At 44.3% G+C, this 72,089-nt stretch overlaps 1 protein-coding gene across 1 annotated transcript; it reads left to right on the forward strand.

Annotated features, from left to right (window-relative positions):
* Positions 1–21,759: 21,759 nt before the first annotated feature.
* Positions 21,760–39,023, forward strand: SIAH2 (siah E3 ubiquitin protein ligase 2). The gene is made up of 2 exons (XM_059391732.1): positions 21,760–22,176; positions 37,458–39,023. The coding sequence occupies exons 1-2, from the start codon at positions 21,760–21,762 to the stop codon at positions 38,013–38,015; spliced, it is 975 nt and encodes a 324-aa protein (XP_059247715.1). The 3' UTR covers positions 38,016–39,023.
* The last annotated feature ends 33,066 nt before the right edge of the window (positions 39,024–72,089 follow it).

Genomic DNA, 72,089 nt, shown 5'->3' on the forward strand with positions numbered 1-72,089 from the left:
AGATATAATTAGGTGACAGAAGATAGCAGACACAAACAGAGAGCATCTTCTCTTCTGACAGACATCTAGATGCCTCTCTCTTCAACACCCAAAGAGGAATGAATCACTCCCTCCCTCCCTCAAAAATCTCTCAGAATCTTTATCTCAGCACCAACCCTATGTGCAAGTGACATGCATATACGTCTGCGGCCGCCCCCACCGATCTTGGGTCCACAGAGGCGGGCCAGGACCGACTTTGCCCCTCAGGCCTCACCGTGTCTGGCGCACAGTGGGCGTTCAATAAACATTTGCTAAACTGGGTTGAATTGCATTATTTAACAGCACATAAACCTGAGGCATTCAGTGCATTTCAAACAATATATCCCTGTCACCAGCAGACTCATTACTCCAAGGACAAGCTTTGTTTCCATAAATAATAAGATGCATAGGCACAAAGCAAGGGTGCTCCCCCCCCAAAAAAAAACAGTGAGATGTCATGATTCATACATAGGACCACAGTCCACACAAAGACCCTGCTGTTCCTGACACCCAAATCCCTCTTCTGCTTTGGTACAAGTATTTTTGGTGCTATTATTAAAGACTTGAAGGGTGAGCCAACACCAGCCTAATAATAACATGTTTTTGAAGATGCAAAGTATTTTTCTTTTAGGAGATATTAAAGCAATGAGCTGGGTCAACCCTCCCAGCACATAAGGCCATCATTCTCTGCTGAAATGTAAGGAGAGACAAAATTCACTGTTCCTCCCTATCATTTAGCTATCTTTCTCCCTCTCGTCCTCTCTCTTTCTAAAAAGATTTTATTTATTTTGATAGAGAGAGAGAGCAGGGGGAAGGGGCAGAAGCAGAAGGAGAAAGAGAATCTTAAGCAGACTCCATGCTAAGTGCAAAGCCCCACACAGGGTTCGATCCCACAACCCTGAAATCATGACCTGAGCTTAAACCAAGAGTCAGAAGTTTAACTGACTGAGCCACCCAGGGACCCCTAGTTATTCTTCTCTTAATCAAGGCATTGGTTCAAAAATATAAGTAGCTCAGAAAGGGGTAATGTTGACCTATAATATACAAAGGTATTGTATTATTTCATCTGGCTTTTCATAAACTCCAACCAAGAAAATTAATTTAAAAAGAGATGAGGGGACGTGACAAGTTTTTGAGTGTTTGCTATATGCTATGTCCTTTATTTTCTCATTATATTCTCACAGCAACTATATCAGACAGTAATGTGTTCAATTGCAATTAAGAGAACCATTGAGTTAAGCAAATAGAATTAATTTTTCTCACATATAAAATTCTGGAAGTAGGAGCTGCTGGCACTGGCTCGGGCTCTCTGGCCTTTCCCTTTTGTCTATTGCCTCTTAGCCACAGGGTAGGAGCCATAGATCAGACATCACAACGATGCTCTGGGAAAGAAGAAATGGGAAAGGCAAGGCAGCCACTGGATATGTTCCCCTTTCCCTTTTGTTCATCAAGAAAGCAAATGCTTTTCCAGAAAGTCACTCCCACTGACTTCTGCCTAGGTCTGTCTTAGACAGGGTTCTCCAGAGTTTGAAATGAAGGTTCTTATGTGAGTGACTGATTGAGGGAGTATTTTCAGTAAAACTTAGAAGGGAGTAAAGAAAGTAGTGTAAAGCTGAAGGAAGGAGCCAGGCAAAGACGTGGATTCTGCTGAAATTTCACCTCAGCCTAGGGTACGGAGCATACCCTTCTAGTCATTACATTTCGCAGCAAGGAGGCTACCTTTTGTTGAAGACCATTCACAGCAGCTGGGGGAGAGGCACATTGTCCCAGTAGGGAGAGCAGGACAGGCCACCAACAGCATCTTCTACAATTTCATGTTCCAAAACTAGGTCACATGGCTGTTTCTGGATACAGTGGATGTTTGAAAAGTATTTGGTTTTTCGGCCTCTATTCTAAAATAAGAATAATTCCCAGTGGTTGAAGGAAGCCAGTCAACAGCATCTTCCAAAACAACTTCTGAGATAGTTTCTTTTTGTTAAAGAGAAAAACCTTTTTTCCCTACTTGTGGTATTTCCTTCCATTTGAAAGGAATTCCACTAGAATAGCAGCTCTCATAGTTTTTGGTCTCAGGACCCCTTTAAATTCGTTAAAATTATTGAGGATTCCAAAAAGTCTTTAATTATCTGGGTTATACTAATAGCTATTTACCACAGTAACGCTGTAGGAGTTAAAACTAATAAACTTTTTAATATCTATGTATTAATTCATTTAAAAATTTTAAAAATCCATCAAATATTAACATAAATAACTTGTTTTGTCAGAAATAATTATATTTTGGGATGCCTGGGTGCCTTCATCAGTTAAGTGTCTGCCTTCAGCTCAGGTCATGATCCCTGTCCGGGTCCTGAGATGAGTCATGTGTCGGGCTTCATGCTCAGTAGGGATCCTGCTTCTCCCTCTGCCTGCAGTTCCCCCTGCTTGTGCCCACCCCCCTGACAAATAAATAAATAAAATCTTTTAAAAATAAATAATTATATTTTCTAAAATTAAAAAAAGTTAGAGTATAATTGTTATATATTTTTATAACCTTAACATCCAGCTTAATAGAAGATAGTCAGATTCTCATAGCTGCTTCTGCATTTAGCCTGTTTTGCAATAGGTTTTTCTTAAGATTTATTCATTTACTTCCAGAGACAGGGAGCAAAAGAGTGCAGGGGAAAGAGCAGAGGGAGAGAGAGAGAATCTCCAGCAGAATGTGTTGAGCACAGAGCCCAACACAGGGCTCGAACTCACAACCCCGAGATCATGACTTGAGTCAAAACCAAGAGTTGGTCACTCAGCTGACTGAGCCACCCAGGCACCCCACAATATGTTTTTTTTTGTTGTTGTTTTTGTTTTTGTTTTGTTTTGGTTGAAGTATGTTGAAGTATATCAAGAGAACTCAGCCTCACAGAGATATATAGTGGGGTAAGAGAGGAGTATTTTAATATTTTCAGATAATTGTGGATATTCTGTTTTAATACTACACCAAAACTCAACAAGTAGTAGTTTCTTTAATTGCAACGTAAAATTGTAATGTAATATAAAACTGCATCAGTGTACTTTTCAGACTCTTTTATATTACAATTCTCTGCAGTTTGAATGGATGTTGGTCACATCATGCATTGAATATTTAGGAAGTTTTGGTTAACTGGGTTAAGCAGACCTTCCAAATGTTGCCGGACTGCAGTACACGGTCCTCCCAAACCACATTCACTAACTCTGCACCAACATCATCAGAAAGGTCTTTAAGTATTAGAAAGCTCTCAAGCCTATGGTGGTGCATACAAGTTTTTAAAACTTCTAATTTTTTGCTTAGAAGCACAAATTGTATTACTAGCAACAAATACTATCAGTTACCTTGAAATGACGGGCACTTCCTTAGAGAAAATGTCTGCCAAATGCCCCAGTCTGAATAACCACCGCTGTTTGTCAGCAGTGGCTGGTAGGTAAAATGGTGCTTGGAGGGCAAATCTACTTCAGCTCACAGTGCAAACAACAGCCCAAGTGGACAAGACCTATGTTCCAGGATGTCACAGCAGTGCAGGCAACATCTGGTGTGATGAAATTAACTGTTCATTAAAGACATTCTTTTTTTTTTTTTTAAGATTTTATCTATTTATTTGGTAGAGAGATCACAAGTAGGCAGAGAGGCAGGCAGAGAGAGCGGGTGGGGAAGCAGGCTCCCCAATGAGCTGAGACCCCCCCTCCACCAACGTGGGTCTCAATCCCAGGACCCTGAGATCATGACCTGAGCTGAAAGCAAAGGCTTAACCCACTGAACCACCCAGGCGCCCCCACTAAAGATATCCTTAAACTATGGACTTGGGCTTTTTTTCTGAGTATGGGTCAGGAGAGAATAGTGACCCTGCCCTGATTCATGGGAAGACACAAGCATTTTCACCCCATCAGTGCAAATGTCAACATAATAGAAAAGTCAAACAACATCTTAGCATAGTTATAAAACACTTTTGACCTTGCTGACCCCCAGAAATGATCTTGGGACCCCCCAGAGTTCTGGAGACCATACTTTAAGAACCTCTGTATGAGAATGCGTTGCTATTCATTTGGCTTCCTGAGGGCCAATAGTTTCCCTCCAGGGAGAAAGGGGAAGCTGAACTCATAACTAGCTCCTTCTCAGTCCCAGAAATCAGAATCTGTGTTTCATCCCCTCCACGAGATTGAAACAGGGTTACTGAACACCCTCTCAGTTTATTACTGGTTACCTTGCATATAGCTTTTTAAGCACTCCTTTTACCTCTCTGGGTAATAAGCTATTTCCAGCAGTGACTCTGGGCCAAGAGGGGACATCTGACCTGATCTTAGACACTGGGATGCCCTTCCCTGCGCACCTGACACATGTCCAGTTGAGTCTTGTCCTCTAAGCAATAGATATTTATCTTAAAGGTGCTTAACCAATATGTCTGGGAAAACAGTTGCTCCTGGACCAAAGGGAAGGTCTGGCTCAGGGCGGATGTGTTCTTGGCATTTTTTCCCCCATCTCTGGAATCAGCATGAGAGTTTGATTTTGACTATACAGCCCCGTGGCAGGCAGTCATGGTGGGACTGCCAATCAAGATGCACTTGCTCCCAGGCAAAAGTAAGAGACATATTAGCAAATCAAATATTCTTCCCTAGAACCTGAACCTTGAGCTAAAGGACTCTGAGTTTGAAAATGAAAAATCATTCATCCTAAAAGCAGACCCAAAGAGACTGGTAGCTCTCGCCATCTGAACCGTAGTTCTATCAAAAACCACAGTTCATCCATTTTTATTCTTGTTCTCTGAGGTACGCCATATCCTCCCAATAAAACCCCTTTTGCTAAAACCAGCCGAGGTCTGCTTCTGTTGCTTGCACCAAATGACTCTGATTGATAGAGCCCTGAAGACAAATTGGCAAACTCAACCCTAGGAAGCATAAACTGCTTACAACTCCCCAAATCATAATTTTCCAGGCTGGAAAATGTTAAGATCCACCGGCTGCCCATTATATTTCAATGAGGCCCAGAATCTGGGACTTGTGCATATTTTCCTGGCTGCTGCACTCATTTCCATGCCACCTACTGTCAAGCCACAGTGGGAAATCTCTCCACAGTTATTTCCTGGGGAAGCGATGATATTTCCAGAACCCCTACGACATAACCTTTTAATTATTATTTGATAAGGAAACATTGTTTGTTGGATTTTTATATCATGCTTTTAGCACAGAAAGCACAGAATATGCTAGGGGAAAAATGAGCAGTTAAGCTTTGGTGCACGGCCAACGGAAGCCATATAAATCTACTAGGTTATTTAAATATCATAGAAAGCAGAAGCCAGAGAAGTCTGAGACGTGACCCTCCTGTTGAATTTACTGTGATCCTGATTGCACCGGCGAGCCTCTACACAGGTGATTCTGTCTCTCTTGATTCTCCACAGTCAGCATCATGAAGCTTCGTTTCACTGAACAGAGTCTGACTGATACAGCAGGGATTGCAAATCACCACACAGCCTTCAGGGTCAGGTGAATATCCTATATGCTAGGGTCACAAATTTGGATGACTAAGGAATCAGGCAAAACTGAAAGTAGCAGACTGATGGGGACAATGGCCAACTGAAGATTTCATGTCTCTTATCAAGGGAGGAGACTGACGTCCCTCTCCAGAAAACCGGAGGCCAATCTGGAAGGGAATTTGTGAACTCTGCAACCATAGGCAAGTCTCATTTCCCCACTGCCTATCACTTTTGACATCACAAAGGGGGAGAGACCTAAAGTTGCTTTGAAGTTCAAATGCACATGTACTGAACCCACTTTGTGAAACTGACTATAAACTGTCTAGTCTCACATCTACCAGTGAAGCATACATGCCCTCCATGTAGTTATTTGGTAATGCAGAAATGAAAGTTACCACGGAACTTTCTGCTCTTTTGACAGAGACCCTTGGAGTCTTTGATGGGTAACAAACGATTTAGAAGGTCAAAAGTGTTAGCCTATCTACATGGAGGCAGGGAGACAGAGGGATAAGTCTTCAAAATGCTGACATCAGGCTTAAAAAGGTCCAGTGGCAATGCCTGTTACAGTAGCTATCATAGTAGATGGCTTGTAGTGTCCTAAATGGTCTATTGTTATTAAGTTTCTTTCACACATCAAGTGGGCAGCTATAGTTACAATGAGTTGACAGCCTAGCCAGATCATAGTGAGCAAAGAAGAAAAGACTGAAGTACCTCTGGACAAGCAGTCCTGTTCATGGTCAGTATGAACAGTAAGCAGATAGGTAAAGGGCATGCCAGAACCCAGGGGAGGGACGCCCCGGTGTCTCAGGGGTTAAGCATCTGATCTCAGGGTCCTGGGATCAGGCCCCGAGTCGGGCTCCCTGCTCGGCAGGGCATTTGCTTCTCTTCCTCCTCTGCCCCTTATCTCCACTCGTGCTCTCATTCTCTCTCTCTCTTAAATAAGTGAGTAAATCTTTGGTGGGGGGAACCTCAGGGGGAAAATAAAATGCCCCACCCAAAAGTTTTTTAAAGGATTTGTCCTAAAAGCAATCATCAGAAGAAAAAAAAAATTTATGTATGGGGATGGATGAACTAGACTTAATCTGTTCCTTTCACAATATATATGCATATCGAATCACTATGTTATACATCTGAAACTAATATAATGTTATGTGCCAATTATATCTCAGTTTCTTTTAAAAAAGGACTTGTGGCTGGATTTCACCTGTGGGCATCCAATTTATAAACTGTTGGTCCAAAAGGTATATCGGAAAAGAACAAACACACATATTGCATTTATTGAACTAAATGTCAGGTGACAAGGTATGCATGCCTTGTCAGATACCTTTTCTCATTCAACACACACTAACCCTACCAAACATGGATAGATACCCTCATTTGCACACATAAGAAAAATAAGCTGCAGACACTGACCTAATGTTACATAGCCATTAGGCGGTTTTGCGGTACTTTGTTCCAAGGTATGTCTACAGTCCTTGTTTTTTAATTTTTTTTGTCTCCCCCTCCCCACAAAAAATCAATGACCTAAATGTCCACCTTGCACAGAGAGATGTTTTGTTCAGACTATAAAAGGTTGTATTCATTACAAACATTCCACAATCAATAATTGTCACATAAAAATCTGGATTTCCAACTTTAGGTGAAGACCAAATATCACACTTTCTGGCCACTCCGGACACATTGCCAAAGCTGGCCACCTTGGTTGCACAGCTGCCACTGGCACGGTCCCCAGGGGCTGGTTGGTGGCTTTCCCTCATTAATGGCACCAGGGCTGCCCATCTTATCCTATGAACTCCTATCAACTGGCTTCATTTGCTGATGACTTGCCTGGTTCCTGTCGACATTGCAGTTTGTCCCATCCCCCTTCCGTCCAGCATGTGTTTCCACCCAGACCAAGGGCGGCTATTAGATTCTCCTCCGCCATCCCTGCGCAGGAAGTCTGCAAAGTACGGCGAACTATACACCCTCAGAGTCCAGCTACTTTGTCTGTGGGGTTCATTTAAATCAAGAGCCTGTGGCAGTGTTTAAAATTTGAATGCTGCTTTCATCAAGGTATATGAAATTGGGATGTTCTTCCCTTTGCTTCCTGACCAGAAAGGAATGTACCTTTTTTTTTTTTTTTTTTTTTTTTTTTTTTTGCCTTTGTTTCAGTCTTATTTGTGGAGAGGTCATGAAAGACCAGAGGCTCAAAATCTCCCCCTTGGCTGAAAACAAATCCAAGTGCAACATAGCATGACCACCTATGGATCCCATCCATCAGTTGTTTTCCATTTCCAATCAAAACACGGCAGGTTCTGTGCAAAGATACCAACAGCTGCAGCAAGAAACAAACCAAATGAAGACCAGAGCATCTCCCTGAGTGTTGGTTCCTCCCCAAAAGCTGGCCCTTCACTGATGGAACTAAACAGGCTTCCCAGTTTCTGATGACTTAGTCTCCTAGCAGCCTTCCTCTACTTGTGCACGCAATTCAAACATGTCTAAAGAAGCCCACTTGGGCCATCTGAGACTCATGGTATCCTGAAATGTCTTCCACGGAAGTAAGCAACTGCAAGTCTAGGCTCCCCATACATTGTATGCTGTACATGTGGCCTGCAGGAGGAATGTGCATCTTTGTTTAGACTTTCATTGTGGAAATAGCCATTTTACTCCAAGTCTTCCTAGATGTCGCACAGAATTAAACTGGTGGGACACAGGATTCTTTTGAGTTTGTAGCTGGCACACAATCGGCCACTGAAGGGCTCATCAACATCAAGCAAGCAAAACCAACACTCTGCCTCACCTCCAACCACAAATTCTAAAAGCTAACAAGGTCCCCTCATATAATATCTAATATTCTAAGTAGAATCTTGGAGTACTAAGACTTTTTGATCTGTGTAGGTCAATGGGCTTATAGGTTAAAATACATACACATTGGGGCGCCTGGGTGGCTCAGTCAGTTAAGTGTCTGCCTTCAGCTCAGGTCATGACCCCAGGGTCCTGGGACTCTCTGCTCAGCAGGAAGTCTACAACTCCCTCTCCCTCTGCCCCTCCCCCTTGCTTATGCTCTTGCTCACTCAGTCTCTCTCAAATGGATAAATAAAAAAAAAAAAATCTTTAAATAAAATAAATTACACACACACACACACACACACTGTCAGATGAAATAACTCATTGGTAACTCGCTTTGTCTTGCCTCCCCCAGAAGTCTTCCCGAACTCATCCAATCCCACCTTCGTATCATTTCCTCTGAGCAACTATGTATTCACTCCGTATTAAACAATTTCATACTTGTTGAATTATTAGCTCTTGGAATTGAATTGTAGAATTTAAGTGCTAAAGGGAACTTAAAGGATCATTTAATCCAGGCCTTACATTTTATAGACGAAGAAACTGAAGCCTCGGACACCTAAATGTTTTGCTCAAGGTCACAAAGATAGCTGAACAAGGGCACACTTAACCCAGCTCCATGTTCTTTACACTCCAGTGTGCATCCATTTATTACGCACTCTCCCAAGCACAAGTCTGAAAATAGTGTGGCCTGGTTATGATGTCTGTAATTTACTTTTAAATACTTGAGCTCAGACAGTGTGATATAACCGTGTGTGTTTGTTAGTCTCCATGTACACTCTAGGGGACAGTCAGTTGCCCTAATCAAGAATTCACAGCTAGCACTTAATCAAAATGCCACACACCAAAGAGGAGTATCACAAGGCTACAGCTACCTTCAATCAACACCAGAGGCTTCACTAATTATAATAAATGTTATTAATAGGTTTCCATTGGTGAAATTAGTGACTCATTTATTAGCATAATGGATACTATAAATGGACTGCTGCTGGTAAAACTGCTGAGGTTCAAGACGGAATGTTTTAGAGACATTCCTCACCTTGTCACCATCAAGGTGAACCCTTCACCTTTACACATCCAGAGCTAGAGACAGAAATGGTCCCTTATCCAGCCCTGATTTCAGATTCTGGTTGGCTGATACCACCATAGGGACAACCAAATCCTGCCTGTAGCTAGGGCTTCGGTCTCAGATGAATCCTTCAAACAAGATGTTAGCTTAGAGCCCCTAAAGCAAAGAGAACTGGGACTCCCTAAGACTACAGGACGGATTGTGCAGACTGTTCCTGGGCCTACTGACTGATGCATGCTTATTAAATAAATGCCCTTATGTGTGTAGAATATGGCTGAACAGTCACTTTATGTATAAACTAGTTAATAGTGAGATTGTCAGGAAGTATCCACTGCTACTTACCCCTATGATTGGCAGCTACTGACACCAGAAAGAGTCTAACAATTGCAAATGACCACTAGGCGTTGAATTGTATCCTTGAAAAATTCACATGGTGAAGTCCCAACTCCCAGTACCCATTGTGTGACCTCATTTGGAGACAGGATCTTTAGAGAGGTCATCAAATTAAAATGAAACCATTAGGATGGGCTCTAATCCAATATGACTGGTGTCGTTAAAAAAAAGGGGAAGTTTGGAGACAGATACAGGTGCAGAAAGAACCCATATGAAACGAAGGCAGAGATCAGGGTGATGTGTTTATAAACCAAGGAATACAAAGATTGCCAGCAAACCAACAGAAGCTAAGAGAAAGGCACGGTACGGATTCTGCCTCCCAGCCCTCAGAAGGAAGCAAGCCTGCCCATACCTTGATCTTGGACTTTAAGACTCTAGAATTGTGAGACAACTGTGACACTGTTGTTTAAGCCACCCTGTGTGTGGTACTTTTTTTTATAGTAGCCCCTAGCAAATTAATACAATGACCAAACAGGCATAGGTCTGTTTGTAAAAAGACTTCAATAATTGTTTGGGTTGATAAGTCCAGTTTCACAAGGGTTACAAAGAGTACATAACTGTGGAATGCCCAAAACATGTAATTGCATTAAGCTGTACCCTGCTTAAAAATCTACCCAGCAGATCTGATAGGGGAAGGATGAGGTTGCCACTCCCTAAAACCACAGTCAGTGCTCTCTAGCAAAGTCTTCCAGAAACACACCTGTAGTCAAAGTTGTCTCATTGAAGTCAATTGTCTCGTTGAAGCAAGGGAGGACACACACTGAAGAGAGCCAGGGAGGTCTCCATGAGACGGTGTTGGAAAGGACTTATGAGACTCGGGCTTGGGGGGCCCCTGGGTGGCTCAGTTGGTTTAGCGTCCAACTCTTGATTCAGGCTTAGGCTGTGAGATCAAGCCCCACGTGAGGCTCCACACTCAGCACCAGTGCGCTTGAGAGTCTTTCCCTCTGTGCTTCCCCTCACCCCTGCACTTCCATGCTTACGCGCACACACGCTCTCTCTAAAATAAATACATAAATATTTTTTTAAAAATTGGGGCTTGGTAGTGACTTGGGGCATAGTTCAAGAAAACAGAACTTTGCCCTTAATTGGAGGCTGTCAGAAAGCAGGGTGATTCTATTATTGGATATTTTAATAATTCTCCTCTAAAAGGCAGAAGGAACAAAATGCATCTAAAGCTGTAACTGGTAATGAAGCAACAGCTAACAACGAGTCTTGGAACACTACGTCAAACACTAATGACGTACCGTATGGTCACTAACATAACGTAATTAAAAAAAAAAAAAAAGCAACAGCACTCATCCCATAAAGGGGGAGTTTTGTGGTTTTACAATGTTCTTCTTCTTCTTTTTTTTTTTTTTAAGATTTATTTTAGAGAGACACAGAGAGAAAAGACTATGAGCAGGGGGAGGGAAGAAGAAGAGAGAATCTCAAGCAGACTCCCCGATGAGCCCAGAGCCCCAGGCAGGGCTCATTCCCACGACCCTGACATCATGACCTGAGCTGAAATCAATAGACACCTAACCCACGGAGCCACCCAGGGGCCCCAACAATGTTCTTCTTTTTCCTCAAACCTGATTATGGAGTTGTCGTGTTTTTTTCTTGCCCCTTATGGTCACAGAGTGTCTTGAGGGTCTCACATAATACCAATCTGTTAAATGGCTGATGTTCCAGAGAAGAACACAAAGTTTTAGCTGTGCGGGCCAACCAGTCCCTACTGCCAACAGAACTTGCTTTTCTCTTTCTCCCCACTGATCAGTCTCAACATCATTAAAAGTTAGGGCAGCTGGAAAGTATGTGTCGTCAGAGGTGATGGAAGAAGAGGTATACCACATTATCTCAGTCTATAGCGTTATCTTGTCAAAAAAGAAGAAAACTGAATCTAAATCTAATTAAGCTCTAAACTAGCACCATCCGGTGGAAATACAGTACAATCCACATATGTGATTTTAAATTTTCTAATAGCTACAATTGAAAAGGCAACAATAAAGAAGTGAAATTATTATCACTATTACTATTATTTTGAGAGAGAGAGAGAGAGAGAGCGAGCACAAGAGCAGGGGTTGGGGGAAACACAAGCAGAGGGAGAGAGAAAATCTTAAGCAGGCTCCATGCTCAGCACAGAGCCTGACACAAGGCTCAATCCCACAACCCTGGAATCAGGACCTGAGTTGAAATCAGGAGTCAGATGCCTAACCAACTGAGCCACCCAGGCAGCCCAAGAGGTGAAATTAGTTTTAAAATACATTCTGTTTAGCTAATACGTCCAAAATATTATTTTAGTATGTAATGAATATAAAAACATTAATAAAATATTCTATTTTTAACAGTAAGTCTTTGAAATCTGGTATGTATTTTACACTTATGGCACGTATCAATTCAAATCACATTTAAAATGTCCAATCACCACATGTAGCTAGTAGCTGCCATATGCGCCGTTTAGCTCTAGATCTAACTTTGAGTTTCATGGAAATAGGAGAAATAGAGCAATGCCTCTCTCCATCAAAGAATACAATTTGCCTAAATTGCAATTTGTGAAATTCTACACGGAGGACTCAGTTTCTTCAACAAAGAAATGCTAAGGGAAAATAAAAGGCAGGACAAAGTTGTATAGATTAAAGGATTCCTGAGAGCTGTACTAACCAAATGCAATCTTTGGAGTCTGTTTGATTTTTTGAGCTGAAAAATAAAACTGTATAAAGATACTTTTGTAGTCATTTGGGGCAACTGAATACAAGAGATTCCTTTTTTTTTTTTTTTTTAAGATTTTATTTATTTATTTGCCAGATAGAGAGAGCACACAAGCAGGGGGAGCAGCAGGGAGAGGGAGAAGCAAACTCCCCACTGAGCAGGGAGCTCGATGTGGGACTCTATTCCAGGATCTTGGGATCATGACCTGAGCCGATGGCAGACACTTACCCGAATGAGCCACCCAGGTGTCCCAAAACGTTGTCTTTTATATACTACGAAATTATGATTATTCTGTTGGATGTGATAATATTATTGTAGTTATATTAAAGAAAAAGTTCTTATCTTGTAAAGATGCATACTAAAGTATTTCATGTGTAAAATTGTATCATATTTAGAATTTGCTTTAAAATAGTCCAGAAAAATAGGGGCACCTGGTTGGGTCAGCTGGTACAGCATCCAACTCTCGACTGCAGAGTCATAAGTTTGAACCCCATGTAGGGTATAGAGATAGATAGATGGATAGATAGATAGATAGAAGTATTCCAGAAAGTTTAAAAAAAAAAAAGTAGGAACGTGTTAAACAAAAATGACAGAATGTGGACATGATGGGTGATGGGTCCCTGAGAGTTTATTGTACTCTTTCCTCTACTGTTGTGTATCTTTTAATATCTCCATAATGAAGTATAGTAGCAATAGGGACCCATGGGGGACAGTCTCTCTCAGCAAGTATTAGGTTATATAGCTGATAAATTCCTCTATAGCTGTAATTCTATAGCTTCAGGATCAAGGAGTTCACATGATGCATTTATACCTCTATCTCTGTCAGAGCTCTTTTATGGGCTAGGTTGATGCTTTTATGTGGTACAATTACCTCCCATTGGCCAGACCTGGGTCACTCCCCTCTCCCTGATCTGTGGCCAGGGGGAAGACTGTTTTAGTTGGCCAGGATCAGAGCAACTCTGCTTCGTGAGGCAAGTTATGCAGTACACAGAACACCACAAGTAAGGAGGCACCATTCCTACCAGATACCATTGTTCTGTATATGAATTACAGCACTTTACGACAGATGGAAGTAAAAATGCAAAAAAATGGTTAGTCCTGGTGGTCATGTGTCTGTCCTCAAACTGGGGGGTGAGGTCAATCCTACCCAAAGGGACAGTGAGGAGCATTTCTCAGGAGTGGGAATGGATGCCCGGCAGACAAAAACCACAGCTGCTCACTGGAAGCCAGTACCAGTCTCCCTAGTTTCTACATGAGGATACAGAGGAATCTGTCTAAATCACATAAAAGTGTAAGAAGGGACAGACTCGAAGAGGTGCCTGGTTCCAGAATACACTCAGCTTCCATTGAACCACCCCAGTTCACGGTCCTTAACAGGACAAGTATAAACCTATTTGGTGTTCAAATCCCTCCATGAATATTCCTCAGCCCCCATTCATCCAATCTGAACCCTCACCATTCAAATTTGAATCTACCCCAGGAATGAGTCTCTACTGCTCTCACACATTCCTGCTAAGAAACAATGATCCTACTATTCTACACATTTGAAATAACCATTCTCTCCAAAGCTCAAAGCCTTATGCCTCCTTAAAGTCAAGAGCAAAACTTTCATCACAAACTCCAACTTCTTCCCACAAAAGCAAAGATTTTACATTGGTTTTAAGTAACCCCAACTCACCAAATTCCCCAATGGGAGGAAGCTAGTGGTCACAGCTTTCCTTATAACACATCGGAGATGCTTTTAGAACATCCAACCAGCCCCAAACTCCACTTCTTAGAATTCTTTCTACACGCCAGCACCACCCCACCCCACCCCACCCCCCCGCCGCGCGCGCCCGCCAGCAACAAGAGTGGGCAGCCAGCAGCCATGTTTGCATTGCGGGAGGCTGTCAGTCTGGCCTTAGTGATTGGACAGGACATTTCCAGCTGGTTGAAGCTGCTCCAACAGATTTTCATCTGCAACGTGGACTTAAGAGCCAAGATCAGGCACTGCTTTATTCTTTAGGGAAAGGAGCTGGAAGAGAGAACCATAAACTCAAAATGTACAGGCTGGCTGCCTCTGAGCCTGTGGTCTGGAAAACAGTGAGAGCCAGTCCAGGGAAAGAGGAAGAAAAGTAAATATCCTCTTTATGAGGAATAATTAAAGAGCCCAGGTTGCTTCATCCTGGAGGCTCCCCAGTTCCTGATTCCAGTGTCAAGGCCTGCTGGCACTGCCTACCCTTTTTATCCCACGTGAGACCCCCTAAATTAGTCTGAAGTAAGTTCCATCTTCTGCCTTCAGAGGGCCCAGGCAGACCTGCCCCAAGGCAGGGCACGCAGTGGGCACTTAATTTTGCATCCGGTGAATGCAATGATAACGTCAACAATTTGCACGTTATCTCTCGTTACATGGTATCCAGCCGTTCATTTACCAAGGTTATTTGCGTTTGCACTTGAGAGGTGGGGGGAGGCTGGTGGCAAGAGGCAGAGTCCCCAGCGGACTCAGGCAGAGCCTCAGGAACGGCAGGGCAACAGGGATGGACAGCACGGAGGGCCACACTGGGGAAGACGGAAGAAGCAGAACAGGGAGAAGTGAGGAAGGCTCCCCACAGCCCAGCCGGGTGTATAGAGGCAATAACAGGGCCACTCACCTGGTTCGACCATATAAAAGGGAAGGAGCATGTCCGCAGGGAAGCGAGGAGGCCTGGGGAGAAGAGAGATGCACAGACTTTTCTACCTTTTCTAAATTTCCGCAGCACAGACAGCTGGAGAAACCAATTTTTAAAAATCACCTGCTTTCCATTATGGAGTCAGATTCCCCCTTTTATTACCATCTCTTTTCTCAGACTCAATGACAGCCTGTTATTGGATTTTTAATCTGATGAAATTGATGTTGAAGGAGAGGAATGTATTATTTGAGGCCTCAAGGTTATGTCAATTTTGCTGGTTCTCAATGATCCACATTCTGTGTCGGGCCCTACATGAATGAGGCTCTCTGGGGAATCCTAAATGAGGCTGGGGAGGCGGGGGGAACGGGGAAGGTATTCGGGACTATCTCTCCCCTCTGCCTTTCTTCACTTCTCACTAAGGACGAGACCTGTTTTGTCTCACTAAGAGAGAGATCCAAGAATAAACAGTCCAGGGAGAGTGCTGACATGCAACTCTAGCTCAACAGCTAGCTCAGAAAGAGGCAGGGAGCAGGGGTCTGATTTGGGGCGGCATGTGAAGGGAAAGGGCGGAAGCCTCCCCACGGTAAATCGGAGTTTCAAAATCTCCATACCTTCATACGCACGGCTCCTTCTCCCGGGACTGCATTCTGTACCCCTCACCCCTTCTTTGCTTGTCATACTCCTACTCCTGCTCCAAGACCCAAATGAACAAAACCACCCAATCCTGTACATTTCTAGTTATATTACATAAAGATCTATAAAGAAAAAAAAACACTCAACTGAAATAATGTCCCTTTTCTTACTACCTTCCTCATACTTCTCCAAGAAGCGCTAGCTTCATCCTCCTCTCTTTTCCTGCCTCTACTATGGCATTTATCTCACTGTTCCAGAGTTTCAAAAAGATCGCCAGCACCATAGCCAAGTGATTAACAGCACAGATACTGGAGGTAAAATCACCTGGATCCAAGTACCAGTTCTGCCATGTGCCAGCTGTGTGACCTGGCGCAAGATACTAAACCTCCAAGATCCTTACTTTCTTCACCTATAAAATGGGGGTAACAGTCCATGCATCATAGCGTTCTTGTAAGAATTAAATGTGAGGTGCTTGAAAGGGTGTCTGATATATAGTTAGCACGGTGTAAGAGGGAGCTACTACAATATCGTTCACCTTCTGAGCTGCTCACTCCCTGAGAAGCCAAGCCTGGGTCTGATTTTAGCCTTGGCCTCCAAACTAAATAAATCTTTGCATTTAGTCTGCTGACCAGTGGACACAATGACTTGGCTCACAACACCGCCCTCACCTTTGCCCCAGGACTGAATTTGGCTTATGCCAGGAAGCAAGGACAGACAGACAAGAACAACTTTAAAAAAAAAAAAAAAAAAAAAAAAAACACATGAATAAATTCTTGTTGCAAAAAAAAAGGGAACAAATAAAGAAAAATCAAGACAAAAGAGAAGGTGAAGTGACAGAAAGATAGAAAATACAAAGCAAAAGCTTCTCCACATCCCTTCACTCTCCCCTCCCTGGAAACCAACACTGTGATCAGTTCACTGTCTCCCTCTAGGGCTCTCTATGCCCTTTCGGGCATGCAAAGAAATAGTTTTGTTTGGCTTGGTTCTTTCTACACAAATGGGATTCTTTGGGGGTTTCTTGATGGCGGCTTGTTTTCTCTGGAGAGCAGTTGTCTTCAAGACCTTGTCCCAGCTGCAGAGGATTTTATAGGATGGCTTTACCTAGTCTGTTTTCCTGCTGACGGACAAACTAAATGATGATTTCATTTCAGCACATCTTCTGTCATATGAAATTATCATATAAAAATATGAATTTAAATCACAATAAGAAACAAAAACACGAGTTCTTGATTTTTTTGGTATTCTAATTTTTTTGTTTTTATAGTGGCTACAACAATAATCATAAAATTTTCATTCCTAGATTTGGTTCTAGATACTTAAGTAGCATTATAATAAAAATAATTTAAGATAAAGTTGGGTCTATACCTTGCATTTCTTTTTACAGACAAGCTTTTGGACCTTGGACAAGTATGTCAGTCATATAACGCTATGTAACAAATTACCCCCAAACTTGGTAGCTTAAAACAACACACATTTATTGTCTCACCATTTCTGTACATCAGTTTAGCTAGGTCCTCTGGCTCAGGGTCTTATAAGTACAATCCAATTGTCAGCCAGTCCTGGAATCTTCCCTGGATGTTGGTCAGAGACATCAGTTCCTTGTGTAATGAGGCTTTTCATAGGGCTCTTTGCAGTGTAGTGGCTGGCTTGCCCACAGAGCAGACTTAGAGACAGATAGATAGCTAGATGGAAGTCTTAGTCTCTTTGAAACCTCATCTCAGAAGTGACGTTCTATCACTTGGGCCATATTCTAATCGTTTAAAGCGAGTTCAGAAGTCCAGCTCTCACTCAAAGGGAGGGAATTACATAGGGTGCAGACACCAAGGGGAGGGCTCATTGGAGCCATTTTAAAGGCTACTTGGGCCACATATCTTGGCCTCCCTGTACCTGTTTTATCATCTGTAAACATACACCTTATAGGTCATGATGAAGTTTAAAAGAATTAAGCTATGTAAAGCACTTAGAACAGTGGCACAGGATACAAAACCAGTGAAAAATTCGTAACATACACTGTTCAGTACACAGTCCTAAGTCCATAATGGTTGTTCCAGAAATACCCAAATTACTCACAAGTCTGAGCATGAGAAAGTACCTCAGAAACAAAAGTACTTTATAAAAGTAAAAGTTCCTACCATAATTGCCAGGAGGCGTTACGGTCACCTCCAGAATTTCCCACAAGCTTTTCCCTTATCAGAAATTTCTGTGTAGCAAGCTTCAGTGCACTCCTGAGTCATCTTCAAATCTCAACAGAAAAGCCCAACCACACTTTGCTTTGAAAATGCACACCATTTGCCCTGAGTGCAGAAGTTGTCCAATTTGCAAAACCACACAATTTGTAAGTTACAGAAAGAAAAGCAAGAGCTTGCCTGTCTAGCTGAAGCATTTTTCATTGTGCTCAGCAGTTTAAGGGAGATTAGGGGCTCACCTGGGAATTGCTTTATTTAAAAAATAAAAATAAAAATAATAAACAAGACCCATCCTCGTATTTTAAAGAAAGAAGGCTACCCAGTACACCCCTCATCTTTAAACAGTAGCACAAAGGGGGAGAAGGGTTAAGGAGAGGTGTCCTGCTTCATACGTATCCCTTTGTGCAATCTGGACTCAGTGGGTGGGGGAAGAAGGCCAACTTGTCACCCAGCAGATGTGGAAAGTGAGTCATTAATCAGGAGATCATGAAAGACTAGGGGACCCCCCCAACACCTCCCCAGGCCCCAAGGTCACATATAAAAACAAACGTGGCAATAACAGCAACTCCCAAGAGCAAATAAACACAACTCCATGTAGCACACATCCCCTTATGACTAAGAGTGTCCTCGCTCACAGTGGCCACTGTGCAAAGGCCACCTTCCTCTGGTTCAAAAGCCCCAAGGAAGGAACAAGGAAGAAGTAGCACCAGAAAGGCCAGTCTGGCAACCTGGAGAGAGGTCACTGATGTGGGTCAACCAGCAGGCCCATCCACTCTTGTCCCACGTACCTTCAGCAACTGCTCAGAGGAGATTTTTTTTTTCCCCCTTAATTACCCTGGTCAACCTAATCAAAAGGCAATGATGTAAAGGAGGAAACAAGAAATTTCTTCCTGCCATGGGAGGCATCTGACAGGGTAAGAGAGGATGGGTTAGTTGTATTTTTAGAAAAATAAACCAATTGTCTCTGCGGAGAACTGTTTTTCTTGTTCTTTGTTTCAACGTCTCCAAAACCAAATTGCTTTTTGAACCACCACGGCCTAGCTGGCTGGAACATTGGAAGCCCATGCCATCATGGCCAGGGTGGGAACCTGCTTCTCCAGTGAAAGCCTGTATAAGTCCTGGGAATGTGGAGTATCTGCACTGAGAGGCAAGAGGTAGAGAGAAGGAAAATAAATTCTGGTAATAAATTCTACTCACTTTGGTTTTAAATTAAAAGTAGAAAATATTATATTATCTCCAATAAAAGTGAAACTGTGAGTGATCTTTTTTTGTTCTATCGTTGGCACTATTATGTTCTGTATGCTCTGAAATGGTAAAAATGAAATAAATACGATTTAATTTTTTTTCCTCGCAAGATCAGCTAAGGAAAGAATTTATGTAAAGTGTGCCCACAAAATTCGGTGCCTTATTACAGGCTCTACAACTGTTTTCTGATTGTGTTGAGTCTGCTAATCTCAACTCCTTAATTAGTATGTAAGTAGGAGTTGGGTACAAATGAAAGGGCTATAGACTAGTGGTTAGAAGGGGGCTCTGGAGCATTTTCCAACATAATCAGCTGTTTTATCTTGAGCAAATTAATCTCCCTGTGTCTCAGTCTCCTCAACTATAAAATGGAGACACAACAGTAACCTATCATGTAGCGCTGTTACAAAATCCTTAGAACCATTCATGCCTGGCACATAGTGGGCACTCGGTAAATATTAGTTTTTAGTTTGTAGTCCCCCAGAATACCCTTCCAAAAACTCAGATTCAGCCATGTTATAGTGCTACTCTTAAAAATCTGTAGTGGTCACCACTTCTCATGTAGGTAAAGACATAAAGGACTTACCAGGCCCCATGCACCATCCCAACTTGCGGGCAAGTCTCAGTAAATCCCCAAATGCATTCTCTCCCTGTCCTTTAGCTCCTGATACAATGTCTTCACTCCCATTCCACCCCACCTATTAGTTATTGGCATTGCTCGCTTACTAGAATGAAAACTGGACAAAAACCACTCTCACAGCCCAAACAATGGCTGGTACATAATAAATGTTCAGGAAACATTTACTGAATGATTGAATGACATAATGTCTATTTTTTTTTCAAGACTTAAGATCAAATTTCACCAATTCTATGCATGTAGTCCTTCTGGATGCCTAAGATTAAAGTTTAGTTCTCCTGTTTATTTAAGTTTATTTCTCTCTAACAGGCTATTTCTTACATGATTTTATTCATTAAATATTCAATAATAATATATTTTTAAAAATACCTGACATTGAAGAAGTGCTTAGGATAGGCCAAGTTTTTGGCATGTTTCAAACTTATTTAATCCTCACTGTCCCATTTATAAGGTAGGTGCTATTTTTATTCCACTTTTACAGATGAGGAAACAGAACCGCAGAGACATTAAAGACCAAAGTCACACAGATGGCAAAGGCAGGGCACCGTTCTTCACCCAGTCCTGACTTTTGTTCCTTAGCATCGTCTGTCCAACAACGAGATATCGGATTCCCATCTAGGTAGCACCTTTCCCCAATTCCAGCGTCAGTGGTTCATCTTAGGCACAACAGCCATTAGACTGGGCGCATACAGTATACATTAAATTAACGCGTGGTTCTCTCTGGAGTACCGTGTACCATCTCTAGGGCTTCCGCCGCGCCTACACCTTGTCTTGGACTTCCACGGGATTTCAAAGACGAGGACGCACCGCGCTGTATTGGAGGGTTATCCAGCCTTCCTAAAGCCTCAAGACCCAACCCACCTTTCTGGCACTCCGCGTGACCTCGAACTCTCCTTTTAACCAACGCTTTCCATGATCTCTGTCCCTAATCTGCTATCAAGTCAGAGGCGCTCAAATCAGCATCGCCAGGTCCGCCGGTAAATCAAAGAGTTTACCTCCTCCCTCCCCACCACCTCCCCGCCCCCCGCACCCAGGGACCAAGACTAAGGAGTGGTCCAAGCCCATCCTTAACAGCCCAGCACTAGGTCCCGTGCCCGCTGCCGACCCAACCCGAGCCCCTCTCCCTGCTCCCGCCCAAAGCTTCGCGTCCTGACCCAGCGCTCTAGACTCTGCCCGGCCGGCCGCGGCGGCACTCCTCCCCTCGCGTGAGGGTGACTCAACCCGGGGAAAGAGAAACCTCACGGTTTTTTCCGACCTGTCCAGGGGCCCCGCGTCCCGCCCCGCCCCCCCCCCCAGCCCCCGCCCGCCTAAAGTTGTCCTTCTGGTTTGAGCTGGGGGAAACGCCGGCGTGGCTCCCCGGGGTGTGGCCAGAGGACTTCGGCGACGCCTTGCCAAAGGGCGGCCCCCACCTCAACCCGGAAGGCAGACCCCCGCGCGGCCGCGGCGAGCCGGGCATGCTCACTGGCGCGGGCCGGGCCCGCAGCCTGGGCAGGAGAGGCCGGCGCTAGGCAGCCCGCTGCGCTGCCAGCTGGACTCGGGCGGAGCCGGCGCCACAGCGCAGGGTGGCTCTGCCGGTCCCCGCGCGCCTGAGCGGCCGCACACGTGTCCAGGCGTCACGTCCGCGCGCGCCCCCGGGGCTTGCGTCAGCTGCCGCTCCAGAAGCTGGTGGGCCGGGGTTCTGCGCACCGCTCGGGTTCGGGGCCCGCGACGCCGCCGGGAGGAGGAGTCTGGGGGCGCGGAGGGGTGTTCGGAACGTCGGGGGCCGCGGGGATCGTCTGCGCAGCCCAGCCCCCGGCCTGCCCCGCGCCGGCCGTCTCCGCTGCTCGGTTCCGGGCTGGGCGCGGTGGCGTTGCCTCAGAGCCTGCCGCCCGCGGGGCGTGCTCCGCCTTGACCCCGGCGGCCCCGCGGCAGGCAGGCGCCCGCAGTTCCATGGTTGGTTCGGAGCGCGATGAGCCGCCCGTCCTCCACCGGCCCCAGCGCTAACAAACCCTGCAGCAAGCAGCCGCCGCCGCAGCCCCAGCACGCTCCGTCCCCGGCTGCGCCCCCGGCCGCCGCCACCATCTCGGCTGCGGGCCCCGGCTCGTCCGCGGTGCCCGCCGCGGCGGCGGTAATCTCGGGCCCCGGCGGCGGCGGCGGGGCCGGCCCGGTGTCCCCGCAGCACCACGAGCTGACCTCGCTCTTCGAGTGCCCGGTCTGCTTTGACTATGTCCTGCCCCCCATCCTGCAGTGCCAGGCCGGGCACCTGGTATGTAACCAATGCCGCCAGAAGTTGAGCTGCTGCCCGACGTGCAGGGGCGCCCTGACGCCCAGCATCAGGAACTTGGCTATGGAGAAGGTGGCCTCGGCGGTCCTGTTTCCCTGCAAGGTAAGCCCAGGTGCCACCCGCGCACCTCCTCCGGGCGAGCTCCCGGAACTCCCGTGTCCTCCAGCCCACTCACAGGAGCTGAGAGGCAGGTGGCATATCTCTCCTATTTAAAAAAAAAAAAAAAATGTTTACACTTGTCCACCCTCCCCCATGCCCACCTGTCCACTTAGGGAGTAACTCTGAGCTGACAGTTGTCTGAGCGCTGACCCCGGACTAATTGGCACGCGATCGCTTTAGAACACATCACAGCTCTCGCCGCCGGGTGCCTGCGTACCCTGCAGAAGTGTGCTTGGTGTGCTCGGTAGGGCTAGGCTGCACCAGTCAAACTTGGACCGGGAAGCTGACTCTGGGGGATTGAGGAGGGAAGAACTGGGCCAGCTGTACGCATCCTTTACCAGCGCTCGGCTTGGAAGGATTGGTACTGGAGTCCTGCGCCCTCCGCGCGCGCCTGACACGTGGGAGCCTTCAGGAGTGTAGCTAAAAAAAAGGGCGCCTACAGCTTGTTTTCTACCAGCAACAAGAAAACCCTGCAAGCCACGCCTTTCCCTCTCCTAGCCTTCCAAGGACTGGGGAGATATGAATTTGTACTAAGTGGGGGTGAAAACAAGAGTTGAGCAGGAATTTAACTGGAAGGACACGCGAGAACTGTTACCATTCTTCCAAGGCCACGACTTTATTTAGTTTAAAAAGTTTGCTCTTGCAAAAAAATGCAAACCACTAAGTCTTTGGGAAAGTCAAGGAAAAGACCCAAGACCTCTCGCCCCCTTTCCCACCATTGTTAGGTTTACTGTGTATCTTTATAGATTTTTTTCTAGCCATATTTAAATACATTTTCACAGCTGAATATAAAATCGTGGATTCAGTGTGCGTCAAAAAGGTTCATACACACACACACAGTAGATTGAAATTCTCCAGAAATAACCTGGGCAAATTGCTGTTTTAAAGCCATATTATCACACATATTTTTCTATGTCCGAAACCTAGCTCTTCCTCAGTGTATTTTAAATGACTGCATAGTTTTTCATTGTGTGATCATATTTTAGCATCTGTTTACTTATATCTACCACTTAAAAATCTTTCGGAGTCGTTTCAGAGACATACCTTTCTATTATACCTCATTATAATTTAGCGCTGGACCCTAACGTTCATTTTCTAAACTTAGAAATGGAAATAATGTCATTAATACTTTTGAGTTGTTTTTCTTTTTTCTTTGTAAAAGAAACTGTTCTGCCTCTTGGGCCATCTGAGCTGTCTTGCATTTCTCCTTGGTGCTGCTTATTTTTATAGGGCAAGAGCTTATTTTTAAATTAAAAATAGTCCACCAGAGAATTGAAGCTCGGAACTGAAGTCAGTAAAATGAGTGATTTAATTTGGTCTGTGCCCTGCCACAAATCCAGTTTAAAATAGCATATTCAAATAAAGGTTTGAATCTGTTTGGGTTATGGGTTTTCAGTTATCCTTAATAAATTAACTCTGCTTTCAGCCACTTCTTCTGTAATGCTAACTAATTTACCCAGACCAGTAGTTGTTTCTCATGAAATCTGGATAAAATATTTCTATAAATTTTTAGGGTCATGAAGAAGGTGGCAGCCTAGTGATCAAGAGAAGATTTGGTGATAGTTGACATATCAGTTGGCATTGGATGTTTGAGATGTATCTTGAGAGCGGTCAGGGGTGCCCCACTGGATTTCTGGGGAGCTGTCTTTTCCACTCACTTTTTCCTAGACCTTCAGTGACTAATGGAAGAAATGGCTTTAGGTGAATTACGGTTCACAAATGAACATTTGGTATCAGTCGGTATTCCATAATTTATTTTTAAAAAGCAATCTCATAAAAGCATTTTGTTGCTCCCAGGAAGAAGGGAAGGAAACAGTTATGCTATATAAAATGTGGTTTCACTTTCGGGGTCTAGGATTATGGTTCCCATTGAAGCATGTTTTCTCCTAAGGTGTCATATGCTAGTGAGGCCCTTCTCGAAGAACAGTTCTCTTGGGAATCAGAGGTACTCAGTGTTTCTGACCATGTCAGTGACTCTCCGAGTCCCTATTCCATATGAATGCAGTTGGGGAAAGCCATCACTTTGCAAGCTGAAATTAAACAGGGTCAACCACTCCCCTACAGGCCAGGGGCCAAGTTTAGAAAGTGATCTTAGAGTCACTTCTGTATGTTAGATTTATGACGCTGGAGAATGCTTCCCTCAACTTTGGTTGATCAGTCATTTGAATTATTAACAGGACCACTCAGCCAGTTAGATCTGATAAACTACAGCAAGCACCAAAGATATGTCATTTGAGGAGGGCTAAGGGAAATGGGGAATGGTAAGACCTGTGTCAGACTTCAACAAATAGGTCTGTGTAGCTAGCTAGCTCTTGGCTTGTGCTTGCTCCTGGTAATTGTAGGGACTGCCCTGTCACTATGCCTACTCTCAGAATCTCTCTCACGTGGGCTGCCTCATGTGAGAAAAACAATGTTGGATGAAGTACCAGAGCCCAGGTCTCAAGAGGAGCGTGGTGCTGCCATTGTTTGCCTGAGAGACTGCTTGTCCAGGGCCTTGATTTCCTCACCTATAAATAAAGGGACTGAACTGCTTGATGTCTAAGGACCCGTAGCTTCTAGAATACCATGGAAACAAGGGAGGCTATATGGAATGGTTACTGGGTGGCTTCTGTGTGCCATCTACTTTGCAAGGGTCTTCGTTTATTAGTTTGCCTTTCTGTTCTCTGGGTGAAGAAACAAATGCCTGTAGAGAGATTACGTGACTTGTCAAGATCAGTAGGCCAGGACATGAGCCCATGTCCCGGAGGCACGCATCCTATGTGCTACGTAGCGATTTTGCATCTGAGCTTTTATTCTAGGGCTCCACGTTATAGCTTACGGTTGACACCACTCACGAAAGAAACCATCCAATTGGATGAATTTGCCAGCTCTGATGAGAGAATCCCAATGAGACAGCACACATGTTCGCTACAAACTTCACCAGCAGGAATTTCATAAGGCATGCATGATGGGAAGGCCAGGGGAAATAGCCTACAAACCTGATATGGGGGACATGTCATCCCAACTCTTGACTGTCCATGCTTCAGTTGGCCCCAAAATGGATTTGTTGCCAAATAGGTTCCTTGTTGAAGTATGGGGCCACTTAATTAAAGGCTAGACTGTTGCCAACATCTTTGATAGAGAGCATCACATGCATTATTAGCTCAAGTCTCCTTTTAAGAAAAGGATCTCTGATCAGAGTAGGGCTCTCTTCCACTTGTGATATTTTTAGGCCATTCTATGGCTTGCTGTACACCTGAGAAGTTTTGACATCCTGTTCCCATATCTCAAACCCACCATCTCTCAGCAGAGCGTGGGCGTAGGGGGAGAAGTGAAGGGTGACACATCTGTGCCCCCACTCAACAGTTTATTTTATTTTAATATCAGCCAAGTATTTCTCTCCACAACTGTGGGTAATGCTAAACCACTCCAGCCCACTTACACTATGATACGTTTTTCTCTCCATTTTTTTTTTTTTTTTTTTTTGGTTTGTTTTCTCTAAATGTTTCCAGTAGCACATCTCCAAATAATTACGGAACTGGAAAGCCTCAGCCAGACAAGTCTTCCCTGTGTTTGGGCCATGACAGCGTTGTTTTTATTCCTTAAAATAAAAAGTCAAGTCAGATAACCCAGTGGAAAGTCCAAGCCTCCTCAGGGTGGACAAACCTAAAGGCCAGCAGGGGCAGGTGATGCGAGGGAGAGAGGTTCCTGACACATGTCCCCAGAGTTCAGGAGACCTCGAGGAGCAGCAGAGACGGGAGCCAGGGAATACACCTCTAAAGAGGACCAGGGAGGCGAAGGGAGGTTGAAGCCTGCCAGACCTTTGGGTTTTTTCAAGAAAAGCCAGAAATCTGAATTTTTAAAATGTGGATCACTCCATTTTCTTAAGATTGGCCAAATTCATATTTAAAGCCAGAACTTGCAAGCCAAACCCACCACGTCTGCAAACCAAATCCTGCCTGCCAGTGTGCGACCTCTGATCCGGTTCCCTCTCTGAAAGCATTCACTGAGCCTGGAAGTCCTCATTTAACGCTTGCCATATGTGAGCTTTGGAATTCTGAGAGGTCCCAACTGTAGGTGATTTTATAGCTTATTTTCATCTGTATTTTGCCAAGAGAATATTCTAATCTGGGCCCCTGGGAAGCCTGAACTATTATCCTAGTGACTAGATTTTTGACTTTGAACAGGTGAGTTTTCGTTGGACCTGAGTGTCTTTAAGAGAAATAGCTAGACTAAATCATTATATCAAGAATGTTTTGGGGCACCTGGGTGGCTCAGTTGGTCAAGATTCTGCCTTTAGCTCGGGTCTTGATCTCAGGGTCCTGGGATCAAGGACCATGCCGGGCTCCCTGCTCAGCAGGGAGTCTGCTTCTCCCTTTCCCTCCATCCCTCCCCACCTCCCATGTGCACACTCACTTTCTCTCTGCTCGCCCTCCCACTCTCTCAAAATCTTTAAAACAAAATTTTAAAAATATTTTTGTACCCTAAAATTTCAGAATCTAGTAAACTGTTCCAGGGAAAAGAGTGCTAGGCAAGAACTGGGTCCCCATCCTTGTTTGGTTTGACCTCGGTCCAGGCACATACTTCCCTGAGCTTGTCTGTTCATCATTTAAAAAGAGTGGAGGTAATACCTAGCTGATGGGTGCTTTGAGATCAGATTAGAGCTGGGAAGTCTTTGCTTCACCATTTCAAATGGAAGGTGGGTGGTAGAGGGTGGTTGCTAGGTGATGGGTGATCAGTCACCTAGAAGTCTGAGAGGATACCAGAACCGTTTCAGAGACTTTTCCTTCATCTAAAAATTTCTCCTAGGATAAAAATCATTGACTTTGAGTATTGTCCCTGTGGTCTTCACCACTGTGTGGAGCTGGACAGGCTTACTGATGAAAGCAAGTGCTAGCAAGCACCACAGTCCACATACACTGATGGTGAGGCACAAGATTTTCAAGAACACAATTGACAGAAATTTTCAGTGTAAAATTAAGAACAGAAGCACTAGGGGCACCTGGGTGGCTCAGTGGATTAAAGCCTCTGCCTTCGGCTCAGGTCATGGTCCTAGGGTCCTGGGATCAAGCCCCACATCAGGCTCTCTGCTCAATGGGGAGCCTGCTTCCTCCTCCCTCTCTCTCTCTGCCTGCCTCTCTGCCTACTTGTGATCTCTGTCAAATAAATAAATAAATAAATCTTAAAAAAAATATATAAACTTCTGAGTTAGATGTATCAGTCCATTAAAAAAAAAAAAAAAAAAAGCAGACGCACTAGAGCACTTGGGTGGCTCAGTTGGCTCAGCATCTGCCTTCAGCTCAGGTCATGATCCCAGCATCCTGAGATCGAGTCCCACATGGGGCTCTTTGCTTAACAGGGAGTCTGCTTCTCCCTCTGTGCTCTCTCTCAAATAAATAAATAAAATCTTCAAAAAAAAAAAAAAAGCAAGAATAGAAGGACTAGAATGCTATGTCAGAGCACTGACATTTAATACTAATTCTTTGTATAATTGGCAGCCACTTTTCACAGGTTGTCACCTCCTACAGCTAGGAGTCAATCATTGTTACTTGAAGTTGATACGACCAGAAAGGGGAAAACTAAGAGGTACAGCAGGCGTGGCCTATAAAATGCCCATCCTGAGATTAGATTTGATTCTGCTGTTCTGTGTTCGATCCCTTTATTGAAGCTCCATGCAAACTGCTGTCCACATATAACCACAGTAAGTCTTCCCTATAACATGTCTGAAGAGCCAGACCCGTGCACCTGACAGAATGTGCAAACAGTGGCATTTCTCATTCAAACTCCTAAGGTCCCCACTCCTCGAGAGAGGTGCACATTTGCTAAAGCGACTGCCCGGCCTTCGGGGGCATTGTGTATTGCTGGCAGGTTGTGCAGGACGTGATCATACATGGGGCATTAGCATGTGACAACACTCTGCACGCCCTGGAAAAGAAAATAAGAAAACTGAGAAGTTTCCCTGATTAAATGTATCTTTATATTAAACCTGAGAGTGTACTTTCAAAGGCTTAGGAGAGGTACTGAAAATTCACTAGCAGAATTTCATCAGCTTTACCCCAGATGATCCATTAGTTTTTTTAAAAATTGAGAAAAAGTTCTCCTTTTCAGTTTCTGCAGTGATTTTTAGACTGTATGGTATCTGTGAGAAAAAGGTTACCCACCCCCAGTTTTCAACCACAGACACTGTAGATGGATGAAAGATATACCTGTGTTAAATGTGTCAGCTTGGGCCCTATTTTAAGACTTTGAATCAACAAGTTAGTATCTCTGGGTCATTCCTTCACAAGGCCACCTCTTCCTCTAGCACTTTGGAGGGAGGCCCTATTTGAGCCTCCTTGTCTGGATCCCTGCTCCAGCCCTGCACCAGGAGTTTGGGGACCTTTCCAAACCTCAGTGGGTCCTTGGTAAAATGAGGTATAGATTTGGTTGCTGTGAGGATCCAGCATGGTAATAATTCATGCAAAGAGCTTAGCACAGCCCAGCACAGAAGAAACACTACATGAATGTGCACATTTAGAAGCCAGCAGAAATCGAATGGCAAATGTCTGAGGTCAGGCCCAGGCATAGACTTGAAAAAGAAAAAAAAAGAATCTGTTTTCTCCCACTGATTCCCCCACTGAGCTGCTCTTCCCTCCTCCCAATCATGTAGGCTTTCATATAGCTGAATACATTGGCCCTGGCATTGGTTTTACAGGGACAAGACTCACTTTTTTCATTTCTTTAATACTTCTATGCTTTTAGAAGAGAAAGTCTGCACTATGAAGGAAAAGCAACAGTTTGCTCATGAATGAGGAAGGGATGGAAGATCCCGATGGGGTCATGTAGGGAGACTGGTGGAGCTGCTTATGCAGAATGTTGTTTACCTTGTCTGAACTAGGTATATGATCTCGTTTGTTTCCTAATTGCTTTGTCAAGGAAACAGGATGCAGTATCCTCTTGGAGAGATATGCCTGAAGTCATGTAGTCTGTCCATGACTATACATGGAGTTTCTGGGGACAGAAACTGCAGAACTGCCCCTTCTATAAGAAAGTTCTGCAGCATGGGGTTTCTCAGGGTTCCCTGGGGCAGAAGGAGGAATTTTTTGAGCCCAAGATCTGAATTAGAATTACCTTCTCTGGATGAAAGTTAGTGAAGTTAGATGTCAGTATTTTCTTAGTCTCGCCACTTTGTGAGGGTCCTGGTACCGAGTGACACTGTCTTCTCATATTAGTATCCACGGAAGCTTTACGGCGTCACTGGCTGAGAATTCGTTGCACCACCTCATAGTGGGGGTAAGGAATCTGCCCTTTGGGTTAGTGAAGATCCGCCAAAGTTCTTAGAGGAAGGAAGCTAGACAGATGTAGGGTGAGCATCACAATTAAGGCACAGGAAGAGAGTTCACTTTCTCCTGCTGCCTAGATCTGAACTTGTAAGAGTCCAGGGATGAGCTGTTGACAGTTCTGAGGACCCAAGGACCCTAGGATCATGACCTGAGCCGAAGGCAGAGGCTTAACCCACTGAGCCACCCAGGCCTTCTGCTCTAACTGTATTCTACCAGTGGTTGTAAACTCATTTTAGGCAAGAGGAATATAGAGCCATCTGAATGACAACAGTATCATTGTTTGTCCATTTATGTGAGGTTCCAGAAAAGCTTCAAACACGCCCACCCCAAATAGTTTTTGTAAATAAAATATGTGAAAAGCATCTATCAAAACTAATGAACCCACAGTGACTGAAGTCTGAAACATTTCTCTTCCTATGATCTCAAAGTCTATTAAATTTTTAAAAATTCTAAGTTCCATAGTAAGACTTTTAATTAAAGTAAAATTAACACGTGCAGTGGAGAATAGTCATCTTCTGCAGGTAAATCTAATATTTATCCATTTACCTATGCATATCAGGTGGGTGGGAAACAGGTAACAAATCAGTAGATCAATAAACAAAATGAGTAGACCCATAAGATAATGAGAAAATAACATGGGATTATCTCCACTGATATTTTGAGGGCAGATTAATGCACTTTTAGTCACGAAGGAGCTAGTTTGAGTTGCTAGAAGTCCTTTTTAAAAGGACTTTTTAAAGTCCTTTTTAAAAGTGGTAAAGTCTAAGTTTAACCTCTGGTTAAAATGTAATTTTCATCATGATTTGGTAACCCATAACTCCCATTCAAACAAGTCTCAAGAGTGGAGGATAAGAGACCTCCACCAATAGTCCCCTAGTTATCTGCTGATCAGACATAGTAAGTTATACCACCAGGATAACATCCTTCTAGCTGAACTCATACAACTCCCATTCCATCTATGGGTTCACCTCCGCTGTAGTAATAGAGGTTTTCCTGTGTGAGCAAAAGGGGACATGGGTAGCTTCATTCCTGGAGCCTCTTTCTGACACGTCTGGAGTCAAACACAGGAGTTTCCTGTGGACCACTAAGTGTGGTGGAGAATGAAACTGCAGTGGCTGGGGCGGGGGGAATACACACACACACACACATACACACATATATATATGTAAATATATAAATATTTAAATATACAAATATATTCACGTGTGTGCGTGTATGTGTATTTATTTATTTCCCCCAGGCCCACAGATTTGTGAGGTGCCCATAAACTCAAAGGATCAGAGGAGCAATGGAGAAAGCTTGTCTTCCATGGGGGGCAGGGAAGTCAGGAAGTGTTGGTTATTATAACAATGATGTCTCCTTCATTGAAAAATTTTACTGGTTCACTACAATGAGTTCCAAGAGCTTCTAGTAAAAGAAGAATGATTGGTTTCCTTCTGCTGACCTGTAGATACACACTTAAAAATATATTTTCTTAAAAAAAAATAACAGCATTTCAAAACTTAATTCATTCAATGGACTCTGCCAAAAGAATCTCTATGCCATAAAGGATAAATATGCCAACTTAGCCTTTGAATTCCTTTTTTTTTTTTTTTTTTGACAGAGAGTTAGAGAACACAAGTAGGGAGAAGAAGAGGGAGAGGTAGAAGTGGGCTCTCCACTGAGCAGGGAGCCCAATGCAAGGCTCGATCCCAGGACCCGGGATCATAACCTGAGCCAAAGGCAGATGTTTAAATGACAGAGCCACCCAGGCACCCCATAGTCTCTGAATTCTTGAATATGTTTTTATTTTTACATGATTTCAAATTTCCACAAGTCATAATAATACAAAATTATTCTTATATACGCTTTATCCACATTCACCAGTTGTTTCCTTTTTGCCCCATTTGCTTTATCATTTTGGGTGCTCTCTATTCATACATTTATTTAGCCATTTCAGTGTAAGATGCAGGCGTCCTGCCCCTTTACCCCTAAGTACTGCACTGTTTTTTCCTAAAAACAAGGATGTCTTCTTGTATAATTACAGTCCAGTTATCAAAACCAGGAAATGTGGGGCGCCTGGGTGGCTCAGTGGGTTAAAGCCTCTGCCTTCGGCTCAGGTCATGGTCTCAGGGTCCTGGGATTGAGCCCCACATCGGGCTCTCTGCTCAGCAGGGAGCTTGCTTCCCTTCCTCTCTCTCTCTGCTTGACTCTCTGCCTACTTGTGATCTGTCTGTCAAATAAATAAATAAAATCTTAAAAAAAAAAAAAAAACAGGAAATGTGACATGTGGTAGATACTAGTATCGAATCCACAGTCCATATTCAGACTTCCAGTTGGTGCCCCAATAACACCCTTTGCAGCAGTTTTGGTTTCCCAGTCCGGGGTCCTGCATCACATTCAGCCGTATGTGTGCCTTTTGTGATCATTACAGCTCATGAGATGGACAGAGAAGCACAGTTTGCTTGTGGTTACCCTCAGACAAGATCATTGCTTGCATTTAATTCAAAAGTTTATGAGCATCAACAACAGAATATTGAGTGTGCTTTGTTTTTCCTGAGACACTGTCCTTTGAGGCGCCGGCAAAAACTTTGCTAATAAATTTCAGTTTCCTAGGAGGGGTGAGCAGGCGGAGGCAGGGCGGTTACCCCATGGTCCCCGAGCAGGGACTGCCTCTGCCCAGAGCTCAGGGCACCTCCATTGTAGTAGACTCTTGGTTGTTGAAGCTCCGGAAATCGTTCTTGCATTGCACAGACTCACATTTAATTAAACCAGTCACAAGATCCGTGACCTTCACTAGCGCTCCCGCTAAGCAAGGTTACTCTGTTGATCTACTCATTCCATAAACAAATACAATGTGACTGTGTTTATTAGGTAAATAACAGGTGTCTAGTGTTTGTTCTCCAATGTACCTCATCACATTCCTGTGTAAACGGGTTTCTGTGCCAAAAAAGGAAAAACCCTCCTTAAATTCAACTGAAATACAACCTTCATACCACATGCCCAGGAAAAGAATTGGTACTATTCACCGCTTTCTACAAAGACTTAAAAAGGTGGCAGCGGGTCATACATTGCCCTCTGTGGCAAAACATGTTTGCACAAGACTTTTGAGCCACTGCCACCTGAAGAGTTTCTAAAGAGAAGCCCGAACTTTTATTTCAACATTTGTTTCTCATTCTGCTGGGTCATCTTCCCCCTCCCTCCCTCCATCTTCTTGAGCTTGTGCCTGGTTTTGTCTCTGGCCCTCCTCCCCTGAAAGAGGTTTACTTAAAGTGAATTCCCTCCTCACCCCACCCTCAGGGGAAAGGAGCAGCTGTTCCCCTGTGGAGAAATCTCATTTATAGCTGTGGACATGCTCCCAGGACACACAGGCAGCCCAGGTGCCTTGTCTCAGGAAGAAAGTACAGGAAGAGCCAGGCAGCTCCAAGAAAGTGGCATCCTTTGAGCCCTCCCTGTGTAGGGGGCCAAAGGCCCCAGCCAGTGTGTGAAAAGTGAAACCTCAGCTCTTTCTTGCCAGGTACCAGGGAAGCCGGGAGGGCCTGATTACTGGTTACTTACTTGGGAGGCACTACTCCTCCTTCCTTAGGGAGAGGCGCTCTGCTCTCGGGGCTGTCTTTCTTGCAACCCAGGGAAGAAATCAGTATCAGAATCTGCTTCCAGAAGCAGTTCATCCGTGGACCCTGGGTTTTGTGTGGGGTAAGTTGAGGACTGGAGCTCAAGGCAGATGTGAATTCTTTCTTTTACTTCCAAATACTGATTCTTTGACATCTCAGCGATCATATACCACAAAAGAGCATTCGAGGAAGAGCGGGGCATGCAGGGCTCTGCCCGCAGTGTGGTGGTGAATGGCCCCTTGCCGGGATGAGTCAGTCAGTCTGTAAAACGGGTAGAACTAGCACCCTAGCCTACCTCCACAGTTTGCAAACCACCAAGTTCTAGTCCTGTATCTCAGCTGGCATCCCTGAGCCTTCCTGCGGAGCACCGCTGGGCGGGGCAGTGACCAGCTGGACCTGCTTACTGGTGTGGGCCCCTCCTCCCAGCTGTCACTGTGGCTGCCCAGCCAGGTTTTGTCATCCATCAAAATCAACCCCAGGCTGCTTTGCCCTTCCCCAGACATTTGGCCATGCCTGTGACATTTCTGCTTGTCACAATGGGGGAGGGGAGGAGTGCTACTGGCCTCCAATGGATAGAGGCCAGGGATGCTGCTAAACATCCTACAGTGCAAACACAGCCCCCGCCACAAAGGATTATCTGGTCTAAAATATCAGTACAGCCATTCCCCGACTTTGAATGTTCACTTGACGTTGCTTTTACAGAGGACCTGTTTGTGTTAACCCAAAGAAATCCAAAGAGGATTTTCACTATTACCAAAAAGGAAAAAAAAAAAAGGGGCAGAAAGGGAAAATAGTGCTCAGCATTTCTTTTGCAGTGCACATCCTGAGCAACAGGAGTGGCCTCGCCAAGCTCCTTTCCTGGGACCTACACTCAGCATCTCAGCATCAAGATTCTGTAGCTTTGAACTGCATCTGTGAGCATCTGTGCTTTATCTCAATTGATTTTGTGCATCTGTTAGCAAGATGTATCCTAAAGTATCAGAAAAGCCCAAGAGGGGTTATTTTCTGGGACTAGGAATGCTTGAAAATTTTTCCATATAAGTTAATGGTAGTTGCTTCTTTGCCTTATGCCATTTGTCTTCCAAAGGGTTTCATGGGAGCACTATACTTTCCTATAACGGGAAAACCCTGTAGTGCTACTGTAGAGAAATCCAGAAAATAAACTGAATTGTCAAGTCCCCGAAGGAATCTGGACCTGTCTTCTCATTTAGGTTTTATCCCCACTCTTTGCTCCGCTTACCCCATGCTAGAACCAGATGGAACTGCTCCATCCACCGTCCACTTTGCCCACAGTGAAGCTTTCCTTCTCTACTCTTCATCCCAGCCCCACTTGGAGATCACCTGTCACCTTCTTTCGTCTGGTGGTCCTTCGCCCTTCATGTACCTGTCTGTACTTCCAATATTTTGGGGTTGTTTGTTGGTGCTCAGCGGTATGGCCCTTCTCAACAGGAACCACCACGAGGGCACAATCTGCAGCTGATTCCCTCTGTGTGCTCTAGGACAGAGGTTGGCAGACCTTAGGAACCCTGGGCACCTGTCAGGAAGACCCAAGCCAGGCGTCAGGGTAATCTGGGTGTGCTGCTCAGAGGCACCTAGATGGTTCTGCAGTATCAGGGAATTCACGGACCCCAAATCCTCCCTCTGATCCCTGGATGAGAGCCCCTATTCCAGAACAAGACTGAGACAGTAACAAGGATGCAGTGTGGTGTAAAAGTGTGTGTATCTAGTGCACGTGTGAGTGCATGCCTATTTAAAGTGTAGATCTTCTCGTTTTAGAGATCTTCTCTTACCCAGTGGCAGTGCCATAAAAGTGGCACCAGTGGTCATGAAGACACACCTTCACCCATGATGGAAAAGAGAAGGAATAGATTGGCTTTAAAGTTCAGCTTGTTTAGAAAAAGCAGAGTAAGCTCCTCACACTTTAAAAATATGTTTATTTAAGTTAATAGAGGCTGGAGCAGGACCTTTTTTTGGTAAGGTCATTGTCCACACAAATGCTCAGTAATGCCTTTTCTATTTATGTCGCTTGGGGCAGATTCCCTGTTCTCTATATTTGGGTCGAAGGAAGAGTGTGTGGCTTGTAAGTCAAACCAAATAATTCAGAATATAAATAAATATTCCCACCTGAGCTCCACAAGAAAAAGTTCTAAAATAATCCTTGGACGATAAATATTTGTTGTACATCTGGGTCCGGGAAGGGGGAGCGGTTTGGGGGCTTTGGGTCAGGGAAGAGATGCGGGTGGTACTTCTCTGTACGCTCTTTGCCAGAGTCCATTGCGTTCCAGGAGTTTTCTGTGGGCAGCTGTGGTAAACAGCCCATCCTGAAACTTCAGGGGCTTATTTCACCAGAGAATGTGCCGGGCTCTGAGCTAATTCTTGCTATTTTTACTGCATGGAATATGTGTGTCTAAAGTGGGCACAGATGCCTCGCCCATCACTCACAGAAGAACATCAGAAGGTTGTGTATTTCTAGCCACACTCTAGATTTAAAACACAGGTAACAGGGATTGGGGTGTTTTAGGGCCTTCCTGTTAGGAACACCAAGGAGAAACATAAATGAATAAATAAATTTGTTTTTCCTTCTGATGGTAAAGTTTTTTATACCTGTGCTTTTAAAATCAGTCTGTGGTTCAGGTTCAGGAAGGTGAATAAGCGTTCCCTAGGGGCAAAGTCCGTGACAGAGAACTACCTCTGCCAATATCTACTACAGGTGGATATAATCCACTTGAGGTTGAGGTGCAGGGGAAGAGCCAGCTGCATTTCTTTCTGGAAGCCACCCCCTTCTTCCTTCCTTCCTTCCTTCCTTCCTTCCTTTCTTTCTTTCTTTCTTTCTTTCTCCATAAGAATGGAGCCAACCTTCTCAGCTTCCTCTCAGTGACTGTAGCTTAGGGTCCTGTATGGAGAAGATACTGGGTGCCTGCTTGTTGCTAAATAAACTCATCTGCAAAGGTCAGAATTTGACTGACTTCAAAGTTTATAAGGGGTTTATTCCCTTGGCAGGGTAGAGACAACCAAAAACAGATGTGAGGCTTTGTTTTATAGCAGATGGTCATAGCACCTTAGACACAGGACCCAGCCCTGCCCTCGTTTGCTGTCTTCCTGTCTCAGGAAGGGGTGGGAGGCGCCCAGGGAGGTAACCCAGACAGTTCACCTGCCACTGTGTGCTCCGACTCCTAGTTTCACCCAAAAAAGGTGATTCAGCTCTTCTAATTCTTTGTAAGACAACAGCGTGGTTTTCTGGACAAGTGTCTACTTGTGGGCTGATTCCCCATCTGGTATCTAGGAATTAACACTGTCATTCTTGTGAGGGTTGGGAGTAGGAGTCTAATTCCTTTCGGTGTGGTCCTTTCCCAAGATAGGTGTGATTTATTCATCAGGAATGTCATCTCAACAAGGGAGAAAAAGGTTTCGTCCCTACCCTATTATGGCAGCATTGAGGGACTGACTGTATCAAAATCCCTGCCTGGGAGCCTACCCTGGGACCCACTTCAGTTCTCCTGCCCCCCAGGCCTGTCATGAGGGCCGACATACGTGGTCATGAAGATGGGTGCTGGGACATGAGGAAGCGGTCTGGGCCCTTCTCATTTTAACCTCCACTGGCTGGAACCAAACTAACCAACAGGGTCCCAAGTTAGTACCCAAAAGTATGTCCAAAGCCCCTTGGGATTGGGGTATTAAAAGGTGAAGAAAGTGAAGGAATGTTTCTAGCAATGGGAAGGGGGTCCAGCCCTCTTCTACCCTGGCTGGTCACTCCAGCAGGCAAGAGCAGAGACCTGAAGGGCAGCCTTCCCACAGCCTTCCTGCCAGTCACCGATCTGAGCTAGGAAGAAGGGGCAGGGGACAACCAAGAGGAGCTATACTGCTTTCCTAATTATCTTCAGGTGAAAACCAGTCTAGAGGCAGTATATCCCTTGCCCATCCATTTGCCTAAGCCATTGTAAATTGTACAAAATTCTTTAAATTCACAGAAAAAATGAGGCAGGCCAGGTTTTCTAGAGCTGGCTCAGCAGTCTTATTGGAGACGTTAATAGTAAGAGAGCTTCACGTTTCCGACGTTACGTTTGAACGTTTTCAACGATGCTGTCATGGCTTGCAGTCTGCTCCCGGTTAAGAAAATCCCCCTGATTTTATGGATTGGCGGTCCTGATGACCAATAATAACGGAGACTCTTTAGTCTTACCTGGTTAACTCCCCTCCAGCAAGCGGAGTTGGAATGCGGCTAGAGTCGAAGCCCCCGAAAGCCAGGTGGGTGACCCCCTGTCCGAAGTCATCCCCCGTAGGAGTTTGGTGCAGGCGCAGTGGCTCACGGCGTCTCTTTCCTTTCTTGCAGTACGCCACCACGGGCTGCTCCCTGACCCTGCACCACACGGAGAAGCCAGAACACGAAGACATCTGTGAATACCGTCCCTACTCCTGCCCTTGCCCCGGAGCCTCCTGCAAGTGGCAGGGGTCCCTGGAAGCCGTGATGTCCCATCTCATGCACGCCCACAAAAGCATCACCACCCTGCAGGGAGAAGACATCGTCTTCCTGGCCACGGACATTAACCTGCCGGGGGCCGTCGACTGGGTGATGATGCAGTCGTGCTTTGGCCACCACTTCATGCTGGTGCTGGAGAAGCAGGAGAAGTACGAGGGCCACCAGCAGTTCTTCGCCATCGTGCTGCTCATCGGCACCCGCAAGCAAGCCGAGAACTTTGCCTACAGACTGGAGCTGAACGGGAACCGGCGGAGACTGACCTGGGAGGCCACGCCCCGGTCCATCCACGACGGTGTGGCCGCGGCCATCATGAACAGCGACTGCCTTGTTTTTGACACAGCCATAGCACATCTGTTTGCGGATAATGGCAACCTTGGAATCAATGTGACCATTTCTACGTGTTGTCCGTGAGGCGCTGGAATTATCTGGGCACAGTGCTCTATGGGGAATAAAGGTTTTTACAGGTGTTCTATTCACTGTGTCCTCAGGGATCAAGACCCTCAGTTACCCCATGTTCTGTTTGAACAAGCAGCTTCCCATCTGGCATTAGTCCAGCAGAGTTCATTAAACAGGAATGAATGGGGTTGGCCTGTTAGTCATTTGGAGTCTGTTCTGTGATCTAAAATCAACTTTATTATTACATTTTATTTACTTCCTGAACAGCACTTGACCGGTGGCTCAGGGCTCCGGAAGACCAGGACGTTAGGAATGGGAGGCTTCTTTCTGCCTGGCTCCCTCTCTTGGTCCCTCCATGTTGACAAAAGCACAGTGACTGTCAATAGATTCCTTAACTTTTACCTTGTTTTTAGCGGGGATAGGAATTGTTTAAATGCATTTTAAGCAGTGTTTCTCAAACGGGATGGCAAACCAATAGGCACAGAATCACCTGTAGTGCTCATCTTAAACATGCAGATCTGGGGAGCCTGTGAATTTAACCATCTCATCAGGTGATTCTGTTCGACAATAAAGTTTGAGAATTACTGGGTTAAATTGTGGAAAGGGTCCAGATTTTAAAGGTGCTTTACGATTGCCCTCTACTGATACTGTTTGTCTATTTCATGCCCCCACCACCTACCATGCCCAGATTAGAACCAGAACTGCAGATCCCCAGGAACACACTCCTGAGATTTGGTCACTCTCTTGTATTTGGGGTGAATTGCCTAGGAAAGCGAATCGTATGGCCACTGATAGGTGTCACATAATTAGTTTTTGCTCATCACTAGTACAGATGACCTGTTTACATGTGGCTTGCCTCAGAGGCCGTCCTTGACTGTAGATGGTGGGAAAGACTAGATCAGTAGAGTTGGAAACGCTTTATCACCAGTGTCATATGCTTGCTATTTAAAGGTATGTGTTGGATTGTTGTTGTTTTTTGCCACATTCACTTTAGTTTTTTAATAAATATTTTCCAAAAATGAATATTGTGCTGCTTTTTCCCTATTGAATAATGTTTATTTATTGGATGCCTGTCATGTGCAGGTGTATGAAACCTTGGCCTTGGACTCTCACTATTTCCACATGAAGAAACTGTCATTTGTCTAAGGTCCTGATGCAGGTCTGTGTTAGATCTGGGGTCCACACTCACTTCCCTGAACCACGCACTGTCCTTGGTGTTACTGGTCTCTTCCTTGGAGATCTTCTTTCAAGTGCTAGCACTAATAGAAGAAGAGTATTTCCCCTGTGTTACAGAATCAGAAGGAAGAGTCATGGCTAGAGCTATTATACGGAGTCCGGGGTTTGACCCAAGGTGACCCACTCTCACCGTCCCAACCCCAAACTCTCAAAGGAATTCAGAATATAGTCCCATGTGCCTGGTGGGGATAGAAGAGTGCTTAGCTGAGGAGCCCAGTGACATAGACTAGCCCCCTAAGAAGGGATGGCTTTAGAGTTGTTTTTATTTTTTAGGTGAGATGCAGTGTTGAGATTTTATCCAGGATACAGTGCAGGCAATTAAGGAAGATTCTAAAAAGTTTCACTATACACAGGCCATAGACATTTCTTTCACAAGAATTTTTGCCACAAACACTTTCATTGCATAACTAATTGGCCATAAGGCAATTTTGCCATAAAAGACAAAAACCACAAAAAATAAAAGTTGGACACTCATTAAAAAGGACATAATGAAACATAAAAAATAACAAAATTAAAAAGACTCTTGTGGAATACAAAATATTTTAAGAGAGTGTGCCAGTGGGGTGCAGGGGGACAGAGGGGCAGAAGGAGAGGTAAAGAGAGAGAGAGAATCTTTTTTTTTTTTTTAAAGATTTTATTTATTTATTTGACAGAGAGAAATCACAAGTAGATGGAGAGGCAGGCAGAGAGAGAGAGAGGGAAGCAGGCTCCCTGCTGAGCAGAGAGCCCGATGCGGGCCTCGATCCCAGGACCCTGAGATCATGACCCGAGCCGAAGGCAGTGGCTTAACCCACTGAGCCACCCAGGCACCCGAGAGAGAGAATCTTAAGCAGGCTCCATGCCCAGAATGGAGCCCAACATGGGGTTTGGTCTCACAACCCTGAGATCATGAACTGAGCTGAAATCAGGAGTCAGTTGTTTGACTGACTAAGCCACCCAGGCACCCCAGAATACAAAATATTTTAATGCATTTAAAATGTGTGTACATTCCCCATAATACTGTACAGATAACCAATTTTCCTTGGTGGATTATACCTAATCACTGGTCTTCGAGTCTTTCCTTCATAGTATTATACTTCTTTTTGCTTGTTGTTCCTTGTTCAGCATCATCTTTTTTCTTTTTTTTGCTAAAATTTCTTCCTTCATTAAGAAAGGTAGCAGCTTCCTGGGACGCCTGGGTGGCTCAGTTGGTTGGACGACTGCCTTCGGCTCAGGTCATGATCCCGGAGTCCCGGGATCGAGTCCCGCATCGGGCTCCCAGCTCCATGGGGAGTCTGCTTCTCCCTCTGACCTTCTCCTAGCTCATGCTCTCTCTCACTGTCTCTCTCTCAAATAAATAAATAAAATCTTTAAAAAAAAAAAAAAAGAAAGAAAGAAAGGTAGCAGCTTCCCAATATTAGGGTTCATATTTGTTATGGAGCTTTGTATCATGTTGTGAAAAACTCCAGGCTCCTGTTTGTTCTTGGCATGTTCATTGCTAGACCTTCTAAAGTTGTATGGGAACGTGGAAGAAATGCTAAAAGTATAATGCACTGTAACTGAGCTTTGTTATCAATGTAACTGAAGGGCTGTCATTTTCTGGTATAGAATGTAATCTGGCTTTACACTCATTTCACACTTCCCATAAATTTTATCACCATACTTTCGGTTAAGTCAATCTATGTACTTATTTCAACCCACTATTTTAAGACCAACACATCTATGTGTCCCTGTATAGACCATTATGAGGGCTAGCTAAGATTTGTAACATACAAAAATGGGAACTCTGTCAATGGAGAAGTGAAACAGACAACTAGTTTCAATGTATTAACTCTGCCAAAGGCAATTGATTCATCAATGAAGAAATGAAACCAGTTATTTAATCTGTTACAGCAAAATTGCCTTATGGACAATTAGTTACACAGCAAAAATGCTTGTGGCAAAGCTGTCTGTGGCAAAGACGTTTATGGCGAAAAGACCAGACATGGTTAAAAATTGCTAAAATAACTTCTCTTCTAAGCTATTCTTCAAATAAAGGTGAAAAATAGTGCCGTGAGCAAAAGAAAGTGCTTATAACGAGTTCGTAAATGAATGAGAACTATAGCTCTTGTCACCAAGGAAGTCACACGCAAGCCAGGACAAAGGGGGTACTATGGAGGTGAGACTAGGATCCAGGAACAGGTGCACTTAGATCCTCAGAGCCAGAACGGGTCCTGGTGTGCACACAGCACCCAGGCAACGTGTTTTGTGCATAAACCAGCCTAGCTTGTCATCACTACTTCACATCCGTAGCCAAGTGCTCTTGTTCTGTGTGATGGGGGAAAATCGGGTCCAGCTGGTCAACAAGGTACTGAAGGTAAAGAAAGCTGTAATCAAAAGCCCATGAAGAAGGAGATCATGAAATCAGGTTATTCCTAAAGCATAAACTCTTATCTTTTCAGCCCCAGGAAGTAATGGGCCAGCAGCCATATAGCGCCTTAGTGGCAGCGCTGATTCTAGAATTCACACTCCCAATTCAAATGTGTTTCCAGAACGCAACAAATGAAAGTAAAGTTGTAGGCAACAAAACTCTGAACTTTTACTTTCCAGAGTTATTTAGCATCCTTTAGTCTCTATCACTGGAAATCTGTAAGCTTAACTTTTACTCTCTGGCTTTTTTAAAACTAAGCATTTTCAGCCCTCAAACAAACAAAAATCCCCAGGTTATTCCCTGTTTTAAGAGGAAGTGAAAACAGCAAAACAGATTATGTAAATTAAAACACCGTTTTATGTAGTTCTGGTTGCGAAGGCAATTTAAAACACAGTGACAGGCATTTGTCAAAACTCATCATATGGCCCACTTATGTACTATATTGTTTTTTAAAAGCAAACAATTTCTTTCCCTTTCCTGTCCTAGTTCTATATTCTAATTTGATAGAAATCAGGCTGATCAAGCAAGATGGTAGATTCAACCCATGTCTTCCAATGCCTGAGCCATTCTAAAGAAAAAAGATGCTCAAAATTCTTTGGGAAAAGATGTCCACAGTTGTTCATTCTGGGACTCAGAAACCTGAGTGCATGTTATGTTTGTATTTGTATTATTCTATATTCTATACTTTCAAAAAAAATTTTTTAACCAACTAACCTTGAGATCAGGCATTTTCAACCTTTCTGTGAGCAGGAGTAGGTCTTGGTTTCCCTGATCCCTTAACACTTAGGGGATTAAGAGGGTGATGTGCCCACAGTGAACTATCCAGTGCACATGATGACAAATTTCACAGGAGAGGTCACTGAGGGTTCAATCATCAAGTAGGACCTGGAACTACCCGCAGATTCAGACGGAAGGCTGAGTGTCTCTGTCTCAGCAGCAGAGTCATGCAACTTCCCTACAACACGGTCCAAGGAAATTTTTGCCTGTACCTAACTTCAGGTCTGGGGTCTTGCCAAGTATCAGCAATGTGACCTGAGGTTGGTCAGTTGACCTCTCTGATGCCACGTTTCCTAACTTGCAACATTTGAAGGTTTGTTTTCTAAATGCTTCTACTATAATATTAATTCCTGTGAGACAATTGAGCTATTTAAAGTTGAGGTGTGTAAATCATGCCAACCAGGTTTTATATGAGGTGATTCTGGGATAATTGTGACCCAGCATGTGTCAGTCGGTGTTAGCTGGTGACTCATGCTCCAGCTGCCTCTCAGATTCCCACGGTCTAGAGCTAGGCACGATACCTGGGAATAAAACCATTTTTGCTTTTTAGTTCTGTCTTGAGACTCTGGTGGCCTTAACCTTTCCTGACTCATGCAGCCTGTGCTTGAAGTATGATTATAATTCCACGGACCTGTGCTGGCCCGAAAGAAAGACTTCTTAAAGAATAGGAAATCTAACTCTCTGTATTGTTAAACCTGCTTCAGCTACTAAGTTGAAGCATAAAACTTTGGATTTGTAAATGCTTTTAATTTATATTGGAGTCTCCAAATGACAGAGCAAGGGAGAATGTTAGACCCTGTTGATACCAACACCTGCTCTCACCACCACTATTTTACAGGAGAAGGAAGGAAGCAAGGAAGGAAGGGGAAGAAAAGAAAGGAGGGAGGGGGAGGGGAGGGAAGGAGAAAGAGAAAGAGAGAGAGAGGGAAGGGGAGGGGAGGGGAGGGGAGGAGAGAAAAGGGAGGAAGAAGATGTACAGAAGGAAAGTCACACGTTAGAATTTTTCATGATGACAACATGGTATCTTTTATATTGAGCAAAAGGGGGAAAATTATAGAACTATTGGAACTACAAGCTAACATTTTACAATAATTAATACAAATAAGGGTATTTGCTCCGAATCTTGATGCCACCCAGGCCTGGACAGTTGTAAGAGCTCCCCACTGCTTGTCCTCTGTCTTGTCCTGCTCCTATCATTCTACACATGGACACTCAGAGGCTTTTTTTAAATGAGAGTGGGTGGTGTCACAAGCCCTAGTTTCTTCCAGAGTGCCCTGTTCTTTTCCTTCATAGCACTTTCCACAGTTACAATTGTATATTTTATTTGCTTAGTGTCTGCCTCCCCTCCACAAACTCCAGGGTGACAGAGACTGACTTTTTTTTGCCCATCCCCGTATCTCTGGGTACCTGGCCCACCACAGGTACCTGACAGAATAAATCCCTACCGATGTTAGTCTGCTGACAGCACAAAGGAAACACCTCAAGAGTTAACATTGTTTTTATAACAAAAATCACTGGGGAATTTGCCTCAGGCAGGCAGGGAACAGGGTGGGGGAGGGGGGGCATCGAACTACCCGGTGAAGGGAGGAAATAGTCTCTCTGTCCCAGTGATTCTCTAGGCAATGGCAGAAATGCTGGCCTGAAGGGCCCATGCGCTAAAATTTCTTATGTTGGAGTGTTACCTGACCTTCATATCAAAGGCATACTCTGCTCTGTGTCTGGTGATTCTTGCAGAGGGTACTGGTGAGGGTTCCTCTGACCCTACAGGGAACTATATCATAAGATTGGATCAGCTTGCGAAGTTCAGCAAGATAAGAGCAGTTGCCATTTACTGGGCACATGTTTGTGCCAAGTGCTTTGTCTATATTAACCCATTAAATCCTCCCCATATCCCATTGGGGATAAGGGTTTGAAGTGGAGGAAACTGAAGTTCAGGGAGATGAAGCAACTTACCTAAGAGCACAGCCGGTAAGCTACTGAACTGGGATAGGAACAGGTGCTAGAGTCCGCGGCCCTTCAAGGTGTTACACGACGCATTGTTACTGATGTTTGGTTTTCACGCATTTTGACCACCGACAGGAATACAGCTTATTTGTAACAGAGGGGGATGAATGGGGGGTAGGGATGCAAATGTTTAGTGGATACAGTACACCTGTGCTTTCAAACTGCTTTCTCTACTGTCATAGCATGTTAGACAGGGACAGTAACCCAAGAGCATTCAGACCCTCACTACTCAAAGTGTGGTCCCTGGACCAGCAGCGTCAGCATCACCTGGAGCTTGTTAGAAATGTAAGCATCTCTGGCCACACCCCTGACCTACCAAGTCAGAATCTGTATTTTAACACAATTCCAGGTGATTTGGATGCAATTTGAGTTGGAGATGAACTGGGGAAGACCAAGGGTTCTCAACCCACTTGGGCCTATATGAGGACCAGAGTTAGAATCCCCGGCAGGAGGCCTGAGCTTCTGTGACCTTTTTAAAGCTTCCCAGAAGAGGCCAACATTCAGTTAGAGTTGAGAACCACTGATCTGGTCCAAACACCCACCTTATTTTTATTTTTCCCTTGCACACTGCAGTTAAAATAAACGAAGTGACCTGCCAAGGATAAGGAAAAGAGTAAGGACTTCAGAGACCAAGCATATTAACACTGAGATCCAGATTCTGCCATCAATGTGCAGTGGGAGGCTTTTGGCAAAACACTAGCCTCCCTGGGCCTCAGCTTCCACATTTATAAAATGGAGCTAACACCCACCTTAGAGGGTCACTATAAGAAACATCCATGCAAGGCTCAGAGGCAAGGACGTGTGTGCACAGTAGGACCCTGACCAATGGGGACTCCTCTGACTGCCCATCAGGTGGGCTGTCCGAGGAGCAAAGTGCTTCACCAGTGATATTCCTGACTCCCGAGCCATCTCCAAGTGTGGAGCCAATGTGTTAATATGACTTTTGTTAAGATTTGGATGAACATGCAGTGCCTGGGTGGCTCAGTAAGTTAAGCATCTGCCTTCGGCTCAGGTCATGATCCCAGGGTCCTAGGATAGAATCCCGAGTAGGGCTCCCTGCTCTGTGGGGAGTCAGCTTCTGCTTCTCCCTCTCCCCCTGCTCATGTACTCTCTCTCTCTCTCTCTCAAATAAATAAATAAATAAATAATCTTTAGAAACAAACAAACAAACAAACAAAAAAGACTCTGATGAAAAGGTGTGGGAAGAAGCAGTTGAAAACCAGTCCACAGAGAAGGAAGTGAAAAGGGGTATCCTCTTCCATGTGCTCCCCACACCCCCAGCCCGCATCCCTCGCCCCATCTGTTCCAGCCAGCTGGTGCCAGCGGTCAAAGATGTCTCCTCGGGACGCCTGGGTGGCTCAGTTGGTTAAGCATCTGCCTTCGGCTCAGGTCATGATCCCAGCGTCCTGGGATCGAGTCCCACATCGGGCTCCTTGCTCGGCAGGGAGCCTGCTTCTCCTTCTGCCTCTGCCTGCCATTCTGTCTGCCTGTGCTCCCTCTCTCTCTCTGACAAATAAATAAAATCTTAAAAAAAACAAACAAACAAACAAAGATGTCTCCTCATTTAGTCAGTATTTTTCAAATATACAAATAAACCACTTTCCATGCTGCATGTTGACCTGTATTTACTACACAGGAAATGAACACAGGTAGAAATGGGCCCTCCAGAGAAATGCCTTTACCGTGACGCAAACTAAGTAAACCCAAAATGTGGCTTTGCACCTCTACCTGAGAAAGTCCAGGACTCAAAGAGTGTGGGAAAGGAAAGGTGTTCTCATTCCTATGCTGGCAGTGCTTTGTTGTTGTTTTTTTTTCCCCTAATTTTTTTTTGTGGTAAAATATACTTAACATAAAATTACCATGTTAACCATTTTTAAGGGTGCAGGTCAGTGGTATCAGGGACATTCACATAACTTTGCATCTTTCTAACAGTTTTAATCATATACTTCCTTCCTTTTCTTCTCACACACACCTACACATATGCGTACGCACTATCTTTGTGACTTTGTGACTTTGGAACATTTCACATATATAATTAGAAATAATCTGTAGAGGGGTCCCACGGCGACATGACTTTTCTTCTCATTAGAAGGAAATTTATTTGACAAGCATGTGGCAGGTGCTTTCACATACTTTATTCATAAAAGCCTATAAGGGGAGGGAGGGGGTGTTACACTCACTTTTTACAGATTAGGTAACTGAGGCTCAAGGAGGCAGATTGGCATATATACAGCCACAGACACAAACACAGAAGGCACTATGGCCAGCATTCATACAGTATTCATACAGCATTCAGGATTCCGAAGGCCATGCTTTTTTCCTTTTTTTAAAAGAAATATTTTTTTAATTGAGTGCCTGCTTGGCTTAGTTGGTTAAGCATCTGCCTTTGGCTCAGGTCATGGTCCCACGGTCCTGGGATCGAGTCCTGCGTCAGGCTCCCTGCTCTGAGTAGAGCCTGCTTCTCCCTCTCCCTATGCCTGCTCTCCCTACTTGTGTGCACTCTCTCTCTCATTCTCTGTCAAATAAATAAATAAATAATCTTTTAAAAATTTTATTATAGATTATATGAGTTATTATTTTTTTAAAACTTTTTAATACTGAAAAATATAAAGAATAAAGTAAAAAAATCAAAAATAAACTTCTCTCCCAAAAATAATCACTGATCCATACTGAGGTCTTCCTGTCTAATTCCTTCTAGATGCCAATACTTCCCTGATGTCCCACTGAATGTGGGACAGGAGTGGCAGGGAGGGATAAGAACTTTCATGTGTTTTTTCTCTGTATATGTATATGTTGCTTGAATATTTTACAATAAGATGTACTTGCAAATTAGTTGTGCAGTAAATGAATAGAAAATAATTGGAAGTAAAATCCAGAGGGGGAAGAAAAAGAATGTATTGATCAACAAGGGAGAACTGTCAACCTAGAAACATTAAAAAAGAAAAGCCCAAGAGGCAAAGATTGGCTCAGAACCAAGAACTCTTTAGGGTAAACAATAAGGCTCAAGCTGATAGGCATGTTTCTAACATAAAGACAGACGCATCAGGCTTTCAAAGCAGGATGTCATTTAACCTCCCTATCACCTAGCAGTGTGGTAGTATGGGTCTAATTCTGAGCCTGCCAGACAGCTTTCTGAATACAATTTAACTTCCCATGTAATTTGCTTACAGGGTGAGAATGTTCTGGGTAGATTATTCCCAACTACTTGACAGTTAAACCTTTCTGCCAATTAAATTAATTGGTTTTCAAATACGTCTTCATTCTCTGAGAGCTCTGTTCGTCAGTCAGCATCTCATCACTAAATTCTGTCAACCCAGGATAATGTCAGTTTGAACTTTCCAAATCCATAAGTCTGGACTCTGGATTATGAGAAAGGCCACGGAACATCTTTCCTTGGAGTACTTTCTAGGCTGAGGAGAAGGAGGACTACAACAGACATGTCCAGTCTTACACACCCAACAGGTAGCAGAAAACGCCATTATGAGCAACATTGTGAATATTTCTCAGGTCATGTGGTTCCACAGGGCCAATCTTAGATCATTTAACAGCAGTGCAATGTGGTAGTAGGCCAGGGCAGGTTCTGAAGAGACAGACCCAGTCACAAACATGGCGGGAGAGCCCCATCCAGTAAGCACAGATGGTATCAGGCTCAGGCATTCACAGAAGCAACTGCCCATTTCAACAAGCATTCCGCCTCAGGTAGTATAGGTAGGAGCAAGGTATCATGAGGGCTGAGAAGAGCAATGGTAGAAGGGTATTGAAGAGTAAGTGATAGGCAGGGATTCAGACAGGTGTTGACCTGCAGGTGAGTCCACCTGCAGACATCAATACCTGGTACCTAGGTACTGAGACCAGCTTTCTTTCATTCATTCACCCAGTCAACAAATATTTGTGACTTACCTCTTGTGGAAATACTCCTCTAAGGAGCTCTCATGCTCCTGCCTACCTTATTCAGTATACCGCGGATACAAGGCCTGACTGCTCTTTACCTGGGCCCTTTCTCAGGGTTATGTTGTCAGCAAGCAACCTTGAGGGATGAAGTAATGCCTTCCCCAGGGACGAAGACTAGGCTTGCTTACTGCTTACTATAAAAGTCATGAATTCCCCAAGTTCAGTGTTCTGCACCTGCGACACAAAGTCACTGCATGGACAGCCTCCATCTGACCTACGTGACATCTCCCGTGAGGACTGGAGGCAAGAAAACCTGAGGCAAGCATGCTGATACTATGCTGCTTGCTGTCCTGGAAGTAATAAAGTCCTGTGTTTCTGACCCTGGAGTCTCATGTCTCCTCCAACATCCAGGGAATAGTAAAAGGCTAACTTACTAGTTTATAAATTGGGTAAAACCAAACAAATTCCAGACCCTACAGCACCGAGTGTGTGCTAGGCCCTATGCTAGGTCTTGGGGATAAAGCAGTATACAAAAACAGGCCCATGCCTGTTTTCAAGGAATGAACATTCAAGTCAGGGGATGAACAATAGATAACAAAATAAACAAGAAAATAGTAGAGAGTAAGAACTGCTCTGCAGACCACAGAAATGGAGGGATGTGCTAGAGATGACCAGGTGCCTGTATCACACTAAGCAGCCACAGAAGGCCAAGGAAAAGGCATCCGGAGGGAAGCACAAGGGATGAGGAAAACAGCAAGTACAGACGGCGTGTGGTAGAACCAGCCAGTGTGGCTGGAACACAGTAGTCACAGGGGAGACAGTTTGAGGGCAGGTCAGTAAGAAGATAGATCTTTGCCCATGAGGCTGAAGCTAGGGGTTTAGATTTCTTTCCAGGTGCAATGGAAAGCCATTGGAAAATTTTAAGGAGCATAAGTGATCTGATTTAGATTTTTAAAACTGGCTCTAGCTGCTCAGCAAGAAAAATGGTTGCAGTGAGCAAGAATGCACACATTTAGGATGCTATTGCATTTGTCCTTGTGAGACATAATTATGGCTTGGACAAGGATGGGCAGAGGAGAGCTAAATAGAAATGGGCAGATTTGGGCTGAGTTTTATTTTTTTGAAATGTATTCATTTATTTGAGAGAAAGAGAGTGTATGTACTGAGGGGGAGGGGCAGAGGGAGAGAAACAATTCTAAGCAGACTCCCCTCTGAGCACAGAGCCCAATGTGGAGTTCAATCCCACAGCCCTGAGATCATGACCAGAGCCAAAACCAAGAGTCTGACACTCCACTAAGTCACCTATGTGCCCCATATTTGGACTGAGTCTTTTTTTTTTTTTTTAAGATTTTATTTATTTGACAGACAGAGATCACAAGTAGGCAGCAGAAAGGCATGGGGGTGGGGGGGAGGGCCAGGGTCCCCGCTGAGCAGAGAGCCCGACTCAGGGCTCGATCCCAGGACCCTGAGATCATGACCTGAGCCAAAGGCAGAGGCTTTAAACCACTGAGCCACCCAGGCGCCCCTGGGCTGAGTCTTAAAGGTAAGGTTGGCAGAGGTTGCTAAAGCATTAGTTGAGGTAATGGGGAAATGGGGTGGAATAGTAGTTATAGGAATAAGAAAAAGGAAGAACCAAAGGTGATCACTCCTAGGTTTTTCCCCTTAGAAACGAGGTGAGTTCTGGTTGCTGAAGTGAACGAGACCAGGGAAAGAGCTGGTTTAAAGGAGAATCCAGAGAGGCACATGGGTGAAGGCAGCACCCAGACAGTTGCTTAAGTCTGGAGTTCTGAGGGGAGGCCAGACTGGAGGTATCATTTCGGAGGCCACCACCATATGGATGGTGTTTAAGTTGTGAAGGGATAAGAAGACCAGGGGAGATAATTTGGATAGAGGAGAGTGTGACTCGGGCCTGCATCAAACAACTGCCACATGAGGAACCAGAGCCCAGAAATGGGACTTCTAAGATGGCTGCCAAGGAGGGGGAAACTCTTGAGGATTTGGTGTCACAAACCCATCAGGAAAATATCAGAATTAAGTAGAACAGAGGGGTCAACTATTGAACATCGCTGAGGAGACTGTCCATCTCCAGCTCCCTGAGAGACAAGCCCTAAGTACTGCTCCAGTTACTGCCTCCAGACCCTGTGACAGTGATATCAAGTAAGAGGCACGCTGCAGCTCAAAGGCAGAGTTTCCATTACACCGGACAAGCGCATGGGACTATCTGAGTCCTAGAGTTACAGAGGCTTCTGCTGACAAGAAGATATGTCCTGTCCAGTGTGGCACCCTTGCTGCCCTTCTCTCTAGCCAACCCACCCTTCTCCCCTGTCCCATAAGGGACTGGAGGGCATACCTCTGGCGATGTACTCTCTTATCTGTCCAGTTATGCTAATGCTACTCACCCTTCTAGGCCTAACGCGGTCCTCATTTACTACACATCCATCAGTTGTTCTCTGCTCTTTATATCCTTGATATAATTTAATTCTCATAATCAGGCTGAGGTGAATATTACCACTTTCATTAACCCATGAAGAAAGTCAAACTAAGTAACTTGCTTAAAATCACACGACTTGGGGCACTTGGGTGGCTCAGTGGGTTAAAGTCTCTTCCTTCAGCTCAGGTCATGATCTCAGGGTCCTGGGATCGAGCCCTACATCGGGCTCTCTGCTCAGTGGGGAGCCTGTTTCCCCCCTCTCTCTGCCTGCCTCTCTGCCTACTTGTGATCTCTGTCAAATAAATAAATTAAATCTTAATAAAAAAAAAAAAAATCACACAGCTTGCAAGCAGTGAAAATTGGATTCAAGGCCAAGACTGTAGCCCATCCCATGGGCCTGCCTGCACATGTGGCCAGCATAGGGACTCTAACGGATTAGTTCAAGTCTGAAAGCAGAAGACAAAAGGCAAATTACAATCACAAAATGTGCAGCTACACAAACTGTGTCATTACAAAGCACATGATAGTCAGAGGACATTCAAATTGATATGGAGTTCAAAGGAAGATCAGAAATGCTTCTTGAAAGAGGCAGTGTGTATGCAATGGGCCTTGAGAGCGGGGTAGGATTTTTCAGGGCTTAGGCAGTGGGGAGGATATGCACTGACCCCAAGGCAGTCAGTGCCGAAGTCCAGCCTTGTCCAACTCACCATTCCGTTTACAGGGTTTTCCATCTCTCATATTTCCTTTACTCCTACATCCCCAGCACCTAATCCAAGGCCATGCACACAGAAGGTGTCTAGTGAATATTTGTGGAGTTCAATAGTGCCCTGTCTGATCTCCTAATTCTAGTCCCTCCTTTATCTAATCCATCCCTGTACCAGCTAATCATCATGGTTCACATGGCCCACAATTAAACCTATTCCCTCTAAAGAATTTGCCTTGTTTCTGGAAAACTCGATGGGAACCCCCAATAACTCAAACCCCCCATAGACTCACAAAGTGAGACTCAGTTGATATGACCTAACCCAAGGCCAGCCGATTTGTTGGTTGAGCAGCAACCAACCCAGTTCTCTCAAGAGAGTGGAAGACTGTCCATGGTGAGCATGGCACCCACACAGTCCTGGGAAGCTGGGGCTGTGCCAAGATGAGCCCAACAAGAAAAGCAGAGACAAGAGGAGCAAGGGACCCTGAGAGGTAGAATGAGCAGCCATACTGCCCACTCTTCCAGGTCCCAGTCCTCACTCCTCGCCCCACAAGGCCCAGCGACACTCCTTTTCCTGTTCTGAGCTATCCTGAGCTGAGATGGCCCCTTGTGCCTTCTCAAGACACTCCTCTAGTTGCTTTTTCCCTTTCTCGGCTTTAGACTGTATTTATTGACTCCCACCCACCACCATTACAGCAAGTAACACATGCTTTCTCTCACTGATTTTCATTCTATGATTATCGTTGTCAAGATTTATAATGCTTTTTAAAACCTTTTATTATGTAAATTTTTAAAAGAAGGAAGAGAGAACATTGTAATGAATTTGATGTACTGTCACCAACTCCAACAATTATCCACCCTTGGCCAATTTTGCTTCATCTATACTCCTATACTCATCTATTCTCCTACATCCACATGTGGATTTTTTTTTCCACATATGGATTTTTTAAAAGATTTATTTATTTTAGCAAGAGAGTAGAGGGAAGGGCAGAGGGGGAGAGAGAATTTTCGAGCAGACACTGTCCCTGCTAAGCACCAAACCCCATGCAGGCATCAATCCCACGACCCTGAGATCGTGACCTGAAATCAAGAGTCAGATGTTCAACCGACTGAGCTACCCAGACACCCTCCACAAGTGGATTTTAAAAATCAAATCCTAGGTATTTATATCATTTCATCTCTCTGTGTACTTCAGTATAGAGTATCTAAGGATGATAACTTTTATATGACAATACTCTTATCAGACCTGTTAAAATTAATGATTCCTTAATATAATCAAATAGCCGTCAGATTTCCTATTTCCCTGGTTGAAGTATTCTGTTTGAATGGGAATCCACGTGAGATCCTACATCATATTGATGAAATGGTTCCATCTCTTTCAATCTATAGATTCTCTCTCCATCTCTTTTCTTTCTCTGAAATTCTTTATTCAAGAACCAAGATGTCCTATAGCAGTTACCTGTGGCATCACTGCATCCAGATGATCACTTAATAGAATCTTCTGCACCCTGTATTTCTTTTAAATCAGTAGTTAAGACAAGAGGCTTGATCAAAATCAGATTTGATTTTTTTTTTTTAATGCGGTTACTTCTTGAGTGGTTAACTAGATATGTTAACTAGACATTGTGTCCTTCCATAGCAGGAAGGACAAAATCAATCAATCGATCAGTCTCTACTGGTTATGTTATCAGCCACTGATAGCCCATATCCACTAATTAGGGATACAGAATGATATTCCAAATCTGTCAATCCATCTTCATTAGCTGGAAAACTTCTATAGTAAGAAACTTCCTCTTTTCAACTATTTGAAGGTACATTTTATAAGGGAAAGGTAAGATAAATGCTCATTTTCCTTCATGAGTTTACAAAACAGTGAGATGATTTCTTGGCATCTTCCAATGTAACCAGTGAAGCAACATTTTAAAAAATACCATTATGGGGGTGCCTGGGTGGCTCAGTCAGTTAAGTTGCTGCCTTCAGCTCAGGTCATGATCCCAGGGTTCCGGGATCGAGTTCTGCATAGGGTTCCTTGCTTGGCAGGGAGCTGCTTCTCTCTCTGCCTCTGCCTACCACTCTGCCTGCTTGTGTGCTTGCATGCTCTCTCTCTCGCTCTCTGACAAGTAAATAAAATCTTAAAAAATAAATAAATAAAAAATTTTTAAAAAGCATTATGTATCATGGATTTAAACATTTTTTATGTATTTCAACCTTCTGTAGTTATTATCCTTATTGATGTTCATACCAGTCCATCTTGACCCGGTGAACGCTTATGCAGCTTAATTCCTGGGTCCTTTTGATATGACATAAATAGTGATCTTTAATGTTCCAGACTCATCTCATTTCTTCTGCCTTCAACCTAGAATCAACTGTGTCTCCGAGGAGCCTTCAATTCTTTTAATGAGAAATAATAATTCAAGATCACAGCCTAACGCTCACTGCAGCATTACAAGCATACCTCAGAGATATTGCAGGGTCCATTCCAGACCACCACAATGAAGTGAGTATCACATTAAAGTGAGAAGAATGAATTTTTTGGTATATAAATGTTTAGTGCATATAAATGTTTAGGCTACACTGTAGTTCACTAAATATGCAATAGCATTGTGTTTTTTTAAAAAGAAGGCAACAGAAGTAACTTAATTAAAAAATAGTTTATCGCTTAAAAACACTAACCATTATCTGATCTTTCAGCAAGTTGTAATCACTGATCACAGATCACCATAACAAATATAATAATAATGAAAAAGCTTTAAATATTGCAAGAATTACCAAACATAACACAGGGACATGAATGAGCAAATGCTGTTGGAAAAATGGCATCAAAAGCGTTGCTCAACACAGAATTACCACAAACCTTCAATTTGTAAAACATGCAATATCTTCAAAATGCAATAAAATGAAGCCAATAAAATGAGGTATGCCTGTATTTACAATAGCTAAGCCATGGAAACAACCTAAATGTCCATTGATGGATGAATGGATAAAGGAAATGGGGTATATATATATACAATGAAATATTTATGCAGCCATAAAAAGAAATAAAACCTTGTCATTTGCGAAACCACGAATGGAACTTGAAGGCATTATGCTAAATAAGTCATACAGAGAAAGACAAATACTATATGATCTCACTTATATGTAGAATCTTAAGAAAACAAACAAACAAAAGAAAAACTACTCATTAATCCATAGAAAAGATCAGTAGTTGCCAAAGGTGGAGGTAAAGAGGGTGAAAAGGGTCAAACTATGCATTTCTAGTTATAAAATAAATAAGTCATGGGACTGTAACATACAACATGGTATTTTATAGTTAACACTACTGTATTGTATATTTGGAAGCTACTAAGAGAGTAGCTAATAAGAGAATAAATTCTAAAATCCTAAAAGTTCTCACCACAAGAAGATATATGTAACTATGTATGGTAATAGATGTTAACTAGACATAGTGGTGATCTACAAATATTGAAATATTACACTTTGCACCTAAAACTAATATAATGTTATACATCAGTTATACCTCCATAATAATTTTTCAAAACTAAAATGTTTAAAAAATCACAATCTAGGCAGTAGGAGAATTCCCTTTATTCTTGAGCTAGTTTGTATGGATTTTATGCCAAATATATCTTGACTAGAATTTTCAATGCTTCCACCAAAATAAATCACAAAGATGCAAATTAGATTACACAAATCTGATTTAAAATCTTCCTGTTTTTAGACAATGATGCCAAGAAAATTCAAGGGTAGAATAGCTTTTTCAGCAAACCGTGCTGGGATGATTGGATATTTACATGTCAAAGAATGACATTGGCTCCCTACCTCACTCCACATGTTAAAATTAACTCAAAATGGATCAGAGACCTAAATGTAAGAGCTAAAACTATAAAACTCTGAACATCATCAAACTGGACATCAAAGTTTAAAATTTTTGTGCTTCACAAGATAACATCAAGAGAGTGAAACACAGCTCACAATTTTTTTTTACAAATTTTACATGTCATAATCATCTAGTATTCAAAATATATAAATAATTCTTATAACTCAACAAAAAGACAACCCAAATTTATAAATTGGCAAAGAATATAAATAGATATTTCTCCAGAGAAGATACACAAATAGCCAATCAGCACGTGAAAAGATGCTCAACATCATTAGCCATCAAAGAAATGCAAATTAAGATCACAAAGAGGAATCATTTCACACCTCCTAAGAAGGGCATAATTAAAAAAAAAAAAAAAACAGATACTAATGATCATTGGTAAGATTGTGGAGAAATTCAAAATCTCATACATTGCTGGTGGGCTGTTCTCCAAAATGTTAAACATAGAGTATCATGTGACCCAGTAGTTCTACTCCTAGGTATATATCCAAGAGAAATGAAAACATATGCCCACACAAACACTTGTACATGCATGTTCATAGCAGCATTATTCACTATAACCAAAAAGTAGAAAAACTCAAATGTACATCAACTGATGAAGGAATAAAATATGGTATATTCATAGAATGGATTATTATTCACCAGTATAAAGAAATAAAACACAAATCCATGCTATAACACATTGGACCTTGAAAATGTTCTGCTAAGTGAAAGAGCCAAATATAAAAGGTCACATATTATATGATTCCATTTGCAGGAACTGTACAGAATAGGCAAATCTACAGAGACAGAAAGTAAGTGAATGGTTCCCTGGCACTGGGGATATTGGGAGCCAGTGAAGAGTGACTATTAATGGGCATGGGGTTCTTTTTAGAGTGATGAGAATGCTCTAAAATTGATATTAGTAATGGTTGCATAACTCTGAATACACTAAAAACCATTGAATTGTGTATTTCAAATGGGAAATTGTATGGTATATGAATAAATCAATAAAGCTGATACACACACACACACATACATATGTATATGTATCTATATATACATTTATATATGTATTTTTTTTTACATCTCCCCCAGATAACTTTGTGCCTCCAGGACATGAAGCAATATTCATCATTCATCCGTTTACTCAATACATATTTACTAGGCACCCACTATTGAATCATTCACTTTTCAACAAATATATATTGACTACCTACCCTGTGCCAGGCATGGTTTCAGACACAGAGAATTCAACAAAATATACAAAAAACCTAGCCTTTGTGTTGCTTCCATTTTCATGGATAAAAACAGGCAATAAACAAATATACAGGAGGATCTTATATATAGCATAATACATAGAAAGTAACTGATGCTATGGAGGAAAATAAAGCAGGGCAGTCATAAAAGTAAAGCATGGTCAATGGGGGAATAGCAGAGGGGAGGGGTTGCAGTTACAAATAGGGTGGTCAGGAAAGGCTTCACTGAGAGGATGAGACATTTGAGCAAAGATGTGAAGGAGGTGAGGGAGTGAATCACAGACATCTAGAGAAAGAACATTCTAGGCGGGACACCTGGGTGGCTCAGTTGGTTAAGCGGCTGCCTTCAGCCCAGGTCATGATCCCAGCGTCCTGGGATCGAGTCCCACATCGGGCTCCTTGCTTGGCGGGGAGCCTGCTTCTCCCTCTGCCTCTGCCTGCCACTCTGTCTGCCTATGCTTTCTCTCGCTTCTCTCTCTATGACAAATAAATAAATAAAATCTTTAAAAAAAAAAAAAAAAAGAACATTCTAGGCAAGGAAAATAGCAAGTGCCAAGGTCCTGGGGTGGACGTGCCTGGTATGTTCGAGAAATATTTGGGGAGCGGAGTCAGTAACAAGGAAAGTAGACTATGAAGTTAGAGAAATAAGGAGAGAGACACTCTCTGCTATTCTTTTGAGGTAGAGCTGAATGGAGTATGTCCATCTAAGAAGAGCAGAGATTATTCTGGACACTGGTGCCATGAGGAGTGCATATGCAATCACTAAAGTTACAATCACTGGTGTACAGGAGCTGGCACAAGTTTTGACTGAATTTTTGAGGAATCAGGGGATTCAGTAATACAGCTATTACTAAAAATCAAATTTATAAAAATTTAAAATGAGATAAATTATGTTAAAAATAAAAGCATTAAGTACTCCCACTTTCCCAATTATTTTGCTACATTTAACTATTATCTAGGCTGCTGAGGTTTTGTGTCCATTGTATCTGTATGGTGGAGATACTAGAAAGAATGAGCCATGGGGCTTCCCCTCTTAACTCTGCATCACGCTCAGGGATGGCACATTAGCTCACTTAAAATGGGTCATGGTAGGAGTATTTATACCACAGAAATCAGCAAATGCTCCACACCATGGCTTGATTTATTGTTTTATTTTGTCTGGACTTTAAAAAGTAAGGGAGAAAAATGCTAGTAGTGCAGTTTTAGCAAAAAGTATGTCATATTCCAATCATTCTAGAGCAAACAGGACGACAGTGTGAGGAAATATTTTTACAGTATTTTGAAAACTATTACACAGTTTAGCAAAGAAGTCACTCACATCATCAATGATATTGACAAACTAGTGAATTTCTGACATGTGTCCTTGTTTCTTCTCTCTGACCTTACTAGCATCAACCTACACTTATGTTGTAGCCACACCTGTTTGTCAATTTCAACCTCAGGTTGGTACAGATAGGTGAGCTCAGCAAAGAGCAATGAAAAGATTCTGAAGAAATCAACTGACTATATAGAATTTACAGTAAAGAGTACTATATATTGGGACACCCGGCTGGCTCAGTTGGTTAAGCATCTGACCTTTGGCTCAGGTCATGACCCAGGGTCCCAGAACTGAGTCCTGTATTGGGCTCCTTGCTCAGCATGAGCCTGCTTCTTCCTCTGTCTCCCACTCCCCCTGCATGTACTCTCTTTCTCCATCTCTCTGACAAATACTCTTTAAAAGGAAGGGAGGAAGGAAGGGAGGAAGGAAGGAAAGAAACATTCCCAGAGAATCAATTGAATATATAGAATTCACAATAAAGAGTACTATACACTTTTCTTTGTAATTTGTGTGCTACAGGTCACTGCTATCAGTAAGATGCATACTAAGTGTGTCTGTGTGTGTGTGTGTGTGTGTGTATGTGAGAGAGAGAGAGAGAGAGAGAGAGAGTGTGTGTGTGTGTGTGTGTGTGTACATTTATTTTTGGAGAGCTGGTTGTTAAGCATTTACCAGCTACCAGCACTGCTCTGGCTCCAATCCAATATCAGATCAGTGATAAAAGATCTAGGGACCCAACAGACAGAGGGAAGAGAAGCTTCCCAGGACAACCTATCAACTGAAAGGGAGTTATTTTGAAATCATTCTGTTCTGATATTCAGTCCACCAGGCCAGAGGCCAGAAACTCCTGTTCAAAGTACCAGAGGAAAAAGTGGGGGGAGGGTGCAATTTCCAAAAGGAAAATATTCAGTAAGTGATACAGGTAAAACACAGAAGGGACAAAAATTCCTACAGTAGCCTGTAGTGACCACACCTTGGGCAACGCTCACACAGTGCTAAAGACCAGAGACAGTGAAGAGCTACCCCCCAGGGCTCCCATTCAGGCATTCCTAATGACCCCTGGCTTTTCGAACTTTCAGCCTCAGCATCCTGGTCTGGACCACAGGGAGCTGAGTCAGTGAGAGGAGGGAAGCCCAAGGCCTGGCACCCATGCAGCTGACTAGAGAGGGGCCCTGGGGAGGAGCCTGGGCTAGGCCAGGCGGCCTCCTCCCTGACCCACACCAGGCACCGCCTTCGACCTCCCCTCCCCGACCTGAGTAATATCCATATTCACACACACGCAGCAGTTTTCCCTTGGTAATCGGTAATCACCCCTGCCCAGCAGCCAGCGCCCTCTGGCCGTGACTCAGCAGGCCCAGCCCAAAGCCATCTTTCTCCTGGGGGCTGCTGGGGCAACTGCGGCTCCCAGGGGGCGGGCTGTCCATTCTCTGCTCACCCTTCACCCCCAGCTCTGGGCCCTGGCAGGTGGACTTCTGTGCTGCCTTGGGCTTTCACCTCCGGTTGGACTGGTCTTTGGGTGACATGAGCAGGAGATGAGTGTTAGGGAGGAGAGGGCTTGAGGGTCTGTATCCCCTCCACTTCTTCCCTGTAGGGCGGACTGGCCCAGCGGCAGGCTTGTCCAGAGCCCATGGTTCCTGTCCGGCTGCTCTCTCTGGAGACTGCCGGGTGTCTGCTAACTGCTCCTTCCTCGCCCCCTCCGGCGAGGGGACCGGGAAAGGCTCCTGTGAATGCTAGCCAGAGGGGGCTCTGCCCTTCCTTGCCTGTCCCTGCACCTAACCCACACCTTTTGTCAATGGGTCCCTTCCACTCTCTGCAATTACCCAACCGCATGACCCGCCCAGCCCCAGAGTGCTCCCTGGTCACAGAGCTGCTCCTGAGGCTCCCGGCTCCTCTCTGCAGGCTCCGTCCGTCCTTCGCTCGTGCATGCATCACAACAATCCCACGAGGTGGACACCCATATCAGTCCGGTTCACGAAGGAGGAAACTGAGGCACAGAGAGGGCAGGTAATGGCCCACGTTCTCACAGCAGGAGGCGGCAGGGCCGGCATCCATCCTGGGCCATGCAGCTCCTGACGCCATTTTGAGTTCGGATGTGTAAGGGACTAGGGGGGTGGGTGTCTCTCTGTGCTCCCGGGAGCACCGGCCCAACCAGACCCACAGGCTGCTGGAGGCTGGGGTAGAGTTCAGAAACAGAGAGGTGGTCCAGGCCACTTGTGGGGGCCCTCACTATCTCACAGCTCCCAGGACTGCTGCCTCACGGTGACTCAGCCACACCGCCTTGTTCCCACCCTGTTGCCAGCACCCTGCTCCTCTCTGCTCTCCTTTGCTCTCCTTTTTTAAGACTTTATTGACTTATTTATCTGAGAAAGAGAAAGTGTGTGGTGGGGTGGCCGAGGGAGAGAGAAAGAATCTCAGTCTGCCCCCTCACCCCTGGCCCCACTGTGTGGAGCCTGATGCAGGGCCCGATCTCAGGACCCTGAGATCACCACCTGAGTTGAAACCAAGAGGCCGATCCCCCCCCCCTTCCCTCCCAGGCGTCCCCTCTGCTCTCCTTCTCTTGTTCTCACAGTTTCTGCCCAGGGCCTTGTCTGTGTGTCCTTTCATTTCTAACCCCCACCAACCACTGCTGACCCCTTCAGGGCAGGGTCTGCTTGATCGGGCCAGTCACCAGTCAGTCTGCTCTGTTCTGAAAGTCACCGGCCTGGCCCCAGTCAGAAGCTGCCTGGTTACCACAAGGGGGTGGGAGTCCGTGGAAAGCCACCCACAGCCCCAACTGCAGGACTGTTGCACAACAGAGAACACAGAAACATACACAAGCTCCAGTCCGCACGGCCAGCGCCGGGGCAAAGACATGGGCATTCTCGTCGGGGAGGAAGGATAGACGGCACCCCTCCTGGCTGTTCCAGAGGCCCTGGCTTCATGCTGGCTCTCCATGAGAGCAAGAAACTGATGCCGAATAGGCCTCACACATTACCAGGAGCTAGGTGAGGCAAGACTCAGCTTCTCAGGAGCACCCCAGCAGACTCAGGCCTCAAGCCTGTCCCAAGTCCATCCCTGCAGACATCTACCCTAGTCGGTGGCTGAGGCCAGAGTGGGAGGGCCACCTGGTACAGAAGGACAAAACCAGGCTGGTCACACATAAGAAGCCACTCCGGGCCCCTTCTCAGACCTCTCCAGGTGCAGCAACCACCCAGATCCTGAGAGACTTCCCTGTGTACATTCCTCCTGCACCCTCCACTCCAGGCTCCCTGAACTTTCCACAGGTTCCAGACATAAAGCATTCATGACTTGGGGTGCCGCGGTGGCTCAGTCAGTGAAGTGTCTGCCTGAGGCTCAGGTCATGATCTGGGGGTCCTGGGATCGCGCCCTGTGTGTTAGGCTCCCTGCTCAAATGGGGAGGCTGCTTTTCCCTCTGCCTCCGCCCTCCCTGTTCCCCTCCGCTCCTTGTACGCACTCTCTAATAAATACAGGAAATCTTTAAAAAAAAAAAAAAAAAAAAACAACCAGGGGCACCTGGGTGGCTCAGTGGGTTAAGTGGCTGCCTTCAGCTCAGGTCATGATCCCAGGGTCCTGGGATCGAGTCCCGCATCGGGCTCCTTGCTCAGTGGGGAGCCTGCTTCTCTCTCTGCCTCTGCCTGCCTCTCTGCCTGCTTGTGTTCTCCCACTCTCTCTCTCTCTAACAAATAAATAAATAAAATCTTTTAAAAAATAAAATAAAATAAAATAACAAAAAAATTTCATGACTTCCTGTCTGCCCAAGCCCTTCCCTCAGCCCCAAAGGCCTTCCTCCACTTTCTTCCAGCAAATTACTTTCCATTCAAGAAAACCGGATCAATTGTCCTACCACCTGGACCCCCACTCCTTGGTTCCCTGGACTAGCACTCTCCGTGTCCCACTGCCAGGTTTCAGCTGTGGCCTCCTCTCTTAAACTACCAGCTCCTTGAGAACAAGGCTCGTGTCTCATTCATTTTTATATTTTAGGGCCCTTCCCCACACCAGGAACATACTAGATGGCCCCCAAGTGACACCAAAGAAATGAACAGATGAAGAGCCAGGAACATAACCAGAAAATAGCAAATAGGAGTGTGACTGTTGTTTCCCCGCAGGGAATAGCAGGAAAGGATGGGGGAGAGGGGGTCAGGCAAGGAGGCAAAGCCAGCACAGGGGTGCCAAATCAGCTGGCCACCATGTAAGCATCTGGGGCCTCATCCCACTGGAGGCTTCTGAGGAGTCACGTAGAAGGACCTCTGAACTGCCCAACTAACAGACAGAAGAGGAGGTCTTCACCCTTCAGTCCCATCCCCCACTGACTGAAGTTTGCCCCACATCACGGCAGGTCCCTCACAGAGCCAGAAGGCAACCAGGAGACAAGTGCGTCCATACCGCAGGGTTGGGGAGAACCCAGGCAGCAAGTGAGTGATTCTCAGCGATGCTAAAGTGAGAGCTGTTGGGCCGCAGGTGCAGAGAGCTGTTTGCCACAGTGGTGGTTAGAGCAGCAGCTGGGCCAAAAGGAGGCAAAGCATCTGTGCAGGTCTCTAAAAGGCATAGATATTAAGGCTGGAAAAGCAGAGTGAAGGTTATACTACAGAGGGCCTTGAAAACCAGCCTGTAAGGCTTAGCTGGGTGGGCTTCTCAGCCACTGCGAATTTCTGGGCGGCACAGAATACAAATGGCAGCGCCAAGGGCCGGCTTGAATTAGTTGGGGTCCCCTCCCTCATAGACCAACCAGCTCTTTCCCCAGACCTCTGCAGATAAACCCAGAATGTAGCAAAAACCAGTACAACTGCTGTATCCCTACCCACTCCCATTAAACAACAGCACACCTGAGCCCCTCAAGACAGAAATACTAAGCCCCAGTTGGGGCTGCTGTCTCTCTCCCCTCCCGTGAGAAAATTCCTATATTTTTAAATATTGAATTTTTTGTGTACACCTTTGAGGTCTAAGGAAAGAGGAGCTTGGGAACCTTTAAGAAAAAAACCAAGCCCAAGGGATTCCTTGTGGCAACCCATCAGGGTGTTTGGCTGCTGAGGAAGTAGAATTCATTCTAATTTCTAAAAAGGTTTGGAGAAATGTTAGGTGAAAGGAAAAAAACAAAAACAACAACAAAAAAAAACCCTTCAAATTAGTAAAGAATCAAGAGGAATACACCTGGAAAATGCCATGACACTACTTTTTGAACTTCTTAAACAAGTCCATTAAGACCTATACAATGAGAGCTGGCCTTTGGGGCACCTAATACTTGTGTTCCATGGTCCCTTTATTTGTCTATCTTAGCTCTGGACGCTGGGGCCACCGTCATATGAATCTCCTCCAGAGTAGCTTTCTCTGTCCTTTCAAAACAAATTGGATTTTCCTGAACAGTCCAAGATCAAAGGCAGGAGGAAAGATGAAGATTTATTTTCTCGTGTGAGTCATCGGCTGGATCACCAAACACGGAGTTCACCAAATGTGTTGAGTGCTGATGACACCACGCAGACAAGATTACAGAGTTCTGGTGTGATGTTTAATTAAAACTTTTCATCTGATCAAGGGCACTGTCACAGTTGGTGACAATGTAAATTACCCATCACCCAGAAATTCTCCTCCTGGGAATTTATCCTAAGGAACTAATAAAGAATGTGGGGTAAGATTTAGCAACAAGGATAGTCACCAGACTGCACTTGAAAAGAAAATTTAGAAACAACGTAAATTCCCAAAAGAGGGGGATTAGCTAAAGATAGTACCATCAAACAGTGGAATTCTATGTTCCATGCTGCCATAAATGTAAACACTGTGTGTGTGTTTGTGTGTGTGTGTGTGTGTGTGTGTGTACATACACCCACAGAGACACGTTTATATATCGTGCTCTGACAGAAAATGAAAAGAATGTCTGTAGTAGTCCCCAGATTTGGGGAGATGGGATCAGAAATACATTAAATGTTCTCTTTGCCTGATTTTTTTCCATTCTGAGCATGAACTGCTTTTGTACTATAGAAAGAATAATTAAAGAACAGTCCTACTCAGGGGAGTCCCATTCATTGCTCGTGGACCAGGTGGTCAGAATTGCCCTCTTTTTCCAGGCTCAGTTCATGGAAGAGTTTAGTCCGGCAGATGTTTAACGGGCTTCACGAGAACATGCCAAGCCCTGCAAATTTCTGGAGACACAATGGTGAAGGTGAGGTATGGTTCCTGGCCTTGAAGGACTCCTGTCAAATGGGAGCACCTATACCTCAACAGAAAGTCATCAGCAACCCAAGGGGGGCCCAGGAATTGAAGTGCAACTGTGCCCCCATCCCCAAGATTGGATACTACAGGAAAGTGCTTTGAAATGCAGCACTATATTAAGGGGGGCTCCCAGACACCTTCCATCAGAGCGACCAGCTCACAGGGAAACCTAAGTGTTCTCACAAGAGCTAGTACATAGAGTGCACAGCGTGTGAGGAAATGGTTATAAGCCTCTGTTAGGCAGCCAGAGGTAGGTAGAATCTGAGTAATGTTGCCATCAGCCTTCTAGCAGCAATACCCTCCTGATAGTGATATTTCCCTCCTACAGAAGAATACTACAAAACACTAAATTAAAGAAAGAGGTTTCACCCCATTTATACTAGATGTTTTATATCTGGTCTGAGTTTCAAGCGTGCCATTTTTTTTTTTTAATTGCAGTTGCATGTTGCCCCCTGGTGTTCATTTATATTATTGCGCCCTGTTTTAAGGGTGAGGATGAAGTGGAGGGAGGTCTGGGCCCTTGACTTCACAGAAGGGGAAAAATAAACGAAGTGGATATGTGATATATCCACTTGCAAATGTACACAGATAATAGCCACTTAACTTGAAAAATATATGCCATGGCTCTATTTTTTTCTGTAACAATATAAAATCCTCTCATTTTTGGTCGGGATAATAAGAGGTAATATGTAGTGTTCACTTACCATGTGCCAGGCACAATACTAAGCACATTGCATTTGTTAACTCACTTAATGCTCACAACAATCCTGAGAGGGGAGACCTATTAGTTGCTCTGAGCTCACAAGTCAAGGGAAGAGATAGATATAAAATGGCACATCAAGGGACCCCTGGGTGGCTCAGTTGATAAGCCTCTGCATTCGGCTTAGGTCATGATCCTACAGTCCTGGGATTGAGCCCCACATTGGGCTCCTTGCTCAGTGGGAAGCCTGCTTCTTCCTCTCCCACTCCCCCTGCTTGTGTTCCCTCTCTCACTGTCTCTCTGTTAAATAAATAAATAAAATCTTCTTAAAAAAAAAAAAAATGTCACATCAAAACAAAGCAAACAAAGCAAAGGGGCCCGTGATCTGCAGAGAGAGTGCTGGAATGAAGAGCTACATGCAGATGACAAGGGCTGTGTTCCATAATCTTGTTATATTACTTGTTGTGGAAGAGATCTGAATGATGGGCTTTCAGTTTACCCTCAAAAGTAAACCATCTTGAGGCACCTGGGTGGCTTAGTCGGTTAGGCGTCTGTCCTCAGTTCAAGTCATGATCCTGAAGTCTCAGGGTCGAGCCCTGTGCCAGGCCCCCCTCTCTGCTTCTCCTTCTGATCCCCTGCAATGCTTACTCACTCCCACTCTCTCAAATAAATAAATAAAGTCTTCATTATAAAAAAAGAAAAAGTAAATCATCTTTTTCTTCTTAACAGCTCTACTGAGATATAATTCACTTATCATACAATTCACCCACTTAGAGAGGACAACTCAATGGCTTCTAGTATGTTCAGAGACATATGGCACTGCGGTCAATTGTAGATCATTTTTATCACCCCTAAACAACTCCACATGTCCATTAGTAGTCACTCTTCAATTTCCCAAACCCCACTGATCCTAGACAACCACTAATCTACTTTTGTTTCTATGAATTTGCCTATTTTGTCTAATCTGAAACTTATAACAATGAAATCACATGGTCTTTTGTGACTGACTTCTTTCCCTCAGCAAGTTTTCAAAGTTTAGTCATGTCACAGCATGAGGAAGTACTTCATTTCTTTTTACTGGCAAATAATGTTCCTTTGTATAGATATACCATATTTTTTAAAAAGGTTTTATTTATTTACTTGACAGAGGGAGAGACAGTGAGTGACTACACAAGCAGGGGAAGCAGCAGAGGGAAAGGGAGAAGCAGACAGACTCCCTGCTGAGCAAGGAGCCCGATGCGGGAATCAATCCCCAAGACCCTGGGATCATGATCTGAGCAGAAGGCAGATGCTTAACCAATTGAGCCACGCAGGTGCCCTGGCTATACCACATTTTAATGATCAATTTACCGGTTTATAAACATTTGGATTACTTCCATGAATACTGCTGACATGAACATTCATGTACAAGCTTTTGTGTGGACATGTTTTCATTTCTCTTAAGCATATTTCTGGGAATGGAATTGCTGGGTCCTATGGTGACTCCATGTTCATCATATCAAGGACCTGCCAGACTGTTTTCCAAAGTGACAGAACCATTTTGCATTACCACCAGCAGTACATACGGGTTCCAATTTCTCCACGTTCCTCCTGATGAGGGAGCAGGAGGCTGGCTGAGGACAAAGCAAGAGCTGGCGCCTTGCACCCCCCCCTTCCATCCGCTCCCCTCCATATGTGTGGCATTCCTCAGGCACCCCTGACTGCCATAAAATGATAAATAGTTAACTTGCTGAGATCACAATCCTACAAGACAGGAGTCTCCCTTGGTTTGCAAATGTCCTTGAGATTACAACAAAGAAGTTACCTTATCAATAGCCCAATTTCCAAAGACCCAGAACTCAGTTCCTCAAGCCTAATGTCACCCTCCCCTCCATAAAAAACCGAAGGAGGTGGAGGTAGAAGGAAAAGTAAATAAAGTTAAATTTCTTCTAAACCTAAATCTCATTAACAAGGATGCTTGATAGCAGGAATGTAACATTCCACCAGACTCCCAATTGTCTTTAAACCTAAATCTCATTAACAGGGATGCTTGATAGCAGGAATGTAACATTCCACCAGGAGACTCTCAATTGTCTTTACTTGATAGTAACTAAGCCTTCAATATTCTGATAGTATTCTTTGCCCCAATAGCCCTTCTGAATACCCCTTTGTCCTCACCTACCCAACTCCTGTGTATATAACCAACCACTCCTAACAACCCGGGGCGGCCGCATCTCTGCCTGCCCACGGGCCCTGTCCCCGTGCTTTAATAAACTACCATTTTGCACCAAAGATGTCTCAAGAATTCTTTCTTGGTCATCGGCTCCGGACCTCAGCCCACCAAACCTCACCTAGGTTCTAGAACTTCATCACTCCCAACACATGTCTTTTTGACCACAGCTATCTTAGTGTGTGTGAGGTAGTAGCTCATGGTGGTTTTGTTTTGTATGATGGCTACTGATGTCAAATGTATAAAACCATTTCTTCTGATACTGGAATTCACAACCTAGTCTAATTTTTATGAACAGCCTCGACATATTGATAAAATAGGAGTGAGGAACAGTCAGAAGAGATGGAATTGAAAATTCTAAAGGTGGCAAGTCAAGGGGCACCTGGGTGGCTCAGGGGGTTAAGCCTTTGCCTTCGGCTCAGGTCATGATCTCAGGGTCCTGAGATCAAGCCCAGCATCGGGCTCTCTGCTCAGGGGGGACCTGCTTCCCCCTGCCTCTCTGCCTCCTTGTGATCTCTCTCTCTCTCTCACTGTCAAAAAAATAAATAAAATATTTAAAAAAAAAAAAAAAAAAGATGGCAAGTCACGAATTCATTCACTGATTTGAGCCCCTGTTAGAGATATGAGACTCTTTTGGGTTCTGGAAACAGGGCAGACAGCCACACGGGAATAGTTTCTGCTCTTGTGGAACTTAAATTTCCATCAGGGGCCACTGACCAAGCAACCATCTACATAAGGAAGTGACTGCAATCATGAACAGCCACGTGAAGGAGTAGTGGTGGAGGCTCTGAGCTATAACAGAGGGTCCTGACCTCGTCTGAGGGCCCAGTGAGGTGAAGTTTGAGTGAAGATCTGTAGGATGAGTTTGGGGTCAGAAGAGGGGTTGGTGGCAAAGGCACCAAGTGGAGGGGTCATGCGGGGTGGGGAAGTTAAGCAAGGGGGAGAGACAAAAAGGTGGCTGGTGTGGCCTGTGTCCATGGTACAGACACAGAGGAAAGGAGGCTAGAGAAACAAGCCAGATCATAGGGAGTATTCTTACAACTTGTGATCAGGGTTTTGACCTTTCTCCCAAAAGCAATAAGGAGCCTGTTTGAAGTGTTTTAAGTTGGGAAGCTGGATGACAGAATTAGAATTGCACTTTTTTTTTTTTTAGAAACCTGAATTATTTTATTTTTATTTTTTTAATTTAAATTCAATTAATTAATATATAATGTATTATTTGTTTCAGGGGCACAGATCTGTGATCCATCAGTCTTATATAATACCCAGTTCACAGCACAACACATACCCTCCCCAATGTCCGTCACCCAACCACCCTGTCCCCCCCACCCCTCTCCCCTCCAGCAACCCTCGGCTTGTTTCCTAAGATTAAAAGTCTCTTATGGTTTGACTTCCTCTCTGGTTTCATCTTGTTTCATTTCTTTCCTCTCTTCCCCTATGAGCCTCTGCCTTGTTTCTTAAATTCCCCATGTCCATGAGATCATGTGATAGTTGTTTTTCTCTGACTTATTTCACTTAGACTTATACCCTCTAGTTCCATCCACATCATGGCAAATGGCAAGATTTCATTTTTGCACTTTTAAATGATCACTCTGGCCGCAATCTGAAAAAAACGCAAGGGTAAGAAGGAATGCAAGCAGATCTTTCAGGAAGGGATGTTAACTAATCTAAGCCAGAAACAAAAGTAACTTAAGTCTAGAATGCGGAGCACTACAGAGACTGGAGAGACAAGTAGGAGAAGTTTTGGGAGAAATCTAGTGACTGATTGGATTTGAGGGCTATGAAGTAGAAGAGATCAAGGATGACTCTGCAGTTATCAGATATCAGATATCAAGGATAATGGCTCCATGGACTTGATAATGCAAACCCAAGGGAAGGAGCAGGTTGGGGATGGGGGAGCTCATGAGTTCATTCCAGAGAAACTAAATTTAGGTGCCTAGGAAACATCGATCGGAGAGGTGGAATGGACAATCTTGTATACAAGTTTGGAACTCAGGGGGTGTTCAGGGTGCGGATGGTAAATGTGGAGCCTTGGGTAGAGATAAGCTGATTTAGGGAAAAGGTGTGGAATTAGAAGAGAAGGAGCCAGCGCTGAGGCAGGAGTCACCACCGTATTTAAAGTCACATAGAAGAGGACTCATCAGCCGAAGAGGCTGAGGAGAGATGAAAGAGATAGCATGAGAACTGGGAAAGCTACTTGAGTCAAGAGATAAGAGTTTCAAGGGGAGAGTGATCAACAATAAAAGAAGCAACATGGCGACCACTGAATTTAGCAACAGAGAGGTCACTGGTGACCTTAGCAGGATCTAGCGTGTTGAAAAGTAGGGATTAAAATCAGACTGGAGTGAGGTGAGGAAATCAAAAGGAGGCAAGTTGGCAACTCCATTAAGAAGTTAGGAGGTGAAGGGCAGAAGAGGGGGAACAGCTAGAAGGAGATGTGTGGTCATGGGAGGGTTCCATTTAAGACAACGAGCTGAGGCATATTGAAATATGGAGAAGGACTCACCCGTTGAGAGAGACAGGAGGATGGGGGCTGCGGAGGCGACAAAGCTGAGTGACGAAGAACTCAGCTTCTGGATACAGACCACTTGGGTTCAATTCTGGCTCCTCTCTCTGCTGCCTGTGTGGCTTTGAGGGGGCTGTTTGGCCTCTGTGTGCCTTCGTTTCCTCATCTCTAAAATGAAGGAAAAAGGGGCACCTGGGTGGCTGAGTCGTTTGAGTGTCTGACTCTTGGTTTGGGCTCAGGTCATGATTGCAGGGCCATGGGATAGAGCCCTGTGTCAGTCTCCCTGCTCAGAGAGGAGTGAGATTCTCTCCCTCTGCCCCCAACCCCGGCTCACGCGTGTGCTCACTCTCCCAAATAAATAAATAAATCTTTTAAAAAAATAAAATAAAATGGGGGGGGATGGGACTACTGTTGGAAGGGTTAAGTAAGAGAAAGTATAGAAAGGGATGAGATTTGCCAATGCAGGATTCCAGAGCCACATTGATCATCTTTACCGGTTTCCTGGAGCTCTGCTCTTAGAGACCCTCATTCGCTCCCCATTTAAATTGTGACAGCAACAACCAATTTCTGATTCAAAGGGGGTGAGGGTAAACTATTTTTACAATTAGAAATAGAGCACCAGGGGCACCTGGGTGGCTCAGTGGGTTAGAGCCTCTGCCTTCAGCTCAGGTCATGATCTCAGGGTCCTGGCATTGAGCCCTGCGGTGGGCTCTCTGCTCAGCAGGGAGCCTGCTTCCATTTTTCTCTCTGCCTGCCTATCTGTCTACTTGTGATCTCTGTCAAATAAATAAATAAACTCTTAAAAAAATAAAAAAATAAAGCACCAACAGAATATAAATATAGGCTCACCAGAAATCATAGACTAGAAAGCACCATGATTCATAATAGCCTTGAATTGGAAGCTGTTCAAATACCCGTCAACAGAATAATCAATAAATAATCTGGTATATTCACACAATGAATACCATATGGCAACAGGAATATACAGTCTACAACCACACACAGCAATACACATGAAAGAAGCCAGATGCAAAAGAGTATATGTTGTTTGGTTCTACTCATAAAAGGACAAAAACAGACAGAACTCATTGACACTGTCAGATAACAGGACAGGGATTTCCCTTGGGGGTGGGTAGTGACTAGAAGAGGTGGAGGTTTGGACAAAAGCGAGTTTCCTGGAGAGTTGCTAATAATAATGATTATAATAATTTTTAAGAAAACATTAAATAAAGGACATATTTAGAAAAAATACTGTTTGATAACACTCTATAGCCATCTTTCAAACTCGTTTATCAGGTTGGTGAAGTAAATACATACATTCTGAAATTCAAAGCAACAAAGTTTTTGCCTTGTTCACACAAAGGCAATAACCCCAAACTCTATAAAAGGTGTTTAAGAGGCACCACTTTTCAGAGGGAGAAAAAAAAAAGAAAACCTCTCATGTTTTCTTAGGATTTGAGGTCTTTCATTTCCTCAGAACATTCTGGATAAGTAGCTTTAAAGGAAGCATCTTCCTGACTCAGCCTCAGGAAGAGTCACTATGTCTGGCCAGGCAGTCTCACCCATGTGTCTGAACCAGCATCTAACTGCTGATCTTCTCTCTAAGACAGGCTTGTCCAGAAAACTAAGTGTTTTGACAGACTGTTACCTCTCATCCGATACTGAAATCCCTGGATGTTTCTAGAACAAAGCTGAGTTGTAGCCATAGCTCTACCTAACCTTCTCCTGCCTGAGTCTCTTGACCTTATTTTTCTCTTTATTCAGAGCTTTTGCCTGGACTTCTGACAGAATGATTGGAGTGAACTAGCTCTGAAATTAGTATCAAGGCGTTTACCAAATTTTCTCTGACACTCTACCTTCAGCCCGTTTCCAGCATATTGAATTCCCCATGATTTTAGAAAATAAGAACCACACTGGATAAGTCACATGCTGCTTGGGATTTGACCTGAGTGATGGCCTCTTCCTTGGGCCTTGCTTCTGTCCCTACTTGTCCCTCATTTCTTGTTCTCTTTGTTTTGGGGGGTTCCTTCCTATTTTCCCAGGTGTCCCCCCTAATGACCTGTTTGGGGCAAACTATGATACTAGAGCGTTAAAAATTTCCCCTTTCTCTATCCCCGACCTGGCTGCTTAATGCCACTTGGAATCAGAAATAAAGCCATCCAGATTCAGCTAAGTCGTAGATATCAGTCATCAAAAATAAAGCCTATAAATAGATTCCTTCCAGTTTTTGGTAATTTTCTCAGGAAACATTCTTTTTTCTTTTTCTTTTCCCCCCCCTTTTTTTTTTTTTTTTTTTTTTGAGAGGGAGAGAGAGCATGTGGGTGGGGGCACAAGAAGAGGAAGAGAGAGAAGAGCCCCACACAAGGCTCAATCTCCCGATTGAGATCATGACTTTAGCCGAAACCAAGAATCAGATCCTTAACTGACTGAGTCATGAGGCACCCCCAACATAATTATTTTCAAACTGATCTGCCTTTGTTTTCGACTTCATTCTATAAATTAGCATCTAGAAATTCAACTACCCCACCCAGCCAACTCAAAAAGGGAGGAAACAACTAAATAAATTGCATTCCATTTTGTCCTGAAGAACCAAGGCCTATATTCAT

The sequence above is a fragment of the Mustela nigripes genome, chromosome 2 (genome assembly GCF_022355385.1).
Source record: "Mustela nigripes isolate SB6536 chromosome 2, MUSNIG.SB6536, whole genome shotgun sequence".
Taxonomy (NCBI): Eukaryota; Metazoa; Chordata; class Mammalia; order Carnivora; family Mustelidae; genus Mustela; species Mustela nigripes.

Excerpts from the sequence above, each read along its gene's own strand:
- SIAH2 (XM_059391732.1), top strand. The coding sequence starts at position 21,760 with ATGAGCCGCCCGTCCTCCACCGGCCCCAGCGCTAACAAACCCTGCAGC. Across the intron at positions 22,177-37,457 it reads CGGTCCTGTTTCCCTGCAAG|TACGCCACCACGGGCTGCTC; the intron begins GTAAGCCCAGGT and ends CCTTTCTTGCAG.